Below are 72,089 nucleotides of genomic sequence, written 5' to 3'. Positions count from 1 at the left end.
ATGCTCGCCACTATACTCATACGCAGAAAATAAATGTAATCACAACAACTAAATATGTACAAAGTACCAAATCCCATGCACAACTTTTGGGTGGTTTACACACCTCGAATGCGCAGCAATACGACACCGGTCCCCCACCCATAGACATATATTGTTAATACCATCCCAAGATAATAGCTCAAGTGCCCCACCTGCCATACATGCAAAGTCTATTGTAAATTTTGAAGCTTCTTCTTACTCTAGAAATGCAATCTACTCAATGCAACCTTTCTCCTTGCCTACTAAAGAAGATGCCAAAGCTTCTTAAATCAGTAATGTCTGAAATAAAAAAACCTGACGTGAACTGCAAATCACGATCATAAGGAATCAAATTGTGCCTATGATGGCATTTCTAGCCACCTTGTGTTGTAACAATTTCTTTGTGTGGCGAGTCTTATGTTGAGTGGTTGATGTCAACCATACAGCTTTGTGCCCAAACATAGATGACATTAGCACCGGATCTTGCAGCAAGGCCAATGTACTTTGCAGTATCCTGTAGCTTCTTTGCAAAATTGAAATGAATAGTCATGTGTGGTTTCAGAGACTTCTGTGCCTAATGGAGGCCCAATCTTTACTTGCAAGAGTTTGGAAGGGCCATGGTAGTCTAACCATGAGAATAGTATAGAGCCATTACTAGCCAAAAGCTTTAGATCAGAAGCATTTTGGCATGAAGAGAGCACTTGGGGCGAGATCTCTCAAATCATCAACTAGTACATAGATAGACTGCACAGAAGTGATTGACCCTTTCTTTGAGTTCTTCAGTGATGGTAACACTTCCAATGTAGGAAACTCAAGATCATTGATGCACACAGATTGAGAGATGCCATCTCCTGTTATTCCCTCAAGTAGCGTCCATGGATCCATAGAATTAGCTTGATTAAAATGGAAGCACTTATACAACTCTACAGTTGAACACCCTTCTTGTGATTTTATGAGTACCATCGGTGAATCTGAAGGTAGAGCAAATACATCATCCACAACCTTCCCTCTCCTAGTACAGTATGTAAAACAAAGGTAATCAACATGACTGGGCACAAGATGCTTGCATTGATTTCAATCAAAGTCACAAGACTAAAGACCAGGAACATTGGTCCTCTCTTTCCAAAGTAGAAAAGAACTAACAACAAGCTTTAGAAATTCAGCCAAGAAGGGGATAGTGGCATAATCATACTTATAGCCTCCTCCTATTTGAAGAGTGATCAAAATACCTAGTGTCAAGACCTAAAATGGGCCCAACGACACTAGCTCTATGGCACTAGCCAGGCCTCTACTATGCACTCAAACCACCCCTCGACCTCACATCCAAGGGGTATACTATCCTAGCCTCTGATGTAGAACTTCGCATTTGTATGAATTGTTATCCAATGGATAACCCTTCCCACACTCCTCAAAGGGAGTCCTTGCACATATCGATGTAATAGACCACATAAGCACAAATAAAGGGAGTGTCCCTCAACTGATTTCTGTGGCCCACTACAGCTCTCCCACACCTCAGGGATTGGTCCCAAGATGTGCCGTGAACACATAAATCACGTATGACACATAATCCTCTCTTTTAAACAATCATTCTAGGAGATGTAATATATTCCTCACTGAATATTCCCCAAAGAAAATGAACCACTAACCCCATGGCTTAGGGTACCTCACCTCCTCAATGTGGGTCAATGTTTATGAAGACAATTGTTGTGCATCCAAATAGGATGGTACCATGTGTTACATGCAATGCAATTGTGTATGGCTTATAGTGCTCAAACATTTCTCCTCCTTGACAACAACATTGTGAAGGTGCAAAAATATTTCTTTTCATACCTTTACTCTAAACGAGATTGCTACATTGCCTAGGGCTAGCACTGAGCATGCTTGTGCTACTCTACCCTCTTAATTTTTAAAACCACACGTTCTATATGCCATGCATTAGAAAAAAAAGCATACTTCAGTATATTATCAACCCTTAACACTCCCCCTTCTCCCTATCGCTTAAGATTATGCATTTGATAATAGGTTTAGAGAGCATTTTTTGTATATTTTTCCTTCATAAAAGCAATAAATACCCACTTTAACATAAAGATAGGGCTGAACTAAGGCTCACCCTCATGCCTCAACCTTATCATACATTCACAAATACAAATGTGATTTTTCTCTATTTTTCAAACGTAAAAAAACTATTTTTCTCTTTTTTTTAAATTTTTCCATTTATTTATTGATAAATATCAATATTTTCTAAGTTACTAATTTGGATGGATTAAACTTATTGAGAATTATTTTTATATCACATTCCATCCCATAGGAATACCATACGCACAACAAAACCCCCAAAATGCATGATTTCTTTAAAACCGCAATGTTGCAGGTTTTGTATCTGGAATTAATGCAAAATGTCTTGCCTTTCGATGCTTGAAAGATAGACTTGGTACATGGTTTGATGTATGCAAGTATAGGGTCTAATTAAGTAGGGAATAACTTGTCATTTGTTAGCAAAGGGTCTACTTCCCACAAGCATAGGGCTTGCTCAAGCAAGGGGTCTACTTAGAAGTAGGGGGCCTACTTGTGTATGTAATAATAGAGAGAAGGGAATAGAAGAAAGAGTGACTATTATGTTTTTCCACAAAGAGCTTAGGCTCTCTTTCAAGTTGATATTGGAAGTGATCACTTGTTAGAGCATAGAAGCAAATGATCCATCGAAAGAAGAGGGCACACTTTTTTATGCCTTCATTTGACATCAAATAAAAAGTTAAACACAATGTGTGTTTTAGCCTTATAAAGGCTTTGGACTTTAAGCTTTTGATGCAAAATTTTCCTCATTTACACTAAGGCTTAGTGTTGGACTTGAACATGCTTGCACAAGAAGTGTTTTGTCAATGACATATACTCAGAAATTGAAACTTTTTCCATGTTGTTTTAGCCATTTCTTACTCATACTACAAAATTTTTCATGGTTGCATTTAATATGCATAATGCTTATTGTATATAATTATTCCAATGGCCTACTTGATGCTCAAAAGACAGTCAGAATATTTCACAAAAATGACAAGGAATCTCTTATATAGTTTTTGAGTATAAGAATAATAGATTTGTCTCAATTTTGAGCTATTGATGCTATTATTGTAGTTGTTTGATTTTGCTGGGCACTTGAATTGTAATCAATGGTCTCTTTTTGAGCTTGCAATTGGACACATCATGGTATTTCAATATATAGGATATATTGCAATTGCTATTTCTTTTTTATCCACTTTTAAACACACACTATTTACTATGGATTTATAAAGAAGGATTGCTACAAGTGGAACAACAAGAAAAAGGGAAAAGAGAATAATGAGGATGATGGCAAAAAGGAGGAGAAGGCCAAGGCAAAGATATATGAGATTAATGGATATAGCAATGATGATAGAGATGTTAAGATAGAAAGCTAAACATGTGCAGACATTGATGATGGATTGCCTAGCTATATGGGTTTGCATGTCTACACTTAGCATGTCCGTGGTCATTGTGATCCTCACATGAGCACTGACTTATCACTTATTACATTTAATTTGTTGTACCTACCTACAACTGGCATAGTTATAGCACCAATCGATTAGTATAGTCAATTACGCACTGTTTGACTTAGTAGGCCACTTTTCTTTATATTGTATCTTATCTATACTTTGTGTACATTGTATTGTGTGTGGAAGAAGAAGAAAAAACCACCAAGAAAACGTTTTGGCATCTATCTCTCTTTTTGTATTCTTGAGTGAGCTTTTCCTTGTGTGTATGTTGTGTGTTTGGTGTACATCAACTCAAGCAAGTTCCCCCACCATGAGATTCTTGACATGGTATCATGGCAACACCATCATTGAGAGGGGCTAGTTCTTAGGGCTAAAGTGAAGGAGAAGAAGCAAGGTTCAAGCAAGTAAGCAATGGGTAAGAAGCTCTTCCATTCTTCAACTCTTTCTCTTGGACAATGCCTATGGAGGCATCGGAAGCAGGGCAAAGTGAAAATATCAGATTGTTGTGAGATGTGGTGTGTAAACATAGCACTATATATTTTGCAGATAAGCCCTTTAGGTCATTCATGAGGGTTTTTTGGCCATCTGAGGCTGTTTCGAGCTCAATTTTAGATATGTAAGGTTCTAGATAACAGTTTTAGAGCATACTACAATTTTCAATGTCGGTCGAAACTGGGCGCACAAGTTATAGATTTCAAATTTGTAAGTTTTGAGGTATTTGCCAAGGAGAAAACATAAGCTTTATATGCAAAAATAATGCTGATTACATGTACTATTGAGTAGTTGGTGAAAAAGGTTGCTTGGTGTATTGCTATGTACTTGTTGTGAAAGGTTGTAGAAGAGTTACTTGTTGTTTTGTATCATTTTTGTGATAATGGCAGAGAACAATGGAAATCCCATGATTGAGAAGTTGGACAACAACAACTCCCCATCATGGAAGTTCTATGTGATGACCTTTCTTATTGAAAAGGGTCTTTATGAGTTTGTTTTAGTTGAAGAAAAGGAGCCAAAGATGAACTTGTTACTACAGATGAATTAAAGACATGGAAAGAATGGAATGAAAAGGATAAAAAGGTGATATATTGGCTATTTGCAATCATTGATAATACTATTCTGGGGCATGCAAAAACTTCACATACAGCTTGGATAAATTTTGAGAATATGTTTTTAGTAAATACAAAGGCATGGAAGATTCAACTCAAGCAAGAGTTGAATACTTTGAAGAAAGGAAAAAGTCTATCAATGAGTATGTTTCGAAGGTGAGGAACATTGCATATACTTTGATAGCGATTGATGCAATGCTTGATGATGATGCTTTGGTTTCATCTACTTTGGGTGGCCTTAATAATGAAAATGCCTTAGAAAGCATTTGTGACTTCTGTATATGTACGGAAGCCATTTCTTAATTTTGATGAGTTAGTCTCTCTCATGATTATCAAAGAGATCAATATGCAAGGTGACTCATCTAACTGAAATGATGAACATGCGCCAAGCATTTTACTCAAGTTCAAGAAGGGGATGTGGATAATCCTCTTTGAGGGGCCGTGGTATGGAACATGCTGGTGATAACCAACAAAACAGGTTAAATCAACAATGTGGCGAAATGCAAGTTTCAAGAGGTTGTGGAAACTTTAGAGGTAGGGGGATCCCTAGAAGGATAGGTGGATGGTAGAATAGAGGTTTTGAAGATTCTGCTATTATTTGCCATTATTATGGAAAAATAAATCATATTGTAGCCCATTATTATGCTAAGAAGGATGATATTTGCAATGGTGAATTCCAGTAAGGAAACTATGCATTGTCTTCAATGACAAAATGAAGAGACAAATGAGCGTTTGTTTGTTATGCATCATATGATGAATGCTATTGCAAGAAAGGGGACACATGTTGATGTATGGTATGTTGATGCAGGTGTATCTACTCATATGACCAATCATGCTGAATGGTTTGGAGAGATACAAGACTTGCAAAATCTAGGTTATGTGCAAATAGGTAATGATTCATGCCACTTAATTTTACACATTGAAAAGGTCCCCTTGTCCTTGCATAATGGCTAGACAAATAGTCTATTAGATGTATTAAATGTGCTATCAATCACACAAAATTTAGATTTTGTTGGCCAAATGGTAGAGCAAAGGTTGTAGGTTCGATTTAGTGCAAAATATTGTTTCGTAGAAGACGTTAATGATAAGTGCAGATTAGTTGCAAAAGGAAGTAGAGTTGGCAGCATGTTTGCTTTAGATGCTCGAATTCTTGCTATGAATGTTGCTATATATGCTAAATGGAAAGGAGTGGTTGTAGACATTGAACTATGGCATAAACCTATTGGACATGAAAATTTGCCAAGGCTGAAATTAATGCAATCCAAAGGATTAGTTACAAGATTGCATGCTTTTAGAGTTGTAGAATTTCATAAAGTGTGTGAAGCATGTCAGTTTGGTAAGTAGGCAAGACAACCTTTTTCGCATGACAAGGATGTGGGCAGAAATATACTTGATGTTGTGCATACAAATATTTGGGGGCCTACACAGAATGTATCTCTTAGTAGCAACAAATACTTTGTCACATTTATTGATGATTATTCAGAGAAGTTGTCGGTATATTTCATGAAGGAAAAGAGTAATGTGTTTGAGCACTTCAAAACTTTCAAGGCTGCTGTTGAAATAGAAACAGGATTGAAAGTTAAGTTCTTGAGATAAGATGGAGAGGGAGAGTATCTCTATAATGAGTTTAGTGCCTTCTTGAGGTCTCATGGGATAAAGAGATAGTTTACTTGCAGGTATATCCCACATCAAAAACGGGGTTGCAGAAAGAGAAAATAGGCATATTGCAGAAGTTGCACGAGCGTTGTTGGTTGAAAAGTATATGTTAAAATATTTTTGGTCTAAAGTTATTCATACTACTACCTATATTATGAATAGAACTCCCATAGCTACAGTTCATGGGATGACCCCCAAATAATGCTTTATAGGCAAGAAGTCTGATGTGTCACACTTGAAAGTGTTTGATTGTATTACATATGCTCATATGCCATATGAGCTATGAAAGAAGCTTGATCCAATGCTAAAAAATGTATTTTTATTGGATATTATTGGTGCACAAATCAAATGTTGGATACGCGCACGTAGTGAGCATCGGAAGGTCCCCAAGAACAAAGAACTCTACTAAAACTCATAAAGCAAGAAGAAAGGTTTGCACGACATGAGGCAAAAAGATAAATTTGGTACAATCTCCCCCATGCCTTGTGTGAGAGCTCCACAAGGCATATATTTATAAATTTATTAATCTTCAAGCTCAAAAATATCCCAATTTACAATTAGCATGCTTTGGCTTTTGTGTTTGCTTTTGCCCAAATAAAGAATAAAGCGGTTGGGCATCCCAAAAGTCGGGATGTGCCCAAATACAATGTTCAATAATGGAATATTTAAGCTGAGTGCCTATGCGCATACAAAATAATAAATGTTTGTCAAACGCTTCAACAAATAAGTACACCTAAATAAATATTAGCGCCATGCCTTTAATGATAAGGCACGCATCCATTAAAAATAATAATTTTTTCTAGGTAATTTGAATACACGCCATCGCTCGGAGCTTCCCAACGCCACATTGCTTGCTCTACACATCAATTAAAGCATTCACTATTGTTAAGAAATAATAAAATTAAATCGACAAAAGTGAATACCTAGTAGTCTTCAGCTACAAAATAATAAAATAGGTTGGAACTATGTCCTAACCTTAATTTAATACGAGTGCACTCTAAACTCATAAACATCCATTAATTTAAATATGTATTTTGTGGAATCACCCGCTATGGAATCACCCACGTGCACATTAAATTAATCTAACATCCAAAAAGGACAGGCATCCCTATCAACTTCTCGCACAAGGAATCCACCTTGTGTATGAGCCCCGGCAAATATAGTTTTACGAAATCCACCGCAAAACCTCACAGAATCCACTGTGGAATAAAAACCTCATGAAAACCACCATGGTCTCATAGAATCCACCATAGAGTATGCCTCCTCGTATCATACCCCTGAGGTGGGATAGCAATTGTCCTCAATTGCTATTAGCTCAATGTGGAGTGAGCAGTGAGTGTAAGCACTTAGGTCGCGGGCGTGCATCCATTGGGCCTTTTCAACAAGATGATTTTTAAACTTAACCAAATATCTAGAATATCTACGGCAAGTTCTAGTGGTCATAAATTCAATATTTAGAATAGTTTCAGGTTCAAGGATTTTAGTTTCTTCTTCTAACAAAGGAGGGTTTTCATAGACAGGGTGGAGAGGTAATTGGCCTCTAAAAGGTCGTTACAAATGATATGAAAAGTATTATGAATTTTCTAGTATTGGGGTATGTCTAATTTAAATGTATTGTCATTGATTTTGTGAATGATTTTGAAAGGTCCATAAAATCTAGGGGCTAGCTTAACAACAGGGTGTTTCTCAACACTTTGCAATCTTATCTTTTCAATGCGTAACCTAACATAATCATCAACTTTGAAACTCATGGCTTTTCTTTTCTTGTTAGCTTGTCTAGTGTATGATTGATGGGCTTCACAATCATATATTTAACTTCAGCGAAAATAGTAGCATGCGTATTGAATAACTTTAACTTTGTTTGACAATGATGTAACAGGTGTAGGCAATCTATGTCCATAAATGATTTTCAAAAGGTGTTTTTTGTGCAGTTGTGTGTGGTGTATTATTGTATGCAAATTGAATTAGATGCAAGTGTGTATCCCATGTTTGTGGTTTTGAAATTGTGTACGCACGCAAAAGATCTAGAATTGTACTATTAGTAGCTTCTATTTGTCTATTTGTTTCGGAATGAAATGCAGACGAGAAATCAATCTTAGTACCTAAATTAGCAAACAAAGTAGTCCAAAAATTATTACAGAATCTAAAATCATGATGAGAAATAATAACTTTTGGCAAACCATGGTTAGTGAAAACAGTCTTCAAAAACAATTGTGTAGCTTGAGATGCAGTTAAATTTTTCTTGCAGTAGAAAATATGATTGTTTGCTAAATCGATCTACTATAGTCCAAATCATATCATGATTAGCTTGGATGTTAGGCAAACCAATTAAAAAATCCATTGAGATATGTTACCATGGTCATTCAAGAATTATTAAAGGCATTACCAACCCTATTTCTTACCATGGTGTTGTGTGACTCTTTGACAAATTAAACATTCAGAAACAAAGTTAGAAACATCAAATTCCATTTTTCTTCAACCAATGTTGTTAAAGTAAAAATAATACCAAAAGAAAATGTAAGAATATCTAGGTAAGGGTTTATCATGCAATTACATAAGCATAAAATATCATTAATTTCCCAAGGATTGTCAAAGGCAAGTGTTAGATTGGGCGACAGACGCATAATCTTTTGGCTCACAACTAATGGTAGATGTTGAAAAATCATTAGTGGGTACTAAAAGAGTGGTGGATGAGTTCTGAGGAGAGACGAAAACAAAAAATCAAAGCCCAAGACCAAGCCCAAGACCTGTAAAATATTACACGGCGCAGCGAACAGAATCTGAGAAAGAGATAGAGAGTACACAACAGATAAGAGGAGAATCAGTAAAATTCTTTAACTCCAAACAACTGATACAAAGATGGCTCTGTCCACCCGTGCGCTTCCACTGTGTGAAGCTTAGATGGCGATCTAGACAGAAGATAGGTGAAGAGCTTAAGGCTAGCTGGAACAACAACTCTGACTGGGTGAAAGATGAGTGTAAGATGGCTGCGAAGGGGTTTAGCTTTTATAGCCCGCGAAGGTCGTTAGGTCGGCCTGCTGACCGACCTACCATATGAGCCTCCACTAGTCGGCCAGGGAATATTCCAGGGAATATTCCCTTTACCATTGGGCCGGGGGCGCTGCCCCCGGACCCCCGCCAGGGGGGCCGCTGGCCCCCCTGGGACCCCCCAGCCAGGGGCCGCTTCCGCGGCCCCCGGACCCCACAATAGGGGCCCCTTTTAACTCCCTTACCACGCAACTCAATGCAATGTGCCTCGAGTTGCTACCAGCTTAACCACTCCATCTAACCCAAAGATTAGACCCACAACAGTCACCTTTTTGCCATCCGGTCACATAGACCTCATCTGATATACAAGTCAGGACTCAACCAATGTCCGGGCTCACATTTGGCTTCTCCTCATAATGGGGGCCTTACAACTTTGAGCACCATGGATCATTGGTAGCACCTAATGAGGGTGGGGCATTGATCATATCTAACACCCCCCCTCAATGTCCACCCATAGGTGAACTATCTCCTCGGCCCAATGTCGAGTCTCTGAAGATGAACTTGAAGCAGATCCTTCGTAAGTGCTTTGGTGAAGATATCTGCTCCATTCTCCTCTGTTGGACAGTAGACCAATTCCACTATCCCATCCTCCATCAAATCACGCACATAGTGATACTGGATCTCTATATGTTTGGTGCGTGCATGAAACACTGGATTTTTGGCAATGGCGATGCAACTCTGATTGTCACATCTCAGCACAGTTGGTTCTTCATCCTGCACTCCCATATGCCATAGAATCCTTCTCAACCATACGGCCTCACATGCAGCAAAACAAGCTGCCTTGTACTCTGCTTCGGTAGAAGACAATGCCACTGTTGGTTGCTTCTTACTAATCCAAGAGAAAATTCCTGAACCCAAAGAGAAACAATAACCAGAAACTGACTTCCTGGAATCAATGTCTCCTGCCCAATCTGAGTCACAGTTCCCCACAAGAGAAGTTCCGAAACTGTATGTGATACCATAGTCAAGAGTTTTCTTCAAGTATCTGAGCACCCGCATCCCAGCCTTCCAATGACTCTCATGAGGTTTGTTTGAGAACCTGCTCAAAACACCAACAGCAAAACTGATATCTGGTCTGGTGTTACACAAGTAGATTAGACTGCCGACCAACCTCCTATACCTCCCAATGTCTGCTAGTGCTGATGTATCCTCGACGGATAACTTTACATTCACCTCCATAGGTGTAGCTATCTCCTTGCACTCGGTCATGCCAAATGCCTTCAAGATCTCCCATGCATACTTCTTCTGAGAGATGAAGATCTTTCCTGGCTCTTGCCAGACTTCAATCCCCAAACAATAGTGCAGCAAGCCCAAGTCTGTCATTTCAAACTCAAAACTCAAAGCCTTTCGAGTTTGGTTGATCATATCTTCATAGTCACCTGTAATAAGAAGGTCATCCACATATAGGACAATCACTACAGACTTTTTACCATCCCTGTAAACATACAAGTTAGCATCTGAGGCACATCTTTTGAAGTTTAGGTTTAAAAAGAACCTATCTATCCGCTGGTACCATGCTCTGGGGGCTTGTTTCAGCCCATACAATGCCTTCTTCAGTTTACACACTTTGTTCTCAGAATGGGGGGCCTCAAACCCTGGTGGCTGAGCCACGTACACCTCCTCCTTGAGGTCACCATTTAAGAACGCTGACTTAACATCCATTTGGTACACTGGCCACTTCTTGTGGGCAGCCACTGCAAGTACCGTGCGAATAGTGGTCATTCTGGCAGTTGGGGCAAATGACTCTTGAAAATCAAACCCTTCAACTTGTGAAAATCCTTGGGCAACCAGTCTAGCTTTGTACTTTTCTAAGGTACCATCAGCCTTGTACTTTACCTTCCAGATCCACTTGGTGCCAATAATCTTCCGCTTTGCTGGCCGATCCACTAGCTCCCAAGTGTCATTCTTCATTATGCTGTCATACTCCGCCTGCATAGCAGCCTTCCATGATGGATCTGCAAGTGCTTCTTCTAAGTCAGTTGGCTCCTTTACTTCTCTCATAATCTCAACCATCAAGGCCATGTTGACTATGTGAGCAGAAGCCCTCCTTTGCTCCTCTATTCTCTGAGACCTCCTTGGTCCGTCTGCCTTCTCCTCAACAGATGCAGGCATAGGATTATTGTGGTCATAGAGCTGCTTCACCCAGCGCGGCAATGGCTTTTCCGGTGGGGTGATGTCAGGTTGGTGAACTTTTTCCTCATCATCTGAAGATGATGCTTCCTCCTCCTTAAGGATAGGGATAGCTCTCGGGACAGGTTCATAGTGGACTACTTCTTCGCTTGATGATAAAGTGGAAGACCTTGCCTTCTCCTCCTCCACTGTATGCGGCTCCTCCTTGAACACCACATCACGGCTCGCGATGATCTTCTTTGCCTCTTGGTCATATAACTTGTAAGCCTTCTGCTCATCACTATAACCCAAGAAGATACATTTTCTGCTTTTTGGTTGTAACTTGTTTCTCTTCTCATCTGGAACATGTGCATAACATTCACATCCAAAAATTCTGAAATGTGAAACAGATGGTTTCTTACCAGTGTAAGCCTCATGAGGTGTTTTTCCCTTGAGAGCCTTTGTGTAGCTCCGATTTAGAATGTAGACTGCAGTATTAACAGCTTCAGCCCAAAAATGGTTAGGCAATCCCTTGCCCTTTAGCATGCATCTTGCCATCTCCACAATGGTACGATTCCTGCGTTCCACAATACCATTCTGCTGAGGTGTGTGAGGCGTCGTCAATTGACGCTTGATCCCTTTGCTCTTGCAAAAGCCTTCAAACTCCTTTGAGTTGAACTCACCACCACCATCTGTTCTAAATTTCTTCACACTTTTCCCTGTTTCATTCTCAACAAGTATTAGCCATTCTTTAAACTTACCAAAAGCTTGAGCCTTATCACGAAGGAAGTACACCCACATCTTCCTACTGTAGTCGTCGACAATCAACATAAAATAAGAAGATCCCCCCAAGGCCTGTGTAGGCATCTTACCACACAAGTCAGCATGCACCAACTCTAGAGGAGCATGTGCTCTATTCTTGCTTTCTTGTGGAAATGCCTTTCTCTGTTGCTTGCCCATCATACAAGCTTCACATGGTTCCTTCAATTCAGTTATTGTAGGTAGGTGAGCAACCATACCTTGCTTTTGCATCTCCTTCAATACTGCAAATCCGATGTGTCCAAACCTTTCATGCCAAAGCTTACTTGTGCCCACTCCAGCGGTGGCTGTAAGAGCACTTAGCTCATACAGGTTGTTCCTTCTTTCTCCTTTGCCAACAATTGTGCCAGCACTATCAATAATTTCTGCACCTGTCTTCTTGAACCTCACTTCATGACCAAGATCAGTTATGGCAGCAACTGATAAGAGATTTCTCCTGATTTCGGGAACATACAACACATTTGAAAGCTTTTTGACTTCACCATTTGCAGCAACAAAAGAAATAGTACCTGTGCCCGCAGCAGGGCATTTAGCATCATTTCCAACCGTCACAGTGATGGATTCTTGTAGAGGCTGCATAGAACTGTATAGACCTTTCTTGTTGGTCATGTGACGGGAGGCCCCACTATCCAACACCCAAGAGTCAGTGGTAGATTCTTCTTGCGCCGAGGAGCACACTTCCTCAATGGTCGCCATGAATAATTCCAACTCTGCTTCAGCCGTATTGGCTGTCTCTTTCCCTTTAGTTTTAAGGGTACCATTCTTTTCATCTGCCTTCTTGACACGACAATCTGCAATTGCATGTCCTTTCTTCTTACAGTAGAAGCACTCTCCTTGAAACTTCTTCTTGCCGCCCTTTTTCTTTTTGTCACCATCATTTTTGGTGGAGGAAACACCTTTGCCTTTTGCATTGGCAGAGAATGCAGCATCTCCATTGTTGCTTCCTTCTCGGGCTTTCAGCCTCAACTCCTCCTCCATTAATAATGCACAAAACTCCTCAAAAGTCAAAGCTTGAGGTCTCACCTGAGTATTAAGGGCAGTTACTAGTCCATCAAACTTTTGTGGACAAATCCGAAGACACCTCCGAGCTAGCTCTTCGCTAGTCTTTTGTATCCCAGCGCCAGCCATCTGGTCGCGCAGATTCTTAATCCGAGTGATGAATGCTTCAACCGTCTCTCCTTCAGCAAACTTCTCCGCTGCTAGTTGATTCTCCAAGTTTTGAATCCTTGTTTGGTTTCGTGTTTCATACTGACTCCTTAGTACATTCCAAGCCTCTGACGCTTTGGTTGTATGCTGAATCAGAGTCAAAACACTGTCAGAACAGCTTGTAACTAAGGCACACAATGCATCTGCATTCCTTCGTTTCCAAGCTCGTAGAAGATCTGCATTCGGAGGAATCATCACACTAGGATTTGATGGGTCGGGGGTAGGCTGTGGTTCTGCGTCAGTCCCCAGCACAGTCTCCAAAAGCTCATAAGAATCAAGGATAGTTGTAATTTTGAACTTCCACAAGGTGTAGTTTGTACCATCTAACTTGCCTTCGCTGAAGGTTGGTGGACGAATCCTCAGTGTTTGAATAGCCGGTACAGCAGCACCACCTCCTGCACCGCTTCCTGATGCGCCAGAACTGCTTCCCGGAGTCGACATCGTTTCTCTTTGCTGTTGAAGCCTTTGCCTCTTGCACGCTCTCCGATCTCTAGAGCCCCCTGGGCTCTGATACCATGTAAAATATTACACGGCGCAGCGAACAGAATCTGAGAAAGAGATAGAGAGTACACAACAGATAAGAGGAGAATCAGTAAAATTCTTTAACTCCAAACAACTGATACAAAGATGGCTCTGTCCACCCGTGCGCTTCCACTGTGTGAAGCTTAGATGGCGATCTAGACAGAAGATAGGTGAAGAGCTTAAGGCTAGCTGGAACAACAACTCTGACTGGGTGAAAGATGAGTGTAAGACCTCATCTGATATACAAGTCAGGACTCAACCAATGTCCGGGCTCACATTTGGCTTCTCCTCATAATGGGGGCCTTACAACTTTGAGCACCATGGATCATTGGTAGCACCTAATGAGGGTGGGGCATTGATCATATCTAACAAGACCAACGTGCAAGGGAATGAGTAGCTCAATAGGAGGCTTGGCTGCTAGAGAGGTTGGAAAGGGTGAATGCTTTGTTGAAATTGAGAATAGACATTGCGTCAAGCTCAAACATGGAGTTGCTTGATCCTAACATACCATTGGATAGAACCCCATCACAAGAAAGTGAAGAAGATTCGTATCAATGGAACTGAGCAGTCTCAAGTTGTAAGAAGATGGGAAGAAGAGATGTTTAGTATAGAAATAATAGTAATACCATGTCACAGTGACATAGGTATAAAAGACAGAGACATGTAATTTTTCATATCTTTTGGAAGCATTAATATATTACAGTCTCTTTCCTCATCACCTTGCTCACAACTTCTATAGCTTCTCACCTCTTTTTATCTTTCTCTCTCATCATCACTCTCTTTCTATCTTTCTTGCACTCCTCTCTCTTATGTAGTCTTCTCTCTCTCCAATCCACTCCTTGAAAAGTGGTATCAGAGCATTGGTATTTGATCTAATTTTATTCTCTTTCTTCATATTCAATCCAAATTTTCATCATAAAAATCAATTTTAGACAAGTATTACAAGTATAAGACATGGACAGTGACTAGCAGTGGCTTGCAGGACATCTATAGTTGGAAGAATACTATATTTAGAGATATTTGGGATAGATATGGAGGTGGAAGGACAAAATAGTAGGTCATCATCAAAATTTCATGCAATTTTGAAGGTAACATGGTCAAATAGGAGTTAATCGGGCCTTGGAAAGGAAACAAACTATGGTTACTTTTGAAGAGAGGCTTCTCTTTCCTCTTTCTTCAAGCTATTGTCAAGCTTCCATGGAGTTTTTAGCAGAGATCTTATTCTCCTTCATTGGTGTTTGTTTCTCTTCAAAAATGTCATGCATAATGGCCTTCTAGACTTTAAACCCTATAGGTATCATACCATTTTGATGATTGTGTGGATAGCCACGTGTGTAGAAATGTAGCTTGAAATTTGCGATAAATTTTTAGTCATGTTCTTTAGCATTTTTCTAGCTCATGGAGAACATTGATGCTTCTAAATGACCATTGACATTGCATTACTTCAAGTCTCTGATACCTGGACTCCCAAATGAAGCTCTATTTCTCATCCTTTTGCTCTCTTGAAATCCTAACAGAACAGTCCATGGACAACCGGATCAACCTTCCATTTCTCTTCAATTTCTTGAAGATTCTTCATCATTTCAGCCTGGAAATTCATTTCAGTAAAGATTCTTGAAGAAATTGCAAGGATTGAGCAAGATTAGCCAAGGATTAAAGCTCAAGAGCTTCTATGGAGTCAAAATTTGGGGGAAACAGGTTTGATGCTTCAATCTTAAGCTTCTAAAGCTTCAAGATTGCTTCCAAGCATTAAATGCAAAAGGATTGAAGAGTATTTCAACAACATTGGACAATCATAGGCTTCGCCAAGCATTTGGGGATCAATTAAATCTTTGCCAAACATATAAAAGATATTCCTTTTCAATTCTTAATCTCTCTCATTCATCCAATTGATCGAGAGATTAGAGAATTACTAAATTTCCATCAAATTTTAGCCAATCATTGCTGAAATTAGTCCATTCATGGAATGCAATATTTAGTTGAAGCATATTGGATCCAATCTTAGTGAATTAGAAGCTTCTAGTTGAAATCCTAGCATTGTATTCAATCCAATTGATTGTTAAGATTTTTTACTCTAACCTATTGATTTTTTGGTGATTGTTTATTCATGACAAAAATATATCATAATCCATTATAAATGCATAAGTCAGCAGTGAGTCATTGCTTGGTAAAACCATCTTCCCATTCATTTTGATAAATTTTAATTCTCTTGCATTTCATGAAAAGAGTTGAATGAAAATTTCAGTAATATATATCATGCTAATTGATTAGAGTAGCATGCCACTGTCATGTTGATATTTCCATTGAGGAAAAAGGTGGATGCTAGGGAAGATAGTGGGACAAAAGAGAGGTGACCCTCCCTCATTATTAAAGATTCCAAAGGGGTGCAACCAGTCGACTTAGGGGGAACTTTCCCCACCTCTTGGTGATTTGGAGCCTGTGTAGGGAGTCCGTCCTACTATTTTATCCCTCACACAAGTACAATGAGTGGAGACTTTAAGATTGAAGCACTTTCAAAGACTCAAGTACCTTCAAGATCAAAACAAGGTAAAATAGGGGATTTATAGTAGCGTTAAAACATGGATCTAGGACATGGCAATGCAGAAGCTATGGAGGTTGGAAGACGAAGACTAGACTCATGAAGACATGGACATAGACAAGACACGCAAGTTAATTAAGTCCCAAGATTGAGACTTGGACTCATAAAAACAATCTTATGTGTGGATTATGGCATACACACTTTACTAAAAAGAAAATAGTACTTTCAAATCATTAAAGAAAAGGAAGCAAGTACAATGCTTTATAGGAAAGTCTAGGTAGCACATCCTCCTACTATGCTTATGGGATTCTTGTCATGGGCCCTCACTGCTCCTTCCAAAGAGACTGAAGTAGGTGTGATTGCAAACATCTCAACACCCCTCCTCTATCACAACAAGAAGTACAAAGCGTATAGAGGCTTTAGTGAAAGCAACACCTAAAAAGTTTGGGCACACCATAAACATGGCAAAACACCAGAGGTTGTCGCAAAAAAAGGCTAAGCGTGGGTACCACTAACAATGTGGATATCTAGAGGCTGTAATAGGGGCCTCACAAAGTGTATAGAGGCTGTAGTACAAGGCTACATGAGGAGTTTACAAGTTTATGTCCGAAGAATTAGGGCTAGGCAATATAAGGCCAAAAAATTCTATCCGAATAGAAGGATTGATGAGGTTTGTCCTTCTCTTGGTGGTCTTCTTCTTCTTCTTCTTCCTTTGCTCCATGGTCTTCTTCTTCTTTAACTGTAGCAAGATAGGCATTCTGGGACTTTTTTTGGCATGGAAGAACTTCTCGGTGTGTCTGGTCCTTTTGCAAAAGTCATAGAAAAGCTGGTCCTTCTTACCATTGTACCTGTTGTCAACATAGAATGCTTATTCATCTCTAGAGGTGCTTGGTTCTTCCTTAGTTTTTAGCTTCTTTTCCTCCTCTAATAGTGATGCCTGGACATCAACAAGCTCAAGGTTTGGCATATTGATTAGAGTTATTAACACATTATTATATTTAGGAGGTAAACTTTTAAGCAAAACACCAATGCAAACATCTTCTTCCATTTTAATGTTGATTCCTACAAGCTAGGTTAGAAGTCGTTTCATGTAATTTAGATGTGTGGCAAGTGATGTGTTGGACTTCATGTCAAGCCTGAAAAATTCAATCAAGAGACCATACTTTCATGAATTAGACTGTGAACCAAACAAAGTGTCAAGTTTCTTCCAAGTATCCTGTGAAGTATCACAGTTATCCACATGGTGGATATAGCTATCATCTAGCTCCAATTTGATAATGGCTTGAGCCTTATCATCATTCTTTTGTGAAGTCACTGCAAGGTCCACATCATGAGGCTTCTTGTCTTTTCCACCACTAGTGATGGCCCAAAGACCCTTCTTCATTAGGATGAGCTTGATGCAGGTCTACCAGGTGTGAAACTCGACCCCTTTGAAGCAAACGGTCAGAGTCTCCTTGCCCATGTTAGAGTTGGAGGATTAGCAGCAAATAAACTTCAAAATTATTAGATTTAATAGTACAATACTTGATCTTGAGTTTACTTGATAAGCACAAGTGCTCAAAGACACTAGATGAATAGTATCAAGAGATATTGATGCTTGTGGCTCGAAGCTTAAGACATTCAGAATGACCTTCAGAATCTCCCCTCCTTGATTTGATGTTGAAAAAAGTGTTGGAAAAATTTAGATTCAATGGAGTAGAGTAGCAGAGGCTTGGTTTGAGTCTCAAGAGAGAGAAAATAATGAAAAGATGAAGCTTTGAGTTCTTGGCTATGGCACTCATCGTTAACCTAGTTTTTCACAGATTGCAGGAGCTCTAGTGCATCATTTCCAAAAAAAAAATTAATAGAAATGAAGCTTACTTCATGGGCTATTAATTCCCTATGATGGCCGTCAACATCATGGACTGTGGGTGCAACATCAATAGTAGGACAGGTGGCAGACGCATTTTGGGCAGCGAATCGTCGCAGACACAATGTTGGTCTAAAGAGGTAGCAATGTTAGGGTTTTAAGTGATAGAGAGAGGTGTCTTCAGCTGCAGAACAATTCTGTAGAATGATTTCTGATGAGATATGGCTTCTATGAAGAGATCCAAGTGCTCAAAGGAGGTAGGGTGCAGGTTGGCTATGGTTGCCACAAGCTTGATTGAAGATACGAGTGAAAATGGAGCTGGAAGTGAAGTCTGGTGAAGAGGAGCTGAGAGAGAAGTGAGATGAGCTAGGCCATGCCCTCGACTGGGCTCTAATACCATGTAAAAATGTGGATCTAGGATATGGCAATGCAGAAGCTATGGAGGTTGGAAGACGAAGACTAAACTCATGAGGACATGGACACAGACAAGACTAACTGTCACACAAGTGAATTAGGTTCCAAGATTGAGACTTGAACTCATAAACAAAATCTTGTGTGTGGATTATGACATACACAATTTATTGAAAAGAAAAGAGTACTTTCATATCATTAAAGAAAAGGAAGCAAGTATAATGCTTTATAGGAAAGTCTGGGTAGCACATCCTCCTACTGTGCTTATTGGATTCTTGTCCTGAGCCCTCACTGTTCCTTCCAAAGAGACTAAAGTAGGTGTAATTGCAAATGTCTCAACATACAGGACACTGCAAGGTATATTGTTTTGGCAGAAAACTCTGCCAATAACTTCAAAGCTATTGAGCTTGCAGAGCATTATGGAAGGAATTATAGAAGGGAGTCTACGTTTCAGCCTAGTTATGGATAGCCAAGGACTGTTTTAAAATAAGGACAAGTTGGCAATATTTATGGCAACAATCATACACCAAGTGGGACCCTAAGAGTGCCAACTTATCCATCAAAGCAATTCCAGGGAAGAAAATAGTCTGAGAGTGGATTTTAAACAAGGAGACAACAAGTTTAAATCTACTTTAAACAATATGAATCCAAAGTCTATTCCTATGGACCTCTACAAAGAAAGGAAGGAAAAAGACTTATGTTTGAAATGTGGGGAAAAGTATACAACTGATCATGTAAAATCAAAATGGAGCTCTTGGTAAGTGCTTTCAGCCTATGTAGGTTGGGTTTGGCTGTTCAAAGTTCAGAGTAAAATCTGGAGTAAAACAGTGAGTTGTCTGCAATCTTCCCTACACTAAGATATGGCCATAGATAACTAATCTTCAACCAAAAGAGTCTACAAAAAAGATGGATGCTGGTCTAAATGAGATCCCAAGCAATCCATTAACCTCCTAGATCAAAAGGTATTCCATCATAATGATTGTCCAAGAGAAGAGAATGCCCATCAACTACATACTCCAATCCATCTGGACCAAATGGATACAATGAAGTATCCCCATAATCACATCTATAATCTCCTGGATCATAGGGAAGCACAATTCCATCTTCATATTCATGTATGCCCAAATCATGTATTATATAATCATCGGACATATGCCAATCATCATAACCATGATCAAGGTACTCATTATCAAAATGCGTTCAATGGTTGTTGTAAACCTTGATTAAGTGTGAACTGATGCTCAAGAATATCATCATGAGGTTTCTCCAAGAGTCTAAAACCTTCAGCATAACCATCTACATCAGTGAGTGCCTCATGTGATTCATCAGTTACGATGTCATCAGCTTGTACATCTTGCTCTTCATTGTTCCCTTCTTGTACATCTTCTTGTTCTTCTTGCTCATCTTCTTGTTGATCATGTTGCTCATTATCCCAGTCTTGTTGTTCATCTTACTCATTGCTCTCTACTTCATCATCAGCATTTTGAAAATAACTCACCATTACATTTGGATAATTATGAGGTATGAGCTGATTGCGATATAGGATACCATGGTAGTTATGAGCTCGTTGCTAATCAAATCTAGAAGAGTACTGATAAGCATGACCATTATTGTCACATCCATAAGAACTGGGCTGCTCAATTAAGAAAGGTTCACATGTATAATCATGACTATGTTACTGAAAAGGTGGATGCTCATAAGCATAAGCATGTTGCCCATAATAGCCATTCTTCTGCCACGGTTTACTCTGCATTATGACATGGTACATCATATCTATAAGCATTAACATGCTATCTAGATGTACTTGCATACTGCTCATGTTTATTTGCATGTTGTTGCTATTCATATTCATAAGATGCATGTAGATCATAGTGTGTACCATCAGCATATACATGTTGGCCATAAGCATAAGCATTCGATTCAAGTCTTGCTCCTTTTTCTCTGTCTATCTTCATAAGAGAAATATACCGATTAATTAAAGCTCCAAGTTTGTCAATATTAGCCCGTGTTTGAAGCCAACCTTGTTCACTAGAGGTGGAACTATTGATCTCAGTTGCCATTGTAGTCAAGTTGCTTTCAGAATCTTCTTGTTTGATGAGCATTAGCAAAGCTGCATAACTTCTCTATTTCTATTCTTGTCTTCCACAAGGTGAATGGCATCAATAAGCTATGTCAACTGCTAAGATCAGCATTGATGCCTCTAGTAGCAACTAGCTCATCTCTGTCAAGTACTAAGATTAGTCTTTATCAATCAAAGATTTGGCTCAGAAACTGTTGCAGCATGGTCAAAGCTCTAGGGTTGCACAATTAGTCAATAATTCACCTTCCTTGGAATCATTGAAGCCATTAGCATGTCCTTTCTCTAAACATGATAATCTTTTTAGTCAGAGATCTAAAATGCATGCAATAGTGTCTGAGCGGCTTGAGAGCCTTGTCTCTGTTGCAACCCAAATAGATATGGAAGTACAACTATCTCCGAAGGGGGGGTGCTGTAATTTAGATACCTAGCTCCAACATAAAATTTTCAAACTTGGTTCTCCAAGCAAGATGAACCCACAGAGGCCATAATAAGCATGTAGAAAATCTGGTACTTCCCTTGGATAATTGCTAAACCACCAAACTCACTTTGATAGCTTAATAAAAAGGCACACAATGCACTAGTGTCCCAGAGATGCCCAACTCCAAGAAGATTGAGTACTCCCCCAACCTAGAATGCATAGCACGTATTGTATGACTTGTTTATCATTCCTTGGAAACCTCATGTTGTGATTGTTTCATTTTATAAGGCCATTCACATCCAAAACAGTTGATGCCAACATTCTAGACACTGGATCAGGTACCATATAGCTCATCAACTTTAAAGCAACAAAAACTGCACAATATGTAGCACCACTTGTACATGAGACTTCAAGCCATGTGACAACTTAAACCCATCCATATGACTGGCATTCTAAGATATATTTCAATGCCTTTTTAGAATCCAACCCAGACCAATTGACCGTTGTAAAGCTTCCATCATCTTGCTGCAGATTGTGCTTGAGCAACCTATCATCTCCGGTGTAATAGAGCCAAGCTTGAGATCTCTAAACCTGAGCCAGTGGCACAACCAAGCTAGTAGCTATTCTTGCATGCATTGCCTAGCTACCATGGGTTTGAGCTAGTGCCACAACCTCAGTATCCAGTCTTTCCAAGATCTCAATGTTGGTTGTTTGGTTTTCCCACATATATGTAGGGTGTACTATTGACACATTTGTCAAGAGAGAAACCTGCCCCAGACCAAGTACATTGGGGCTGAGGGCTGAAAGAATTTAGAGGCTACCAAGCATGCACCTGGCTTGTGAAGGGCACATGCCATGCCCCACTGGGAGGAGCTTGGCCACCAGGACTATGTTAATTTTTGAAAGGAACTAGCAGAAATCAGGGCAAAAGCAGATAAATCCAAGACTCAAGAGGAAGTTTTTGATGCACATATGGGCATAGGGTGAACTCTATACGATCATGCATTGTACGCAGAGGCTCTGACTAGCTTCAGGTGCTAGCGAGGTGAAACCTATTGATCCTAGGCCACATTTCCGCCTTGGAAATGCTTTGTATTCTCCTGGCCAACATGCTGAAGCAAGAGATTGCAATCTGTTGCTAGACATGATGGTGGACAGTTAACAGTCCTTGTGACTGGAGTAGCTGGTTTTGTTGGTTCACATGTATCACTTGCCTTGAAAAACTGAGGTGATGGAGTAATAGGACTGGATAATTTTAACAATTACTACCCTATTGCCCTAAAAAGAACCCAAGTTGCAAACTTGCACAAAGCTGGCATCTTCATTGTAGAGGGTGATCTCAATGACCAAATTTGCTATCAAAGCTATTTGGATTGGTTCACTTTACTCACATTCTCCATTTGGCTGCTCAAGCTAGAGTTCGTTATGCAGTGAAGAATCCTCTTGCATATGTTCATAGTAATGCTGGTGGCTTTGTGACCTTGCTTGAGCAATGCAAGAATGCTAAACCACAGCCAGCTATAGTATATGAATCATCAAGCAATGTGTATGGCCTGAATTCAAAGGTGCCATTTTTTGAAGATGACAGGACTAATCACCTTGCAAGCCTTTATGCAGCCACCAAGAAAGCCGATGAAGTGCTTGCACACACTTATAACCACATATATGGAATTTCAATAACTGCCTTAAGGTTTTTCATAGTGTATGGTCCCTGGGGTAGGCCAGACATGGCATATTTCTCCTTTACAAGAAACATTGTGGAGGGCCATCCAATAAAAATTTTCCAAGGGACACATGGTGAAGAATTGACAAGAGATTTGCTACATCAGATATCAGCGACGAGTTGATGTTGGATGGGAACCCGTGCCTCAACCTGGCCTCCTTTGTCACCACCTGGATGGAGCCCGAGGTATCCTCGGCTCTCTCGACAGAACTACATCGACCTAGACGAATACCCCATCACCACCGAACTGCAAGATCGATGTGTAAACATGATAGCCATGAGAGTAAGCGATTGATGCTGGTACTGTAGGCTCTTCAGAAGCTATAATGCTTGCAGGTCTGGCTTCCAGAAGAAAATGGCACTTCTCCTATGTCAGGGAAAATGCAGGCCTTCAGTATAGATGTGGATCTCATGCCAAACAAATGATTGCAAGAGTACGCATGAGGCTTCTGGTTGATATAGAAAATTTTTGGCTTGTGTCCATCCTGATGGATGATAGATATGATGATCTGGGACAAATGTACAGTCTGTTTAGGTACCTGCAAGATTGGGTGTTATCCGAAATGTCATGATAGCTCACTTGCGTGAGATAGGTAGACACTTGGTGACAGACTCGAAGCAAGTTAAAGACCCTCCAAGAAAAAGCTGTCTTCGAGAAGTTGGTTGGTCTTGGAGAAGAAGCCCTGTGCTTCCAAGGGCTCCTCCAAGCCTGCTGCTCATCCGACCTACCTCGAGATGATCAAAGAGGCCATTTCCACCCTCAAGGATAGAACTGGATCCGGCCAACATGCCATAGCTAAATTTCTCGAGGACAAGCACAAATCCAGCCTTCCTCCTAATTACAAGAATATTTTGTCCGTCCAATTGAAGAAGCTGTCTCCGAATGGGCAGCTTTTGAAGGTGAAGAATTCATACAAGCTCTCTGACAAGCTGAAGAAGCCAAGCAAGCCTACTATAGCAAAGGCACCTAATGCAAAGCCAAAGAAGCCTGCATCCATACCAAGACTGCGGCAACAAAGCCAAAGCAAAAGCACAAGCCAAAGAAGGATGCAAGCAAGTCTCCAAAGAAGGTGAAGGTCTCAAAGGTGTTGAAGCCGCCTGTCAACGAGGATTGAAGAAGAGCTATGAGAATTGCTCTTCTGAGTCTTTTGGGAGATGAAAGAGCTTCCTGCGGGCACAACATCAGCAAACAGAAGAAGCATAAAGAGGGAGAGAGGCCTTTTTGGCAGCAACTCCTTGTGTTCTCCTTCCTCTTCATCTGTTGATGATGACAAAGATGAAGGATGATCCTTCTTGTCAAATGGAGGTTTGTTTGTTTTGCAAATGGTGGCACACGGAGAGAATGGGCTGATTTCCTCCATGAAAGCTTGAGAGAAATGCTAAAAGAAAGAGAGAGAAATATTTTTCTTGAAAAGTAACCAGAACTTTCCCCTCTTCTACTCCATTTGCCACTGTCTCTTAAGAGAATACATTCAAAACTGGCCAAAAATGACCCATGAGTTGCTAACTTCAGCCTTCCACCACCAAACTTGGTCCAAGACTAATTAATGCACTAGATATGTAGTCCTTGTGGTCCAAAAATCCTTGATAACTCCACTGCTGCTCCATGTCATGTCTGTACCTGTGTACCTGTGGCTCTTAAATCTGTGTGATTAAAAAAAAGATAACTTAATGGAATGTTGGCCAACTGAATCAAGAACCTACTCGCACTGATCCCACTTGTCAAGGAGAGGACAAGAGAGAGAAAGGGAGAGAGGGAGAGTGCAAAAGAGAGAGAAAGATTGCAGGAAAAGAAAGAGTGACGAGGAGAGAGAAAGACTAGAAAAAGAAAGAGAAAGACAGAAAGAGAGAGGAAGAAGCCATGAAAGCTTGGAGAGAGAGGTGAAGATGAAATGAGACTTGTATTATAACTTGATGGTCCAAAAATCAAGTCCCTAACACCTTATATACTAGCCAGTGTAGCTAGTATTTCCCCATTATTAAATCCCCCCTCTCTTACACAAAATTACTATGGATTTCTCGTAGTTGTATATGGACTTTACCCTTGATGGACAGCTCATCCATTTATAGGGAATCCCTAGTAAACCAAAATTTCTACTTATCACCATTCAATAACTCAAGAACGAGTACAAGAGGTGCTCACAAATTTTTGTTTTGCACTTGAATAAAGAGGTTGAAGATCAATCCACAAATTCAGCAAATCATCTAGGTTTGAAAGCTCTTTTCGAGGAGTAAAAGGATTTGTTTGAAGTATCTGCTACATTGCCTCCCAAGAGAGCAATAGATTACCCAATTGATTTGGAGCCCAACTCAAAACCAATTAATAAGCCACCCTATAGATTGTCCAAGTGTGAGCGTGAAGAAGTAGCCAAGAAATCAAGGGGATTCATTGAGCCCAGTTCTTTACCTTATGCATCTTTGATCTTGTTAGTTAAAAACAAAGATGGATATTTCAGGATGTGTATTGATTATAAGAATATAAATAAGACCACAATGAAGAATAGGTACCCAATACCTAGAATTGATGATTTGCTTGATGAGCTCAAGGGGGCTAGATTCTTTACAAAGATTGAATTGAGGTCAGGGTATCATCAGATCCGTATGCGAGAGAGGGTGATGAAATCAAGAATGCCTTTAGGACAGATCGAGGGCTCTACCATTTTCTAATGATGCCATTTGGGCTTACTAATGCTCCAACTACCTTTCAAAGTCTAATGAACAAGATCTTGCAGGCTTTCCTCTTTCAGTTTGTCCTGGTATTCTTTGATGACATTTTGATTTATAGTAAGACCCTTTAGGATCATTTATCACACGTGAGAAAGGTTTTTGATGTATTGAGGCATCACAGACTCTTTGCTAAGGAGAAGAAATGCTCTGTCATGCAAAATGAGGTGGAGCACTTGGAACATATTGTTAGTGAAAAGGGGATCCAGGCTGACCCTAAGAAGGTGTAGTGTGTTAAAAGTTAGCCAACACCTACTACCACTACTTCAGTTAGAGGGTTTCTTGGTCTCATTTTATTGTCAATTCATCAAGCATTATGGAGTTATTGAAGCTCCTTTGATTGACATGTTAAAGAAGGAATCTTTCTTTTGGGATAAACTTGTAAATAGTAGCTTCAACCAACTAAAGAAACTCCTTACTTCTGCTCCTATTCTAGTATGCCCAGATTTTTTGAAGGAGTTTACCATACAATGTGATGCCACACGGAGGCATAGGGGTTGCTTTGTTACAAGAGCATGGAGTGATTGCCTTTGAAAGTTGCAAGTTTACACACAAGAAAATGGCTATGAATGTCTATGACCAAGAGATGTTGGCTATCTTACATGCAATAAAGAAATGGAACCATGGCAGCCAGTGTCTCAGGTAAGTTACTCATGAATATATGTGTGCATCATGTGGGTTCAAAATAAGGTATTTTTAAAATATAATTTTTATATATTTTTTACATACAAAAAGGTGTAATATAAAGGGGTTATTTACAAATTGAAAAGAAAAGGGTTTTATTTTATTTAGAAAAAATTCACAGATAATGATATTTATAAATAGGCCTTGAACACATGTGATGTAGAGGATATACATATAGTAACTTCCGCGAGGCCGATGTAGAGTTCAAAGTGATCACAGGGTCCTAAAGTACTTATTTACTCAGTTCAATCTTACTTCTAAGTAGTGTAGTGGGTAGCTACACTGCAAAATCATGATTTTGGCATCACTCATATGAGGGGCAAAGACATTGTAGTGGTTGATTCTCTTTCTCGTCTCTAGGCCTGTAAAGTTTTAGTATGATAGAGCTACATAGAGACTGGATTGAAGAACTATAAGAAGCCTATCTTTTGGATGAAGAACTCAACCATGTTTTTCAGAAATTACAGCAATGTCTCATGGAGGATAACTCCCATTATCAACTTAAAAATGTCCTAATCTGGTTAAATGGCAAGATTGTTATTCCCTCTACTTATTCTTTTACACAAAAATTTATGGAGGAGTTGTATTCTTTGCCTTTAGCTAGACACCTTGGAGTTTTTAAAACCTATGATAAGATCGGTAAAAGCTTTTATTGGAAAGGGTTGTGGAAAGATGTCAAAGATTTTGTGATAAAGTGTTGCATGCCTTGTCAGTAGAATAAGGACAACACCCATAAGCTAGATGGTTTGTTGGAGCCATTACCTATTCATATTGGCAAATGGATACACATTATCATGAACTTTAGTACTGGCTTGCCTACTATCAAAAAGGGATTGAATAGTATATATGTGATGGTGGATAGACTCACCAAGGCAGCCCAATTCATTCCAAACAATACCCATTTTAGTGCTTCTCAAGTGGTCACAATCAGTTTATGGAGCAGATTTTTAGGTTACATGGATTACCATAGGTGATTGTTCATGACAAAGATTCAAAGTTCATGAGTAGCTTTTGGTAGGTAGTATTCACATCCATGGGCACTAAATTGGCTACTTCTCTATAGCTTATCACCACAAACTGATGGAAAAATAAAAAGGGTAAATGAGCGGTTGGAGACTTATCTTTGCTATTTTTGTCATGATGTGTAGAATTCATGGGATTCTTGATTGTACTTGGCTGAGTTTACCTACAATGCTCAACTCATGCTAGCATTGGAGTTTCACCCTTTGAGGCTATGTATGGCTATAAGGTTCCCTTATCCACATTCATTTTCAATGAGAAAATCAATCCTCATAGGAAAGAAGAATTGGAAAGAATGCAGACCCTTCTTTAGTAGTGTAAGATGAATCTTAGGAAAGCTCAAGACCAGATGAAGATGCTGTAGATGAGAAGAGGTGACCTTCACAATTCCAAGAAGGAGAATTAGTTTTGTTGAAAGTACCCAAGTCTTGTTATTCTACCTTGAAGGATGGATATAGTAATAAGCTTGCTCACAAGTTTTATAGACCTTATAGGTTGCATTGGAGACTGAGAATATAGATTGGAAATACCCTCTTCCACTACGATTCATAATGTATTCCATGTTAGTCAGCTCAAGCCTTTCTATGGTGCTTCTGTTGATACAGTTGATGAGCTACCACCTATTAATGAAGAAGATCTTATTCAATACATCCTTGAGGTTGTCATAAGTTAGCATGAGAAGAAGCTTCACTCTCACTCTATCATAGAATATTTGATTACATGGAGAGGTTTGCCACATGAGGAAGCTTCTTGGAGGCCTGATTATATACCAGATGAATTTCCTTACTTGCGGGACACATTGGTCGTGGCTGAAGCATACTGACTATGAAATCATAGAAACGATGTAGATAAGGTCTTGAGAGTAGTCAGTTTTAGAATAGATTTAATTCTATCCAATTTTTAGAATTATGCCACCTATATAGGGTCAAAGTACTCTTCAAGAGCTACATTTGGACATGTGGCATGCTTTGTTTGGATACTTCTACCAGAAGTTATGGCAAATTTGGTTCATTAGGGTCTGTTCTTACAAGAAGTTATCTACTTCATTTTGAGTCCATCTCTTGAAGAATTTAAGGCTCCAAATACTTTTAAAGCACTCTTGATCATGTATATAGCTGAGACTTGTTCTCATTCCTTCATTTCAGTTTATATGTCTTTAATCTTTCATTCATTTTCCTGCTTGTATAGCTGAATTCAGAGTAGTACTCTATTTTATCCATCCTTGGGGCTGTCCACTGGTATATAAATCCTATATATCATGTGCGTTCATGGCATGTTTTATATATCCCTATGTAACCTATTTTGTGATATTTTCTTGACCCTTCTGTGACTTTTTACCATAATTTATAAATCCTTTACTGTAAGTTTATTTTTTTCATAAAAGAATTTATTTAATCCTTATGTAATAGATACAAAACACTAGCTCTATCATAGAATTGATCACAAACTAGTTGAGGCATGACTTCAAGATATTCTGTGGAAGGGTGCAAGCATATTAATGGTTCTCACCATTAAACAACATGAACGATGCAACTAAAGAGGATATGACAAGGGGGCACAATGTGTGACTAGCTAAAAATGCATTCTAAACTTGATTAGCTCATTAAAACAACCCCATAACATATAAGATCCCAAAACTTCCAAGCTTTCATTAAAAAGAAGTAATCTTAGAAAGTTTTAACACATTTTAGCATTGCTTAAAATTCACAAGCTATGGTCTACATGTGCTAGTAAGCTAGTTGCTCAAGCCTACTTCAAAGTGAGCGAGAATTGAGCCTTGTGTGTCTTTAAACATGAAAATTAAAATAGAAATAGAAGAATATATAGTTTCACCATCATAATACTATCTTTGAGCTCTCATATATTGCGATATTGATCTCAAACTTGTCTTTTAGTAATAACATTGGACTATATCATTGCATCTTTGTATCTAATGCATCTTAAATAATTGTCTCCACCATTTCTACAAAGCATATCAATAACACACACACACACACACACACACACACACAAAGATAACAAGAAATAAACACTAAAAAAATTTCAGTTAGTTAATATCAAGTCTTAACAAAAGCCAAAGAATATGAGTTTAACTTGTAGCTAAGAAAGATAGCTATATTGAAGGGAAAAATATATTGTCTTTCTATAGTCCACAACTAAATTCCAGAATTATTTGCACAAGATGTAACTCAAAGCACGATGTTTTATGCTTGCATCTATGAAAATTTATCTTAGAAAGTAGATATGGCTATACAAAAAATGTGTATATACAAAGTTTTCCTCTAAGCCATGCATTCTACTCAACACCTTAACATTGTTGAAGCTAGAGCTCATTGTCATTTTCATATACGTAGATGCATCATTGTGATATGCTAGTTATGTTCCTAAAGCAAATATAAAAACACAAGAAATTAAAATCAAGAAAAATGCTAAGAATAAGCTTGATAATACTTTATTTTTAGTCATTTTATGTGGCAAGCAACATTAAAGGAGAGAAAAAGTGAGGTTCCTTTACCTATCTCAACGGTCCTTTACAAATTCATTGAAGATCTTCCAATCATTTTCATCAAGTTCATATTTATTATTGCTACAATCATATGTGAGATTTGCAAGGGCAATGATACTTTCAATATCCACCATATCAAGGTCTGTCAAATCATACGTAAAACTTCTCTGTCCCTTTGATTTTGATACCATCCAAGTTGAACCTCCACCCTTGATGGTCTATTTGAGAGACTAAACCCTCTTTTGTACTCCACATAGACATAGCTAACTTTTCTTCTCATCTTTTGAACTGGTCCCAAGTACCACACATTTTGAATTTTATTTTTTCTCATACCTTTTGAAGAGCCTGGCTCTGATGACCTTGTGATCTTCCCATTGGTATTCTCTTCTTGGAAGAATACAACACAATTTGGACCAATGCTAAATAGATTATTGTTTGTTTGATTTTGATACTTCTCCTCCTTATTGTAATATATTCCTTGTTGTACCCTTGTAAGCCTATCTTTGGACAACATGGGATTGCCATTAAGTTGACTTACCAATGTAGAATTAAAAAGAAATTTATTATTCTCAAGCTCCACTACTGGGTTCACTTTATCTTTTTTATCATCATTTTCATCCAACATAGAATCTACTACTACATGTCTTATCTCACTTGTAGATGCATCCTCCTTTGAATCCATTCCATCATCTGCAAGAACTGAAGATTCCTCATCTGTATCTAAATCTTGTAGACTTGAACTGGCATAAGCCTAAAAAAATCCCTTAGACCAAGGCTCCAACCACCATTTCTTATCCTCTTTACCCTTTGGCTTCATTTACAAACCTTCATAGATTTGCTGAGCACTTTGTAATCCCCTTTTCAAGGCATTAATGATCTTTTCATCAGTTTAAATACATTTATAATCACCTATATTGGCTTCTTTCAGGTTCTCTTTGACATTTAACTTTTTCCATATATGTTCTTATTTCTTATGGACCTGTATAAATTTCACACCATCCTTCTTGCATTCAAAATGTGAAAGCTTATTCAAGATTCCTATACTATGCAACATGTCCATCAAGTCATAAGTGCACTCTTGCCCAACCATGGTACCAACTTTGTTGAAAAAGATTTCAACTGCATCAGATCTAGTCAGATGTATTGGAAGCATCTTATTTGGATGGATGTCCCTAAAATATTTTATGAGCAGTACAATGAAGTGGCATGAGAGTTGCACATCTAAGAATTCCTCCTTACTAATAAAATTATTTGATTATGTATATGTGGCATGTTTTAAAATCCAAGATCTCCAGAGTTCAATGCCACTTTTGTTGGTAAATGGACTCTCTTCACCAGGCTCAAGTATGGATACAAAAAAATATCAATGTAGTCTCCACCAACTTCAAGATAGACTTGTGTTCCAACCATGCTCTGCTTCTTTCTATGCTTTCCATTATTTGCAAGCTCTCCCAAACACCATTGGACTTGCATGTTACATATCCTCTGTGTTGAGATATCGAGCTCCACTCGTGATATGCCAAGGTGACCATTGTACATTTATGTCACCGACTTGTTAGTTGCAGATGCGGTTGGTACACCGCCCATGAATAATAGCTAGATGACAGCTATCCTTATCTACTCTAGTTCGTGGTTCAGTTAGTATGCCATGCCACCTTAGTTAGTTGAGTTTGGTTTGAGACCCATATATAGGGTTCTTCTATTTCTTTGTATGTGAGTTCTTTTTTGTTTACACAACTAAGAAGAGGAAAACTGTTTTCAACCTCCACCTTTGTGTGTATTCCCCCATTGTGCAAGCAAGAAAGCTACAAGTGAGACTCCTTCCTTCTCTCCCACAATCTTGACATGGTATCAGAGCCTTGTTCATAGTAAGGAGCTCAAGAAAGCAAACCAAGTTCGCAGTGTTCTGGTAACAGGACCAGTGTTGCTTTCATTTTTCTATTTTGGGAGCAAGTCTCTACAGGTAGCACAGCCGGAAAGTGTAAGAGTGCATTGTCTCAGATTGAGAGGCCCTTCGCGGTGTAGCAAGAGGGCAGTATATGCTGCAGGGCCTGTTTTGGAGGCGGAAGTTTTCTGCACGCACTCAGGAAAAGACCATGTTTTATGCTGTGCGACCACTGTTCTACAGGTCGATGAAAAGTTATCGTAGAAATTGCATCGTATGCCTGTGCGCAAAGACATTCGGAGTTACGAAATCATCCTTGTTGCATGTTGATGCAAATCGTCACTAGGAAGTGACTGTGTGGTTAAATACCACTTTCATCAGTTTTGCAGATTTGTCCTTGTGAGGCTGAAGCTGTGTTTTTTACAGTGACAGAATTTTTTGCAGTGTTCTGTAATGGCGTCTGATTCTCTTTCACAGATTGTCACTGAAAAGCTTGACAATAACAGCTTTCAAGCATGGAAGTTTAGAATGACGAATTTCCTTATCGAAAAAGGATATTGGGAATTTGTTGCAGGAAATGAAGAAGAAACACTTCTTCCTGATGTTCCCAATCAATGGCAAATGCAGGCATTTAAAGGATGGCATGAGAGAGCCGGAAAAGTTATGTACTGGCTGTCTATCAGTATTTCAGACTCTATGATTGTGCATATTCAGGATGCAAGTACGCCAAAGGAGGCATGGGATACTTTGTCAAAAATGTATAGCACAAATACGCAAGCCAGGAAAATGCAGCTCAAGCAAGAGTTGCACAATGTGCAAAGAGAAAGTATGAGAATCAATGACTACCACATGAAGGTGAAGAAGATTGCAGATCCACTTACTTCCATTGGGTCGCCAGTGAAAGATGATGATTTAGTTTCCGTGACCTTGAATGGTCTAGGAAAGGATTATGCACAGTTCCGAACATCCATTTCCGTCCGTGAAAGATTTCCTGATTTTGAGGAGTTGATTAATCTTCTAATTTCTGAGGAGCAGAGAAATGGTGGCGCATCTTCTTCAGGAGGAACTTCAAAAGAAATTATCTTCTACTCAAATACTAAAAGAGGTAGAGGAGGTCGATCTGGAGGCCGTGGTAGAAATCAAAATATGCAGCAAACTCAAGAAAACCAGTCCTATGGAGGAGGACGTAGTAACTCTAGAGACAGGGGGAGCCAAAGAGGTTGTGGTGGATAGCAAAGAGGCCAAAATGCAAACAGCAATGTTGAATGCTACTACTGTGGTAAAATGGGTCATATGGCTAAAGACTGCTATAAAAAGCAAAATGACATCATGAATAGAAAATTGCAACAAGGGAATTATGCATCTTCTAGTAGACAGGGTGATGACAGAAATGAGCATTTGTTTATAGTGCAGCACATGAACAATTCTGTGACAAGTGCGGAAGAAAGCAACGAAGTGTGGTATGTTGACTCAGGTGCGTCAAACCACATGACAGGTCATGCAGAGTGGATGCAGGATGCAAGGAAAATGGAAAAACTAGGATTTGTGGAGACTGGTGATGATACTGCACATCCTATTGTGCAGATTGGAAAAATTCCTTTGTCTATGCAGGATGGGAAAAATAAATACCTGTCAGATGTATTTCATGTCCCGAATATCACCAAGAATCTGGTTTCTGTTGGTCAAATGGTTGAGCAGGGCTTGCAAGTCAGATTTAATCCTCATGGATGCTTTATTGAGGATATGAAAAATAAAGGTCGCTTGATAGCAAAAGAAAAGAAGAAGGGCAGAATGTTTACATTGGATGCAGACATGCCTGAATTGAGTGCAGCAATGTTTGCACATGGGACCGATGTAGTTGCAGATATTGATATCTAGCATAAACGCATTGGTCATGTTAATGTACAGCGACTTAAATCAATGCATGCCCAAAATATTATTGCATGAAAAGGTTGCAGAAATGCATAAGGTATGTGAAGCCTGTCAATTTGGAAAACAGGCAAGAAAACCATTTCCTAGACATGTTCAAGAGAATAAGAAGCCATTGGAATTGATCCACTCTGATGTGTGGACTACTAAAGATGCATCTATTGGAGGCTGTCATTATTTTGTCACTTTTATTGATGACTATAGTAGAAAAGTGTGGGTGTATTTTATGAAAAAGAAAAGTGAAGTGTTTGGGCATTTCAAAACTCTTAAAGCTATGGTTGAAAAAGAAACAGGCCTGCAAATAAAATGCCTAAGGTCAGATGGAGGGGGAGAGTACCTCTCAAATGAGTTTGCAAGGTTCCTGCAGGAGCATGGCATAAAGCAGCAATATTCAAGTAGTCATACCCCACAACAAAATGGAATTGCAGAAAGGAAAAATAGGCATATTGGAGAGGTATCTCGTGCCATGCTCAATGAAAAAGACCTGCCAGATTTTTACTGGACTGAGGCAGTTGCTACAGCAGTCTACATAATGAACAGGACTCCCACTGCAGCAATACATGGCATGACTCCAGAGGAGAGGTATACTAGTAGGAAACCAGATATTTCTCATTTAAAAATTTTTTGTTGCATTGCCTATGTTCATGTGCCAGATGAGTTGAGATCCAAGTTGGATCCAAAAGCTGAGAAGTGCATCTTTATTGGTTACTCTCTGCGGGCAGAAAGGGTATACATGCTATAACCCTTCTACTCATAAGTTTACTGTGAGCAGAGATGTTGTTTTTTATGAGATGAGTAACTGGTATAAACCAGTAAATGTGATTGATAATGTAGATGCACAAAATAGTAATGCTACATAGAATTCACAGTAGCAGTCACAAGATATTAGTGGACCTGGAGTGTCCTCTAGTAGTAGTTCACATTCTTCGCCATGGACAGGCAGATTGAGATCAGGAGAATCTTCTCAAAGCAATGCAAATACTGGTATGCAGGTATCACAAAAAGGAAAACAGAAGGTAGATCAGCCCATGTTTGATGTGAATGCAGGTCACTCTTATGTGGATGGTGAATCCAGTGGCTCAGAACAGAGCATTGATGATGAGTTGGGTATTCCTTCTATTGTGACACCTAGAGTAAGGAAGACCAAGGATATTTTGAGAGCACCTGGAAGTGAGTCTACTTTGCATAGCTCTACCAGAGCTAGGTATCCTGTGGATAGACTGAAATATGATGGATTTATAGCCATTCACTATGCCTATATAGTCAAAGTGATACAGGAACCAAAACCCACTTCTTTTGAGCAAGCCATGGGAAAAGAAAAATGGGAGAAAGCTTTGAAAGTAAATGCTACATGGGAATTGGTACCTTTGCCTAAAGATAAAAATGCAATTGGTTGTAAGTGGGTTTATAAAGTGAAGCACAATGCAGATGGTTCTGTGAACAGATAGAAGGCGAGATTAGTAGTCAAGGGGTATGCACAAACATATGGCATTGATTATGAAGAAACATTCAGTCCGGTTGCAAGGATGGCAACTGTAAGAGCAGTCATTGCTATGGTTGCATCAAAGGGATGGTCTTTATATCAAATGGATGTAAAGAATGTCTTCTTGCATGGTGATTTGCAAGAAGAGGTCTATATGGAGCAGCCACCAGGTTATGTGCATACTGTTCATCCTGAGTTTGTTTGCAGGTTGAAGAAAGCCTTGTATAGCTTGAAACAAGCACCTAGAGCATGGTGAGACAAGATAGGACAGTATCTTGTCACTATTGGCTTTCAGATTTCCAAGGCAGATTTCTCACTTTATGTGAGAAAAACAGAGAAAGGTATTATGCTACTTGTCATTTATGTTGATGATTTGATTATCACAGGTGATAGTGATGAAGATATCCTTCATGTGAAAATGATATTGAAGTAGAAGTTTGAGATGAAGGATTTGGGAGAGCTGCGTTATTTCTTGGGCATTGAGGTGATAAGATCACCAAGTGGGATATGGCTCTTGCAGAGGCAGTATGGATTGGACATGCTGTCCAAATATGGGATGACAGGTTGTAAGCCTATTTCAGTTCCTTTGGAGTAGAATGTGAAGCTGAGGGCAAATGCAGGTGAGCTTCTAGAAGACCCTACTATGTACAGGTGCATAGTAGGAAGTTTGATTTATATGACTATTACCAGGCCAGATTTGAGCTATGCTGTTGGATTGGTAAGTCAGTTTATGCAGGCTCCAAGGAAACTGCATTTGGATGCGGTTAGACGCATACTCAGGTATGTGAAGTCCACATTGCAGTATGGACTATATTATGAGACTGGGATTCAGATATAGTTGCATGTATACACTGATGCTGATTGGGCTGGTAATATTTCTGATAGACGATCTACCAGTGGATATGTGTTCTCTTTTGAAAGTGCTGCAGTCACTTGGAGCAGCAAGAAACAGCTTACAGTTGCCTTGTTGAGTACAGAGGCTGAGTACAGGGGTGCAGCAATGGCTGCATGTGAGGTAGCTTGGTTGCATAAGCTACTTTATGATATGCATCAGCCTACAAATGGGCCAGTTGTCATTTATTGTGACAACATGAGTAGTATACACTTGGCAAATAACCCAGTATATCATGCTAGAACAAAGCACATTGAGGTGCACTATCACTATGTGCGGGAGAGGGTTTTACTAGGTCTTATTGATCTAGTTTATGTCAGCACAAAGGATCAGGTAGCTGACATATTCACAAAGGCATTGGGCGTAGAGAAGCTATGCAAGTTCAGAGACCTGCTTGGTGTGCAAGAATTGGGATTGAGCTCGAGGGGGAGTGTTGAGATATCGAGCTCCACTCGTGATATGCCAGGGTGACCGTTGTGCATTTATGTCACTGACTTGTTAGTTGCAGATGCGGTTGGTACACCGCCCAAGAATAATAGCCAGATGACAGCTATCCTTATCTACTCTAGTTAGTGGTTCAGTTAGTATGCCACCTTAGCTAGTTGAGTTTGGTTTGAGACCCATATATAGGGTTCTTCTATTTCTTTGTATGTGAGTTCTTTTTGGCTTACACAACTAAGAAGAGGAAAACTGTTTTCAGCCTCCACCTTTGTGTGTATTCCCCCATTGTGCAAGCAAGAAAACTACAAGTGAGACTCCTTCCTTCTCTTCCACAATCTTGACACTCTGTGCTACTGCAATGCCCAATTTTGACTATCATCTTGTCTTATATCTATTTCCTTAAGCATATGTTTGTCAATTGGAAAAGAATCATAAACAATGGTAACATGATTCAAAGTAACCCAGACATCCACAAGAGAAAATTGATGCTTTGGTTTGTTGAGAATATTGACTAGCTTTTTTCCAATATGTATACAATCTTGATCATGCATGCCTGAAACTTCTCCATTTGATAATTTACCTAAAAAAGGCCATTCATCCCATCCAATCTCATGTCGAGCGCCATGCTTATTGATATAATCAGCTAACATTAATTTTCTTCGTCGACTATCTCCATCTGATGCATGTCCAATAATAGGGCCTACTTTTGATTTGAGTTTCTCATCCCATAAGGTCAAAATTTCAATCCACTGTCTATGAACAAAACTTGCATCAAATCGATTACAAGTACAATGAGAAGCCACAACCAAGCGTGGAAGTACTTCATGAAGTGGATTTGTGATAAATACTCTTGCATAACTACCAATGATACGAGTCTCAAATGCATCAACAATGATATCATAACCTATTTTTCCTTGTCCAACTTTTTAATCATGTGTGATGTCCCACATTGATGGTCTAAAGATTTGTATCCATCAAATCCAACAAGGGTATCATCTTTGGGATTCCACCTATGATGAAAATAGTAAAGGTTATAAAATCTTAAAAATTGATTGACAATATTTTTTGCAAGTCAAAAGAACAAATATTTCAGTATGTTTACCTTATCTACTTCTTTATAGCCCTGCATGCATTGCTTTGAGAAGATTCTCCTGATCTCAATCTGCCTGTCCATGGCAAAGAATATGAACCACTGCTAGAGGACACTCCAGGTCCACTAATATTTTGACTGCTGCTATGAATTCTGTGCAGCATTACCATTTTGTGCATCTACATCATCAATCACATTTACTGGTTTATACCAGCTGCTCATCTCATCAAAAACAACATCTCTGCTCACTGTAAACTTACAAGTAGAAGGGTTATAGCATCTATACCCTTTCTGCTAAAGATGCACTTCTCAGCTTTTGGATCCAACTTGGATCTCAACTCATTTGGCACATGAACATAGGCAATGCAACCAAAAATTTTCAAATGAGAAATATCTGGTTTCCTACCAGTATACCTCTCCTCTGGAGTCATCCCATGTATTGCTGCAGTGGGAGTTTTTTTCATTATGTAGACTGCTGTAGCAACTGCCTCAGCCCAATAAAAATCTCGCAGGTCTTTTTCATTGAGCATGGCACGAGATACCTCTCCAATATGCATGTTTTTCATTTCTGCAATTCCATTTTGTTGTGCGGTATGACTACTTGAATATTGCTGCTTTATGCCATGCTCCTGCAGGAACCTTGCAAACTCATTTGAGAGGTACTCTCCCCCTCCATCTGACCTTAGGCATTTTATTTGTAGGCCTATTTCTTTTTCAACCATAGCTTTAAGAGTTTTGAAATGCCCAAAAACTTCACTTTTTTTTTTCATAAAATACACCCAAACTTTTCTGCTATAGTCATCAATAAAAATGACAAAATAATGACATCCTCCAAGAGATACAGCTTTAGTAGTCCACACATCAGAGTGGATTAGTTCCAATGGCTTCTCACTCTCTTGAATATGTCTAGGAAATGGTTTCCTTGCCTGTTTTCCAAATTGACAGGCTTTACATACCTTATGCATTTCTGCAACCTTGAAGTTAGGCAATCCTGCAACAATATTTTGGGCTTGCATTGATTTAAGTCGCTATACATTAACATGACGAATGTGTTTATGCCACTTATCAATATCTGCAACTACACAGGTCCCATGTGCAAACATTGCTGCACTCAATTCAGGCATGTCTGCATCCAACGTAAACATTTTGCCCTTCTTCTTTCCTTTTGCTATCAAGCGACCTTTATTTTTCATATCCTCAACAAAGCATCCACGAGGATTAAATCTAACCTGCAAGCCCTACTCAACCATTTGACCAACAGAAACCAGATTCTTGGTGATATTCGGGACATGAAATACATCTGATAGGTATTTCTTTTTCCCATCCTGCATAGACAAAGGAATTTTTCCAATCTGCACAATAGGATGTGCAGTATCATCACCGGTCTCCACAAATCCTGGTTTTTCCATTTTCCTTGCATCCTCCATCCATTCTGCATGACCTATCATGTGGTTTGATGCACCTGAGTCAACATACCACACATCATTGCTTTCTTCTACACTTGTCACAGAATTGTTCATGTGCTGCACCATAAACAAATGCACATTTCTGTCATCACCCTGTCTACTAGAAGATGAATAATTCCCTTGTTGCAATTTTCCATTCATGATGTCATTCTGCTTTTTATAGCAGTCTTTAGCCATATGACCCATTTTACCACAGTAGTAGCATTCAACATTGTTGTTTGCATTTTGGCCTCTTTGCCATCCACCACGACCTCTTTTGCTCCCCCTACCTCTAGAGCTATCACGTCCTCCTCCATAGGACTGGTTTTCCTGAGTTTGCTGCATATTTTGATTTCTACCATGGCCTCCAGATTGGCCTCCTCTACCTCTGCCTCTACCTCTTCCAGCATTTGAGTAGAAGACAGCTTCTTTTGAAGTTCCTCCTAAAGAAGGTGCACCACCATTTCTTTGCTCCTCAGAAATTAGAAGAGCAATCAACTCCTCAAAATCAGGAAATCTTTCACGGACGGAAATGGATGTTCGAAACTGTGCATAATCCTTTCCTAGACCATTCAAGGTCACAGAAACTAAATCATCATCTTCCACTGGCGACCCAATGGAAGCAAGTGCATCTGCAATCTTCTTCACCTTCATGTGGTAGTCATTGATGCTCATATTTTCTCTTTGCACGTTATGCAACTCTTGCTTGAGCTGCATTTTTCTGGCTTGCGTATTCGTGCTATACATTTTTGACAAAGTATCCCATGCCTCCTTTGGCGTACTTGCATCTTGAATATGCACAATCATAGAGTCTGAAATGCTAACAGACAGCCAGTACATAACTTTCCTGGCTCTCTCATGTCATGCTTTAAATGCCTGCATTTGCTGTTGATTGAGAACATCAGGAAGAATTGGTTCTTCTTCATTTCCTGCAACAAATTCCCAATATCATTTTCCCATAAGGAAATTCGTCATTCTAAACTTCCATTCTTGGAAGTTGTTCTTGTCAAGCTTTTCAGTGACAATCTGTGAAAGAGAATTAGATGCCATCACAGAACACTGCAAAAAAATTCTGTCACTGCAAAGAACACATCTACAGCCTCACAAGGGCAAATCTGTAAAAATGACAAAAGTGGTATTTGACCACACAGTCACTTCCTAGTGACGATTTTGCATCAACAGGAAACAAGGATGATTCTGTAACTCCCAATGTCTCTGCGCATAGGCATACGATGCAATTTCTACAGTAACTTTTCACCGACTTGTAGAACAGTGGTTGCACAGCATAAAAGTGGGCCTTTTCCTGAGTGCGTGCAGAAAACTTCCGCCTCCAAAATAGGCCCTGAAATGGCCTCAAATCAAAAAAATAGGGTCACCACAAGCTAAAGTCCTCTCCCACAGCATATACTGCCCTCTTGCTTCACCGCGAAGGGCATCTCAACCTAAGACAATGCACTCTTGCACTTCCCAACTGTGCTACCTGCAGAGACTTGCTCCCAAAACAGAAAATGAAAGCAACATTGCTCCTCTTACCAAAACACCGCGAGCTTGGCTTGCTTTCTTGAGCTCCTTACCACGAACAAGGCTCTGATACCATGTCAAGATTTTGGGAGAGAAGGAAGGAGTCTCAGTTGTAGCTTTCTTGCTTGCACAATGGGGGAATACATACGCAGGTGGAGGCTGAAAACAGTTTTCCTCTTCTTAGTTGTGTAAGCCAAAAGAACTCTAGTACAAGGAAATAGAAGAACCCTATATATGGGTCTCAAACCAAACTCAACTAACTAAGGTGGCATACTAACTGAGCCATGAACTAGAGTAGATAAGGTAGCTATCATGTAGCTATTATTTATGGGCGGTGTACCAACCGTATCTGCAACTAACAAGTCCGTGACATAAATGCACAACGGTCACCCTGGCATATCACGAGTGGAGCTCAATATCTCAACAGAAGGTGCCCGTCACGTCACTTTATTCTTTACATTCATTTTAGTGACTAGTAAATAAAGGAAGGCCCGGTCACACATTGTGATTGTTGGAGTTCCCATTTCTTGTCTCTCTCTTTCTTGCTCTTGCTCTCCCGCCATAGCTCGCGTGCAAGCTTCGATCCTTCTCACCTTTCAACTTGTATCAGAGCTTGGCTTCCTCTTGCTTGAGCCCGACTCGATGCTTGCTTAGCTTCACATTGACTCCCTTCTTGCATTGGATCTCCATCCTGGCAGCCATATCCGATCTCCGCGAGCTCCCATCACTCCCCGACTTCCCAAGCACCTTCCCGGCCTATTGAGGCACCTTCAAGGCATTGGTACTGAGGTATTTGATCATTGTTTCAAGGTTTACCCCTTCTTGAGCCCCCCATTACCCCCTTTCAGCCCACGTGGAGCAGCAGCAAGTTCAGCACCAACAGGACAGATTGCGCCATTTTTCTAGGCTGTTAGCACTCATCTACTTCAGCTCTGCACTTGGCCATTGCTTGTTGCTCTCTACCTTGATCAAGAGGGCTATTAGACTTCATGTTTGATGTCATTCAAGCTATGGGCATTGGTCTTGATCATTCGGGGCTGATTTCTTCAGATTTGGGACTGTCATAAACTGTCATAACATGCTGAAAATAGGGCAGCACCATTAGCATTAGCATTTGTTGCTTACATTCCATTCCGGTTGTGCTATTTGATGCCCGTATGTGGTCTACTTGATGCCCGAATACCTTGGGAATGTATGCACATGATTATGCCATGATTTTGGCCAGAAATATTGGCTGATTTGGGACTATCATTTACTATTATACAGTGCTGGAAACAGGGCAGCCACACTTGGCATTGGCATTTGATGCTTATACTCTACTCCGGTTACCTTGTTTGATGCCCGTGTGCGACCTACATGATGCCTAGTGCCTTGGGAATGTATGCACATGATTATGCCATGATTTTTGCCTGAAATATTGGCTGAAATTTCTCCATTTTGACAGTCAAACTTGGCTGTAATAACAGTGGGCTGAAGGTACTTTGAATGCTTTGTCACTTACCTATTGGTACCGGATGTATGCTTTGGGATTTGCCATCATGTATCTGACATTTGGGGACGACTTTGAGCTCATGTTTGAATCTATGGAATGTATTTGAGCTATGCATAAGCTCCGTCTTGGTTGGTATTCACTGGCATTTGGACCGACTTGGCATGCTCTTGGACCGCTTATGCCTCATGTCTATGCTTGACAGTTAGGCTTCATACATTACATGCTTTGGTTCATGATATATGCCACTTGGTTCGTCTATGCTTTACCAACATTGGGAGATTTGCCTTGGATGTATTTGAGCATTTCCGACTTAGTTTGATCATTTACTTGGTTGCTTCCATCAGTTGCTTCATGTATGTCATGCTCTTGGGATGCGTATGACGCATTGACTTGGTCACTTGTCACTAGTACTTTGTCTTAGGTTGCTTGAGCCCTTGAGCTCGTTTGTACGCCTTTTGTGCCAGTGGGAGCATCTTGCATGCTTACTTGACCTTGAGCAGGGATTACATGCTATTGGAGCAGTTACATGTATTGGAGCAGTCTATGTCATTGAGCAGTTACAGATGTATTGAGACTTTGGGATTATACTCCGACAATTGGATGTTGCATTGAGTATATGTCTTGGTTCACAGGATGCTTATGAGATGAGTCTCAGTTTTTTGGATCCTCTTTCCTTTGAGCAGACACCTATTTGTGTCAGGTTTTGGTAGTTGCAGGTACATTTTGCCTGGATTGTCTGGGGGTGTGCCTCTTACTGGCAGATGCTATTTGACATCTCTCGGTGTTATGCTCATGTATTTTCACTGTCATTTGTCTTTACTTTGTCCTCTTTATGCCATCTTTGGACCTAGCATTGTTTAGTTGACATTAGATCCAGTTTTGGGACAATTTGCTCTCATTATTGCAGTTCTGAAATTTATTACAGCAAGTATTTATTGGTGGACTGAGCGGTATTTTTTATGCTGAAATATCCTGATTTGGTGTACCGCACCTAGTACTAAGTGGGTAGCATCTTTTGACACACTTTTCTCGCCATTTGGAGCTCATTTCAGTGGATTTTTGGCATTTTTTGCATTAAAATAGCAAGCAATTTTAGACTATCTGTGCATTTCCAGCCTGCATTATGGCATCCTCTTCGACTGATAATGCCATATTTAACATCACAAAGTTGGATGCTACCAACTACTCTTATTGGAAGAGTCAAATTTGGCAGGTCTTGGTGCAGAAATCTCAGATTAAGCCACTTCGGTTGAGCGGGGAGCAACCTGAAACTATGAGCAATGACGACTGGCTTGAACTTGATGAGCTATGCAAGTCCACGATTGTATTGTCTCTCACTGAACAGGTACATTATAATGTATTTGAGGAAGCACAGAGTGCATGGGATCTATGGAATAAGATCAAGAATCTTTATGATAAGAAAAGTCCGGCGAGTCATATGTATTGGTTGAAGCAGCTTATGGATCTGCGCATGAAGGATAATGCGACTATGTCTGCTCACTTGAGCCAGTTCCATGCTATACTGAAAAACTTGACTTCATAGGATATCACCTTTGGAGAGGAAGTAACTCCTCTTTTCTTGCTTGGGACTCTAAATGAGTCATGGGATGTATTCTGCACTGCACTATGTGCCTCTAGTGCTACTCTGAAACTGAATGATGTTGAGAGTGCTCTTCTGTAGGAAGAGGTTAATTGTAAAAACTTGGATGCCTCTCGTGTTTCACATGCTTTGATAGTTAGAGGCAGGAATGACATGAATGATCGTGGTCATGGCCGTGGCCATGACTCGCAGAAGGGTCGGTCTAAATCTCGTGGAAAGTCGCGTAGTAAGTCGCGTGGGCGCAACGCTAATGTCACTTGTCATCATTGTGCGAAAAAGGGCCATATCAGACCACAGTGTCATGAGTTGCGCAATGAGAAGCGCAAGGATAAGGGGAAAGAGAAAGTGCAGGAGAAGTCCTCTGATCGCAGCATAGTACCTGCGAAGTCCAGCGTCAAGATAGAAGAAATTAATGTCATGCAGACCGAGGATTCCAATGGTAGTGATGAGTTCATACTTGCAGCTAGTTCTTCTGATGCCTCACACTTGATTGAGACACCTAGTATGTATGCACAATGCTGGTTATTGGATTCAGGTGCATCCTTCCATGTGACGCCTTACTGTGAGTGGTTTCACTCTTACCGTACTGTATCTGGATCAGTCAGACTTGGAGATGACAGGTCTCTTGATATTGTGGGTTGTGGAGATATTCAGTTGCAGTTTTCCACTGGCAGTTTCTTTTTTCTCAGGGATGTACGTCATGTACTTGTGCTTACGCACAGTCTTATATCTGTAGGACAGTTGGATGATGCAGGGTTTCATGTCTATTTTGGGGATTCTGCCTGGAAGATTACTAGAGGCAGACTTGTGCTTGCTAGAGGTGCCAAGGCTAGCAGCCTTTATCCTCTTCTTGTATCCGGGTCTTCTATAGACCATGTTTTGGCAGTGGGCTCTATCCCACATGTATCACTTTGGCATGCCCGTTTGGGGCATATGTCTTTGAAGGGAATGAAAATGTTATCTAGTTTGCAGTATCTTCCGCCTTTGGACTATGCACGTTTTGACTCGTGTGATCATTGTCTTTATGGTAAGCAGAATAGGTCTACGCATAAGAAATCGGGTAGGCCATGCATGAATGAGCCCTTGGCTTTGGTGCATTTAGATGTTTGTGGGCCCATGTCGTGTATGTCTATGGGTGGCGCGAAGTACTTTGTTACCTTCATTGATGATTTTTCTAGGAAAGTGTGGGCTTATCCCATAAAGCAAAAGTCTGATGTCTTGGCAGCCTTTCAGCATTGGCTTGCTCTTGTTGAGAACCAGCTTGGGTATAGGCTGAAATGCCTTAGGACTTGAGGAATCCATTCTCCAAAGAGAACACCTCGAGTTTCCCTTGAGGAAAGAACATCTTGATTTCTGTGAGGGGAAGAGAATGTAGCATACCCAAATTTTGTGATCAAGTATATGTGATTTGGCTCTATTTTTACCCTCACTTACTTATCCATGAGTTTGTATGTCTATTTTTGCTCCTACACCCTTGTAGTAGCTTAAACTAATTTTTACTTAGTTTTAAATATTATATTTTAAAATAAAATGAATTCTTTTAAATTTTCTAAGATTCATTTTGAAATTATCCCAACTAACAAGAAACTACTATAAATTTTTATTTATAAATTATGGTTTCTTCTAATTATTTTGATTTTTTGAGTAACTTAATACTAAATTTTCTAATTTATTGTTAATTTTTTAAATTATTTTAAGCTGTTTTAAATTTCTTGGTTTTTTTGTAATTTTTCAATACTCCAAAAGTTGTTAATAAGTTGTGAATTATTTCTTCATTCATTTATTTAAAAACCAAAAAAAAAAACTTTTATTAGACCTTAAGGCTTAATAAGGGGGCCCTTAGAGAGTGGCCGCCATTCAATGGCTTGCTAGCTCATTGTGAGGTCAACAGGCAGGAGGGCCTTTGCATGGCATGCAAGTGACCTCTCCCCTCCCCCAGATAAATCAAACATCACCTCCCTTTTAGAATTTTGTATATTTATTTATTTATTTAAAACCATAAGAAACCCCTTTCTTTTCTTAAATTATAAAATAACAAAATCTCTCCTCCCTTGTTTCTAAAAAGAAAATAGTAAATTAGGGTTTAAAATTTAAAGTAATTTGATTAGTATAATGAAATAAAGTCCCTCCTTATGTTATAAAATGAAAATAGTTCCTCCTTGTTAAATCACTTTATAAAGGTGAAACCCTCTCTCTCTCTCTCTCTCTCTCTCTCTATATATATATATATATATATATAATTTATATTTAAAGGAGGATCCCACTTTTCATTTTTAACTCACAATAACAAGGAGACTACTCTTGAGAGAATGTGTGTAAGAGTCAACCAAAAAAAAAAACTTTCAAGAGACGAGGAAGTTCTGCCAAAAAAAGAAAGTTAGTAGTAATTTGTGCATCAATACCCTACCCAAATCCTTTCTTTTTAATTGATCTTCCTATCCACTATGGCCTCATGTAAGCATATCAACGTAGCATGACCATCAACTAGTCGTGATACCAAGACTATAGTTGTAAAGACAATTGATAAATAGTATTTTACTTTATTTTTATAAATATATATTTTGAATTTTATTTATAAAAGCTCTATTGAGTAATAAATTAATCCATATCTTATTTCAGTTAAATTCTATTTAAAAATATAGTTGAAATAATATCAATGATAATTTAAATGGTACAATTTAAAATGCATTAAAGCTTAGAATTTATAGTTAAATGCATAATAATTCAATGATACTCGATAATATTTTAATTAATTTAAATCAATAATTAGAAATAATTTGAAATTAAAAAATTTAGCTAATATTATTAAAACTATTTAGAATTTTTTTAATGTATATTTTTATATAGAAAACTATTTTAATAATTTTTAAAAAATATATAAGGCTTTTGAGTAGTTTTGTTTATTTAAGTTATTGGATATTGAATTAAAATAATAACAATCTTATTATCATACCTTGAAAAGTATGTCTCAAAAATGATATTTTAGTTAGATGGTTTTTTTCATATTTAGTAAAAATAAAAAAGCACAAAATTAATTCCTTTATAATTCTTTCTAAAAATACTTAGATTAATCTCCTTATTATTCTATTAAAGTGCATTCACATGTACGAAATAAAAAAGTATGCTCTGGCATATGGTAACAAAATATCAGGGTACATTTTTACACATGATATTAATTTTTGTTTTGAATCGAAATCTTAGTGATGAATTGAAAAATCATAGAAAATATTTCCATTAAATATTTTGACTTACTAGAAATTTTAGCTAATACTTGCTTTGGAAGAAATTATTGTTAGAAAATTAAAGAGTGCTTGTGGTTGCATTGAATTCTAGAAAAATTACACTAATTACATCCATGCCTCCAAGATTCAAACGAGAATGAGATGTAATATCATTCCCAAGGGTGCCTCCCCATATACTCTTCACCTAGAGTGTATATATATACTACCTAAGGCAGTCGACCACTACTTAGATACATTTGGTCTCCGTATAGGAAGATTCTCCCTTATGGCAAAGCAAAGCCCTAACAAAGCGGGCAAGAATCAATGGGGCTCTAGTCTGAGATTATAATCTCAATCATGATACTAAGAAAGGAAAGAAAACCTATACAAGCCTAATGTGGTTGAGCATTAAAAGGCCCAGGATGAAAAGGGCAAGGGCAAAAACCCGATTTCAATAAATAAGGATTGGTTCACTCTTCTGAGTGGGTTCTATATATGATAGTAAATTTAAACATCCACATTTGAAAAAAGAATCACTTAGTGTTTGTAATTAAAAGGCATGCCAATGAACCTTGTGGATAACTAATTAAGGAAGTTGTTTTCTCTTTACAAACCACCCTATAATTGGGTAGACCAAACCAGTCTAGTGGCTTTCTCCAAATTTTAAGAAAGGGATGACAAGCATGACTTTTCCTAAGGTTGGTGACTAAGCACCATTCAGGGGGCTAGTGTGAAACTATGCCTCATGGGCAAAGGCATTGATGCTTAGCTACTTCTCATTTATCACTCGCATTGAACCAAGTGTAGTGCTTGCCCACCTCCAATGTTTAATAGCTCACAAAATATGATCGTCTTAGCTAAATACCAAATTAGTGCCAACAACCATAATCATGTCTTTAGGAACACGCAAGTCAATCCTCATGGGATAAGGCTAGATGCTTTGCGTACGAGGTAGAGATTTTGAGAGTAGGCATATGGAGCGAGAAGAGTAGCAAGGTGGTTTGTAAGGAGGAGGATGAGATAAAGCAACTTGATGCTCAAATCTCAAACACAAAACAACTTCTTCTTCTTCTTCTTCTTCTTCTTCTTCTTCTTCTTCTCTCTCTCTCTCTCTCTCTCTCTCTCTCTCTCTCTCTCTCTCTCTCTCTCTCTCTCTCTCTCTCTCGTATATTGTAATTAGTAGGGTGTAAGGCCCCTATTATGAGGAGAAGCCATGTGTGACCACAAGGTCCTAACTTGTATTTCAGATGAGGTCTATGTGACTAGATGGCAAAAAGGTGACCTTTGTGGATCTAGCCTTTGGGTTAGATACCCCTATTTTGGGTCCAAGGGATGCAAAAGTGGCTCCTAGCTAGGGGGTTTCAAGGGGGCCAATGGCCCCCCTGATAGGGATCTAAGGGCAACACCCCTGACTTAATAGTAAAGGGAATATTCCCTAAAATTCCATGGTCAACTACCTTCTTATGCCATAAAAGGAAGACCCCCCCCAAATCCATTGTCAATCTATCTTTCACCCTGTCAAAATTCTTCCAACTACCCCAAAGCTCTTCACCTATCATCTGCCTAGATCACCATCTAAGCTTCACAATGGAAGCACACGAGTGGATAGAGCCATCTTTGTATCAATTTATTTGAAATTAAAGTAGTTTCTTTTTTTCCATATTTGTTATGTGTTATCTACTCCTTGCTCAAATTATGTCTACTTATTATGACATGTAATTTCTACATATCCTACCACTCAATGTATGTGTATGTGTATGTGTATGTACATATATACATGCATATGCACAATAGAAGGGGTTTTCTGATTGGCATGCATCATGAATTTGGCATATTCATGTCATGAGGATTCATGATGCAATCCCCTACTATCACTCATTGTGTGTATATATGTATGCTTTGCACACACGTCCATGGAAAGGGGATATGGCTGATTGATATGCATTATCCATGTCATGAAGTAATCCTCCCTTATCATGCATTACTTTTACACATTGTATATGTGTTTTCTTGTCAATTATAAGTTGTTGGACACATGGATTGGTATATGTTGTAAATTTGACATATAAATATCATGATATCTCTCTCATGTGATAGGGCTAAAAGATACTTAGCAAATAGGCACTCAATCTTGAGATCAACAAGTGTCTTTTGAAGGGCATATCTCAATCAACTTGGCACTATATCGTGAATTTGGCATAGATGTGTCATTTTGATTATGACACCCTCCTTCCCCCTTGGGCATGGATGGGCACTTAGTCATGAATTTGTCTAGATGGTGTCCTAAAGAGATAGGTATAAATAAACAAAATCATCGGCATTTGGTTGTATATTCATATAAATTATGTATTGATACATAAATTATTTGATATTGCTTGATTGATGCACTACAAGATATAGACCTTATAGCGACGTTTAAAGCGACGAAAATACAAACAACAAAATTTGCCCCCGTCGTCGCAAAAAGCGTCGTTATTGACGACGCCATAGAATCGTCGCTATGTGCGTCACATTTGCGATGCACATAGCGACGCATATAGCGACGGTTGCAGGCTATTTGCGACGCTCATAGCGACGCCAATAGCGACGTGTGCAGTAAATTTGCGACGCAAATAGCGACGGTAACAGAGAAAAAATAATTGTGGTAGGGCAGCCCGTGCCACATATAGCACTGTGTGCTGTATGAGAGCCATACAAAATAGTTTCTGCACTGCTGCATACAAAGCATTTGCAAACAAAAAGAATGTATACTGAAATCATAAAACTGATACATGAAATAAATACATGATCGCATAAAATGCGATTGGTACAATCATGAAACAATATCACTAATACATAGAAAATGTCTACATAGATCGGGCGACTAAAAACTAAAGGTGTGTGAGCTCTAAGGATCCAAGGGCGAGCTACAAATCCTCGTCCCCTGAAAGCTCATCCCGCTGCAAAGGAGCATCAAATGGATTCTGCAGAAAAAGAAACAACATATCAATCCACCATACAATAATGCATTCAAATATCTCATGGTAACTACGGACAAGAAAGATGAGTGACTTACAGGGCCGCCGCGTCTATACAATCGGTCAATCAATGCCCTGAGACCGTGCCTCTCTGCATATCGAGTCTCAAGGCCTTGCGGATCGCGATTTGTAACGGAGTGCTGCAAAGAAAACAAAATGCTAACTGTTAGAAACGTGATTGTCAGTACAAAGAATATCTCAAAAAAACAAATAAGCAAAACAAAAGAGAAGCTTACAAAGTCCTCCAAATATGTCATGTGGCCGCCACTCCCAAGATGATGTACCGATCCGGCCTCGATTCGTGCCCTCGCCACCTCCTGCTGCTGACTCCAACGTCCTGGCGAATTTGTAGCCTCCTCCCTCAGTTGGCGCCAGTCATCTGCATCTAACCACTCGGGCTTTGGAGCCCCACTCTTGATTGCCTTGCGTGCGTCGGATCGTCTATGTGACATGTATGCACGCATGCAATCCATCATCCAGCCCGTAGAGAATCTATCCACTGCGACTGGCACCGGGAACTCCTCGTGCAAGGATGCTACTATGTAGTCCTTGCTCCCATCCGGTATGTTCCTCCAATGATCCAGGACATTGTGTCGAAAAACTTATTGGCACAACTCCCTCATGCGAGCCATCACCCTCCTCCCCTCATCATTCATGATGATGGCTCCTGACCTGCCATCCACTAGGTATCCATAACCCCTAGGAGTCTGCCTAAGATGGGCCCTCTCCCATCTCCGTCCACGCTCCTGGGCATATCCAGGAGACCCCTGTACATCCGGTGTACCGACGGGGGTACCCTCTCTCGGAGTGCCACTCAAAGGGGCCACCAAAGGGGGTGCCACCAAAGCAGTGCCACCAAAAGGCGTGCCATCTGTCGACGGCTACGCAAAGGGGTGCCACCAAAGGGGGTGCCACCAAAAGCAGTGCCACCAAAAGGCGTGCCATCTGTCGACGGCTGCGCAAAAGCCGGAGTAACTGGAGTGGACGTCCCCACAGGTGTGATAAATCCTGGAGGTGACGCAGCTCTAGCTGAACGACGAGACGGAGACACCACGTCCGTGTCTCCACAGCAGCACCCCCCTGATCCTCCTGCAGTCGCAGTCCCTCCCTCTGGCCCAAGTCACGAGCGTCAAGATCGTCTGCTCAAAGCTGAAGCATCTGATCACGCTGAAGCTGATCTAGTTGAAGCTGATCTAGCAGAGCGCCCTGACGAAGAATGAGACAGCTCCTGATCTGCCATCTCTCTGAATCTCGCGAGCTGATCTAGAGACATGCATGCCATCATGTCCTGAAACTCCTCATCGCTCATCCCTCGACTCATCCTGAAAATGTCAATACCTGCACAAATAAAAAATGATGTTAGAATAATCAATTTAAAGTATACAAAGCACATTAATATAAATCATTTTTGAAAAATCCCTCTTAAAATGCGTATCTTATCTACCTTTATGGAAGATCTAAACAATGAATTGAGTAATACAATTCTCCAAGAATGAAGTATTCTATGGTCCCATGTTAATCTCCTGACACAACTCTGCATACACTGGAAGGTTGATAGACATGTCACCACAAAAGAACGAGTCTGCCTCGTTCTCAAAAAATTCTACAACTTCTGTATTTCCATCATTGTTAGCCAATGCGGGCTCCAAGCTTGCGGTGGCCTCCACCCCTTGTAATATCGATCCCTCTATTTGCATATTTTCTTCATCTATGCCTGGAACATCGCTTTGATCATATACTCTCGCACCTCAAGGAGTTGAAGGTATAACATACCACCATCGAGGTTGTCGGGGGTTTGGATAGAAGATTACCTGTTCACAAACACTTACAAAGCGACTTCAAACCATTGTGACATAAACCATGTCGTATTACAATTAGCAAGCAAATGACTATTTGTACCTGTTCACAATGGGCCGGCAACACAAAGGTGTCGCGCAAATCCATCCATTTTTTTTCGAAATCTATTTCGAGAAATCCAGATGGACCTCGTCGAACTGTGGCTCCAGCTCCTCCAAGTACCACTTTGAACCACTGCACATCGAATAGTATCATGGAGAAGCTACGGTAATCCACCGTAATAATACTTTGCAAGTTTCCAAAATACTCCATCTCATCCACAACCGTGTTCGAATCCGTTGCTCTCGCCGGCTCTCTTGCTCAAACCTTGCCATGACACCATAGTCCATTGTGGAGCGCATTTGGTCAATACGCTCCACCCGAAAATGCCGTCCGCGTGACCATGCTGCATATATATTTTGTACTGCACATTGAAACACTCAAATTAGATGTAGCAAGAAAATTTAGAGACGACACATTCTAAACCCCTCATTACCTTTGGACTACATCCCCTCGAGAACTCCCACTCCTCCATTGAGACCTCTGTCCCTTCGCTGGATGCTGCGGTCAAGGCTCCATGCAACCATCGTGTTGACATAAACCGCGGCATCTCCTCCATGCCTTTGGGATACCGAATCGGTCGATGATGCGTACTGCATCAGAATTCAGCTCACGCTTCCTCTCAATCTTGCCTGGTCTCCATGGAGGCATGGTGCAACATACAAAAGCGATTCACATTCTCTTCCATTGAGCATCCATTCTTTTTTCTACCCCATTTCCAACCACCACATCTCCAGTCAGCCTATCATCGTCCTTTAGCGTCCATAGCATTTCATTGTCTGGTTCCACCGTTGGTAGCCATTGTGAGATATGCACTAACGCCTCTGACACCAACCAACCTTCCGCCATGCTACCTTCCGGACGAGCTCATTGTCACACAAAGCCTTTCAGGGTTTTCATGAAGCGCTCCAAGAAGAACATCCATCACGTATGGACAGGTCCAGCAATCTCCACTTCGTCCACAAGATGCATAAGAAGGTGAACTTGTATCGTGAGCATGCTAGTGGGTAGGTATTTCTCAAAGAGACAGACCGTCTCAACTGCTCCCCGCCTTGCGGATTCAATAGAGGACGTCTTAATCTCTTTCTGTGAGATCCATTGCACCAAAGTCGACAACTTGTAAATGGCCTCGCGAATTTCTGGAGTTAGGCATCCCGCGATCGCGATCGGTAGGACAAACTGCCACAAATGAGAAAGCATTAAGAATAATGGTCACTTTTCAAATTTCAAAATGTCCACGCTAATTAAAATCCATTCCGTTCACAAACCTGACATATCTTATGCCAATCATGGGATTTTAGCCTAGTCATTTGGTCATCTTTAGAAAATGCGGACCTGAGAGAACGCATCATACCCGTCGGAGTGCAGATAGACTTGATTACTTGCTTCACAATGCGCTCTTCTTTGGTAGACAAAACCCAGGGAGCGCGAGGAAGCTGCACTCCCCCTTCAGCACTCGACTGCGGCCAAAGCGCCTCCATCTTACCTACCTCCTTTAAATCCATTCGTGACCCTATAGTGTCTCTCTTTCCTGTGATGTGGTCCCATAGCAAGCTGCCCACATTTTTGAAAATATGCATGGGATCCAACAAGTGGTTGACCTGTAAGTGGGTCCAATATGGCAACTCGTAGAAAACTAAGAACCGTCGCATTCCATTTGGATGTGATTCCGGGTTTACCATTTTCAGCTCGTACCAGCTTGCAGCGTTCATACGTGCTGGAGGTCGTCCAAGAAAACCTTCCCTGAGTTCATGATCCTCCGACAAGAAAGCGGCACGTCCTTGATATACCATCTTCTTCATGGTTCGTGACCTTCGGGAGTCTAACTGTGGCCCACACAATGGACATGCATGATAACTTGAGGTAATGAGACCTGCAAGGCGATCCACAACCTAGTGAATACTTGATTGAATGAAATAAAATATAGATATTACCAGCAAGAACAAAGGTCTGCTCACCTGAGCACTCTCCCAATCCCGGAAAGTCATGCATCGTCCACATGAGAATGGCTCGAATGTTGGCTGACCGCCGACCATCGCGCCTGCTCATATCTTGCACCGTGACCCCCTCCTCCCACAAAATCTTAAGCTCATCGACTAATGGACAAAGATACACGTCCATTATTTTTACTTTGTAGCGGCCCGGGACGAGCAAGCTAAGGATGAGATGTCCTTTCTTCGTAGAAAGCCATGGAGGAATGTTGTAGTTGACAAGCACTATAGCCCACACACTATAAGAAGTCGAGCGCAGACCGAATGGGTTCACACCATCCATGGCGAGACCGAGCCGAAGATTCCTTGGCTCTCGCGCAAAGCCTGGGAAGGTAGAGTCAATATGGCTCCATGCGTGCGAATCTGCTGATATTCGTTGAACTTCTTCCGTGGACCTATTCTGCACATGCCACATTGTCAAGCTTGCCATGGCAAACGTGCGAAACATGTGGTTTATACTGGGGATGAGCGGAAAGTGTCTGAGAACTTTTTGAGGGATGGTCTGCCCTTGCAAGTCTTGTCGATACCTGTGAGCACCACACTTTGGACATGTCTCCATAGTCTCGTATTCATCTCGAAACAATATGCAATCGTTGATACATGCATGGATGTTATTGTAGTCCATGCCAAGCTTCCATAAAACATGTTGGGCATCATCACGAGACTCAGGCATGGTGTTTGCAGGTGGCAATATATGATATTTCAATAACTTTAAAAAAATCATAAAACACCTTGAAAAAACACAAATGTTTGCAATAATACTGTTTAAAAAAAACAATGAAGTCTGTGTGCAAGGTACCTGAATAACTCAGTCACACTCGTATCGCTCCAACCGTATTTTGCTTGCACACTTAAGAGTGCAAGCAATGTAAGCAATGTCTTCAACCGAGATACTCGACACCCATCATATAATGGTATGGATGCTTCCTCTCTAAGCGGGTCAGATGTCTCAACATCCATGGGAATCAATGCATTGATCATTGCCTCCATCTCAGGCTCCAAGATTGTAGGCAGGTCGGGAAGGTTGTCTGTCTCCTCTGGCATTGACGGTATAGATTGGCCTTGCAAGTGGTCGATTGGCTCCTGTAATCCATCTATTGCACGTCCACGAACTCTTCTAATTGGCCGCAAAGGGTGCAGTCCCCCTTGGGTTGAGACATCACCCCCCTGGATACAAAATTTGCCAACAAGACCCAATCTTATTGTGTATGGTTTTCAATTAGCTTGAGAGTACAATGCATGAAAAATGCTAACTTCAAATTACCGTTTGCTGAAAATCCGCAATCGCCTGATCAATGATCTCAGATTGAAACTCGCCAAATCGTCATACGTGTTCTACAGACAATAGGCGTTTTCATCTAATTGCCAACTTGCATTGAGAGCAAGGACATGGGACACGTTGATTAAGATACGTCTCGCGGTCTTGAACAATAAGACCTTCTTCGTTTGCCATCTTATCTACATTACAGCAAACGAGGCTTAAATGGATAGCTTTATGGAGATGTACGTCAAGTTGCAAGTTGACCATAAATCTTGCATTGTATATAGTAGTTGAGAGATTTTCCGATGTTATATCTGGGTCTTGTATCATGCTCAACGATTTGTTTGTCCCGGTAGATAATTATTTGTTATATCTCGGCTTTGAGTATAAGGAATCCACTTTAAAATTAATGCGCGCCATCTATGAAATTTTATAACTATAGTAATAAATTTTATTTCAATCAATTCTACTCATCGTCATAAGACCTGAGAGAAATTATCCTATACTCAATTTAAGGGTTTCTTCTTCTATAACAATAATTTTGGGTTCATTTTGATGAAGTACGTGGCCCATGGCAAATCACATTGCATACCATTATCAATAAGTCTATTATCTTAAATTTCCTTCCCCTCCCTCTCCCTCTCTTTCTCTCCCTCTCCCTCTCTTTCTCTCTTTCTCTCACCCTCTCCCTCTCCCTCTCATTCTCTTTCTCTCCCTCTCTCATTTCCTTCCCCTCCCTCTCCCTCTCTTTCTCTTTTTCTCCCTCTCCCTCTCTATCTCTCTTTCTCTCTCATTTCCTAAACAAGCAAAAAATAAAGTGATTTAAACATCCTCCAAGCAAAAGGGAGAGGGAGAGATACAATGCACTCTCCCTCTCTTTTTCTTTCTATCCCTCTCTCATTTCCTTCCCCTTCCTCTCCCTCTCGCTCTCTTTCTCTCTCATTTCCTCTCCTAAACAAGCAAAAAATAAAGTGATTCAAACATTAAACAAGCAAAAGGGAGAGGGAGAGAGAGAATGCACTCTCCCTCATTCTCCCTCTCTTTCTCTTTCTCTCCCTCTCTTATTTCCTCCCCCTCCCTCTCCCTCTCCCTCTCTTTCTCTTTCTCTTTCTCTTTCTCTTTCTCTTTCTTTCCCTCTCCCTCTCCCTCTCCCTCTCTTTCTCTCTTACTCTCTCGTTTCCTCTCCTAAACAAGCAAAAAAGAAAGTAATTTAAACATTAAACAAGCAAAAGGGAGAGAGAGAGAGAGAGAGAGAGAATGCACTCTCCCTCTCTTTCTCTCCATCTCCCTCTCCCTCTCCCTCTCCCTCTCTTTCTCCCTCTCTTTCTCTCCCTCTCTCTCCCTCTCCTCTCCTTCTCTTTCATTTCCTCTCCTAAACAAGCAAAAGAGAACGATTTAAACCTTCAACAAGCAAAAGAAAGAGAGAGGGAGACTCACCAATGAGATATGGCGAGCGTGGGCGGCTTCTCTTTGTAACGAGGGCTCCTCCTCTCCTTCGCGAACAACGGCGGTGGTGGCGGCGGTGGCGGCGGTGGCAGCAAGTCACTTCCTCTTCTTCTCTCACAAAGCCTTCGCTCTCTCCCTCGCTCTCGCTCTCAAAAGGCAAAGAAAAAGAAATGAAAACGGCGCTCTGGTTTCGGCCGCACTTTTTTTTCCTGCGGCGTCGCTAAATGCAACGCAAATAGCGACGCCAATAGCGACGCCGATATCCGACGTCGCTAATCGGTGTCGCTAATTGCCCAATTCCTTGTAGTGATGGGCATTTGGTCATGTGTTCATCTATAAAATGTATTGATACACTAATTATTTGATAATGTTTGATGGAATGGGTATTTAGATCACGTATTAAGCTTGAAAATGGCATGACTTATAGGTTATTTTATTTCAAATGTTACTTTTTTTTTATTTTTTAAACTCAATAGTGAGCTCATATAACTATAATTTTTTCTTATAGAATATATAGTGCTCTAAAAACACTTATATTGAAATCATGCAAAGTGTGTTTAGAATGCAACTACAAGCACATTTCTTGCATGCACAATATTTGGGATGCTCATCACAAAGTTAGGAACCTCTGGTTGAGTGTGTAAGGAGGTTGGGTGAGTTTAGAGGGTAGTGAAGGACCCCACCAATTGTGAGATGGGTTGTTCTTATCTAGTCAACATCTTGAGGACCATCATTTTCTAGAGTGATTGTGAGATTTTGGATGGGTGGAGCAGAGATTGATATTTTATTGAAAAGCGTTGAGAGGTGAGGATAAGGATTTAAATAATTAAGGAACTATGTTTGCATTATGCATGATGCACAAGCACATGTAGATAGGCTAGGCACATTTCTTCAATGCATTTATAATTTTTCATGTGTAGCATCGATTGATTAATTGCTTATCATGGTTCCGATATTGCATATTTCTCAAATCAAGAGTAGATGAGCACAGAGTTCATTTCAAAAAACCATATTCCTGCTAGGGCACACTACATAAAAAAGCAGGTTCATATCCAGAGAATATTTATTTTGAAGACTCAAGGATCAAAGGAAAAGATCGTATGTTTTACATTGTTAGCGAGTATTTCTTAAAGAAAAAGAGGACATGTGTGCTGAAAGTGTGTGCAATTACAAGAACAATAGGCCAAGGAAGGGAATCAGTTGTCCAAGATAAAATATGGAGAAAAATGATGCGATTTACGAAAATTAGTATTTTTGCCCATTTTTTAGAGATTTTTGTAATTCTTCCCGTGATGGCTTGTTGTCCAGATGCATTCCGATCGTTTTGAGTACCTGAACAACTATATTTGGAGTTCAAATATGACGAATGTATAATCCAAACAAGTTGCAAACATGCATAGGGAAGACAAAACGAAAATAGTGAAAAGCAATAGAAAAGCAAAAAGCCTAATGTGTGTGAGTGTGGATAGAAAAATATATAAGGAGATGAGAATAGAGAGTTAAAGGCCTTCCCCCTTGATTGCAATTGTATTTTTCGAGAGAGGAGAGTGGAGGGTCGCATGCTAGAGTGGAGAGTGGAGGGTCGCATGCTAGAGTGAGCTCTTGTCATACCAATTTGGAAGTTGGAGCTTTTGGGTGTCAAAGCGCCGAGCATCGGCTCGAGCATCGGCTCAAGATTTTTAAGGTACAAAAATACATCTCACATGGTTTGTTTTCGAATCATTGGTATTTTCATTGTGTTGTGGTTGTGTGATGCTCTACCCACATTCGGGTTTTTAGTTGTTTTGAGCTTCAAGAGACATTGTGTGTTGTCTTTTTTTCATGTGTGGTTCGTAGTGTTTTGTCAAATATTTAAATTTTTGTGTTATGTTGTGCATTCTATAAAGTCAATTACCCCAACTGGCACTCCTTAACATCTTGTTATCGGGTTGTGAGTGAGGCTTGCTCTTGATCACCGCTCGCGTAACAACGTCCTAGATAAAGAATCAACAACTATGCTATCCGTTTAGCCAAACCACTTATTAGCAATGCAACCACACAAGGGCTAAATCTATTTTTTTATAAAATAAGCTTAAGAGGCTAAAAATCCACAAAATATTTATGTGGGGGGTTGGGGAGGGGGGGGGGGGTACCATTTTGGAATCAGCACAAATGTAAGGAGCAATATTGGCCATTTGATGCTAAATTCTTTTGCTCCAAATAACTACAAAAATCATGAAAAATCATGCATTCTATTGAAAGTTTAGTTTTTAGTCTTTCTCTCTCCTCTTTCTCTCGGCATAATTGTTGTTCATGTAGACTGAGAGAATGAGGGGGCATGGGTATTGGAACATAGTATAATGCAAGAAATGGAGCAAAGAAGCATCAATGTGGCTATTAGGGTTTTATGGGTGTCAAAATGTTTCCTAAGAAACTCCAAAATCATAAAGAATTAAGTAGTTTTATGGAATATCTTCTATTATTTTTTTTATAATGAAATTGAGATGCATATGGACTAAAATTTGATATGAGAATGATGTATTGATGCCACGAGGCATATTCCACAGTGGATTCCGTGCCACGGTGGATTCCGTGAGGTTTTACGGTGGATTCCATAAACTTAGATGACCGGGGCTCATACACAAAGAGGATTCTTTGTGCGAGAAGTTGATGGGGACGCCTGTCCTTTTCGGGCGTTTCATTAATTTAGTGTGTACATGGGTGATTCCATAGTGGGTGATTCCGCAAAATGCATATTAAATTAATAAACGTTTATGAGTTTAGAGTGCACACTCGTAATAAATTAAGGTTAGGATTTATTTCTAACCAGTTGATTTATTTATGTAGCTGAAGACTGATAGGTATTCACTTTTGTCGGTTTAATTGTATTATTTTACTAACGATTGTCAATGCTTCAGTTGATGTGTAGAGATAGCAGCAGTGGCGGAGGAAAGCATTGGAGTATAGCGAGTATTCGACCTATGGATCATATTTTGATAGGCGCCATGCCTATATTTTGTTATGTCTATTGAGGCATTGATTATTGATTATTATTTTGTATGCGCCTATGCGCACGGATATGTTATTTCTATTTGGACATTATGTTGGGCGTGCCAGACTCTATGGGCACCGTCCATTAGCTTTATTTCCTTCTTCGTTTGCTGAAAATACTTCAGCGAACCTGTAGATAGGTAGAATACCTTGCCACGAACAACTTTCCAGTTCAGAGTTTTTGCGCAGGAACAAGCCTTCTAGGATTTTTGAGCACTAGTCAGTTCTGACTCCAGTTGACTAGTCTGACTTGCAAGAAGGAAAGACTGTTTTATCATTCATTAGCCAATTTGATGACTATTTCCATGAGTAAACTTATCCAGAAAAAGATAAAATCAAGTGTGTTACTAATCATTTGGTAGACAGAGCATCACTTTGGTGGACTGTAGTACGCAAGAGCATAGAATGTCATGCTACTTGGGAAGATTTCAAGAAGAAGTTCATGCAGAATTTCCTTCCACTGCAATTTCATGAGAAGGCTATCAAGCAATGGGATTTACTTCAACAACGGGATCATGAGCCTATTCCACAGTATACATAGCGTTTTTGGAATGCACTCTTATAGCTATGCATGCTTGAAGACGTACCAGAGATGACACATAAGCGGAAGTATATGTCTGGACTTCTTGGACATTACTACGCTGAAGTGAACATGTTCAAGCCTACTACCCTTGAAGACGCCATCTCACTAGCTCACGACACTGAAGATAAGTTACGCGGAAGAGACAAACGACCACAGCAATTCCAAGCCAATAGTAATTATGGATCTAAACAATTCAACTCCAATTTTAGAAGGTTTAATCCAGGTTGTTTCTCTTCACCATCTTTCCGCAAGAATTGGGCTAAACTACCTGCATTACCATCCAATGTCAATCCAAATCCTAAGCCTATTCCACAGGAAAATCCAAATGTACCCAGACTTCCAGTCATTGCAAATAATGTAACCAAAGCCAAGCCAATAGTATGCTATAAATGTCACCAGCCTGGGCATCTCGCAGCAAATTGTCATTCAAAGAAGCCACCAGCACATATCAACTATCTTGGAGCCATGGACGAAGACAAGCATGAGGATATGCCTGATTTCACTGAAGATGAGGATGATCCTACTACTACTTCCGACACTTTACCAGGTATGCTTACTCCACATTCATTATTGACTATGAAATGTTTGGTGCATGGAAAGGAAAGAACTATCTTGCATGATGACGGTAGTACTCATGACTTTATTTCAGCAAAATTGGTAAAGGAATTGAAATTACAGACTGTACCTACGCATTATCACATTAAAGCTGCATTTTTAGGCACTAGGTACAATGGCACACAAGAAGTACAAGATTTAGAGATTCAAATTGGTTCATATATTGAAAGAAGAAATTTCTTAGTTGTTCCATTACAGTCAAGTGACATTATTTTAGGAATGCCTTGGAGACACCAGCATAATCCAAGTATAGATTATTCCACACACACAATGAATATTAATTTTCAAGGAAAATCTATTACATTATATGGTATGCATGCATCTAATATTTTTCCACTGCTTTCGCATACTCAAGCAAAACGTGCATTACGCAAGAGTACTAAATCATATCTCATTTGGATGAATGAATTGCAAGCAAAGGAAAATCATATGCACTCTAGGCATAAGGAATTTCTTGCATATTTTAAGGACTGTTTTGCAGAAGACCTACCACCAGGTTTACCTCCTTCACGTCCAGAAGACCATAAGATTGATTTGATCCCTGGCACACAACCACCTTGCAAAGCACCATATATGCACAATCAAATAGAGCAAAAAGAAATCCAGAGTCAAGTTGAAGAATTACTAAATAGAGGTTTAATTCGACCTAGCAGTTCTCCATTCGGTGCACCTGTACTCTTAGTCAAGAAAAAGAATAATACTTATCGTATGTGTATTGACTACCGAGCTTTAAATAAGATCACTGTAAAGAATAGGTATCCTATACCTAGAGTTGATGACCTTATGGACAAACTGCAAGGATCTTCTATATCTAGTAAAATTGACCTTTAGTCTGGATATCATCAGGTGAGGCTAGATAAATCTGACAAATTTAAGACTGCATTCAGAACACAGTTTGGCCATTACGAATTCTTAGTCATGCCATTCGGATTGACTAATGCACCTGCCACTTTTAGTAGAATGATGAACGGTATCTTTTTGAAATATCAGTATTGTGTGATTGTTTTCTTTGATGATATTTTGGTGTTTAGTCAAAGTGAAAAAGAGCATTATGAGCATTTATCATTAGTTTTTCAATTACTGAAAGAAAATCAATTGTTTGCAAATCCTGAAAAGAGTGAATTCTTTAAGACAGAATTAGAATATTTAGGTCATATTGTATCAAAAGAAGGAATAAAAGTTGATCCTAAGAAAATTGATGCAATATTGCATTGGCCTGTTCCTAAAAACGTGCATGAGTTACACTCATTCCTTGGTCTTGTTAGTTTCTATAGGAGGTTTGTACGTAATTTCTCATTACTTGCTTTACCATTAACAAAAATTCTCAAGAAAGGAATTGTTTATCAATGGACTGAAAATCAGCAGAAATCCTTTGACTTACTGAAACGTGCATTAACCAATGCCCCTGTTCTACAGTTGCCTGACTTTAATAGACCATTCTTTCTAGTTGTGACTGATGCTAGCGGATCAGGAATAGGAGCCGTACTAATGCAAGACAATCATCCAATAGCATATTCTAGTTCTAAGCTGAAACCCTCTGAGCTGAAATATTCCACTTATGACAAAGAATTATTAGCAGTTGTACAAGCATTAAGGCAGTGGAAACACTACTTAATGGGTTCAGAATTCATGATAAAGACCGACCAGCAAAGCATTAGACATTTACTTAGCCAACCCCAAATTTCTAACCGTCATATCAAATGGGCTTTCTTTGTTCAAAGTTTTCATCCTATCATTCAATACCAACCTGGAAAAGAAAATGTAGTCGTTGATGCATTGAGTAGAAGACCTGCAATTCATAATATTTCTATCATATCTTTTGATTCTTTGATTGTATGAAAGATACATATCACCAGGATATTACTTTTCATTCTGATTGGCAAAAATTAGTTCAAAATAATTTCATTCCTGTTGATTCATTGTCATATAATGATGGATTTATGTTTTATGAAAAGAGACTGTGTGTTACTATTCCATTCCGATCTTTTGTTTTGAATGAAATTCATTGTCCCCCATATCAAGGTCATAGAGGTATCATATCTACATTACGCATGTTAACTGAAGATTTTTATTGGCCGCATATGGATGCAAATGTATCTAATTTCGTTTCTGAATGTTTGATTTGTCAAAGAATAAAGAGACATCATGGTAAACAGTATGGATTACTAATGCCTTTGTTTATTCCATCTAAACCTTGGGAACATATTTCTATGGATTTCATTACTGGTTTACCAAATACTAAATCTAACCATGATATGATTTGGACAGTTGTAGATAGATTTAGTAAGCAAGCATATTTCATTCCATGTAAGAAAACTTTAACAGCATCACAAGCAGCACAATTATTTTTTAAAACTATTTTTACTAACCATGGATTGCCAAAAGTGATTATTTTAGATCATGATTCTAGATTTTGTAACAATTTTTGGATTACTCTGTTTGCAAATCTAGGCACAAAGATTGATTTCTCATCTGCATTTCATCCAAAAACAAATGGACAAACAGAAGCCACAAATAGCACCATTCTAGATCTTTTACGTGCATATACTATCTCTAAACCTCAGACATGGGATACTCATTTGCATTTATTACAGTTTGCATGCAACAATACACCGCACACATCTACAAAGAAAGCACCTTTTGAAGTCATTTATGGATATAGATTGTCTACACATGCTGCATCTTTGTCTAATAGAATTCAGAGTGCTGATGATATTGCTAGTATGCATAACAGTATTTTTGATGAGGTTAAGGATATGATTGCTAAAGCCCAACAATCATATACCAAACAAGCCAACAAGAAAAGACAAGCCATGAATTTCAAAATTGATGATTATGTTTGGCTGAGAATAGAAAAACGTAGACTGCAAAGTGTAGATAGACATCCAGTTGTCAAATTAGCTCCTAGATTCTATGGACCATTTAGAATCCTTCATAAGATTAATGATAATGCATTCAAGTTAGAATTACCATCTCATTGGAAAATTCACAATACATTTCACATTAGTTTATTGAGACCATTTAGAGGCCAATTACCTATCCACCCTGTTTATGAAAACCCACCTTTATTAGAGGAAGAGACTGAAATACTTGAACCAGAAGCCATCATAGACACTGACTATATGACCACTAGAACTGGCCGAAGGTATTCTAGATATCTAGTAAAATTTAAGAACCATCCTGTAGAGGAAGCACAATGGATGCACATTAGAGACTTAAATGCTTTCCCCACTCTGTTAGCTCCACATTGAGCTAATAGCAATTGAGGTCAATTGCTATTCCACCCCGGGGGTATGATGCCAGGAGGCATATTCCACGGTGGATTCCGTGAGGTTTTACGATGGATTCCGTAAACTTAGATGACCGGGGCTCATACACAAAGAGGATTCTTTGTGCGAGAAGTTGATGGGGACGCCTGTCCTTTTCGGGCGTTTCATTAATTTAGTGTGTACATGGGTGATTCCATAGCGGGTGATTCCGCAAAATGCATATTAAATTAATAACGTTTATGAGTTTAGAGTGCACACTCGTAATAAATTAAGGTTAGGATTTATTTCTAACCAGTTGATTTATTTATGTAGCTGAAGACTGCTAGGTATTCACTTTTGTCGGTTTAATTGTATTATTTTACTAACGATTGTGAATGCTTCAGTTGATGTGTAGAGATAGCAGCAATGGCGGAGGAAAGCATTGGAGTATAGCGAGTATTCGACCTATGGATCATATTTTGATAGGCGCCATGCCTATATTTTGTTATGTCTATTGAGGCATTGATTATTGATTATTATTTTGTATGCGCCTATTCGCACGGATATGTTATTTCTATTTGGACATTATGTTGGGCGTGCCAGACTCTATGGGCACCATCCATTAGCTTTATTTCCTATTTTTGTAGAAAGCAAACTCAAAAGTTAAAAGCTTGTCATATTTTTGTAAATTGGGCTATTATTGAGCATGAAGATTGAAATATACATAAAATACATGCTTTGTGAAGCGCTCACACAAGGCATGGGGGGAGATTGAACCCAATTGGTCTCTTGCTTCTTGTCGTTCATGCTTTTACATTGTTTTTTGTGCAAAAAGGTAGAGTTCATTGTTCTTGGGGACCTTCTGGGATTCACTACGTGAGCATACTGCGACCGATCTGCGCACCATGTATGTTGTGTTTAAGGGATGCAAGCCCAAAATTTCAAAATTTGTGGTTGTTATAATGCGAAAAATAACTATCTAATCCACAAAAAATATGTAAAATAAAGAAATATAATGATAATTGATAAATTTTGTAAAAGTAATGGTGCACATGGGAGGAAATTATGTATGTTGGTTGCCATGACTATGTTGCTCTATTTTATTATTAGAAATTGTAAAATTATTAGTAATTGAGACAATAATAATTAAGAAAAATAATGAAAAAAGTAGGAAAATTTTGGGAAAAACTGCATTATGAGTCTAGAAAAATGATATAAAATGCATTCTGGATAAGGGTAGTTTCTATGAAACAATGACATAAAATATAAAAATCGATATATATGACATAGATATGAAAAAAATATTGAAATTTTATATCTTTTCAATAAAAAATAATTTTTTTATGTATCATAGTAAGACATTTAGGGTTTTATCAAATATTTAAAGGAGTGGAAGCACGAGTTAGCCCAATTCCATCTCTTCAACACTACACTACATTAGAATAAATAATGGAAAGAATGGCTTTGCATGTCATGTGGTGGATTTTTTTTTATTGGTAATAATTGTTTGGGCACCATGTGGCATGACATATTTCATATGCATATAAGCATGGTATTGAAATGACATCTCCTAAAATACATAGCAATTTCCTATAAGCTCATCAACCAACATGGAGTGAACGAGGATCCCCAGCTATAGGTTAGAGTGCTTATTTCTTGGGAAATGATCATATGATGCTATAAACAATCTCTTGGACCGATAAATTTTAAGAGAGGAGCATGTTATGATGTCCTATACGTTTCAAATCAAGCATCTTAGGGCTAATTCTTCTTGAGATGTAGGAGAGCCATAAGGGCCATAGCAGTTAGTTGGGGCATGCCCTTTAAATATGTGATTCGAGGTGAGATAGTGAAAATCATATCTACAAACACACCAGTTAAAACAATTATTTATAGTACCCAATGCTCCATACTGCAAAGTAGTGCAGGGTCGTTTGGCATGTTTAGAAGCCCCCAACTAGAGCTATCAGAGCTAATGTCAAGCCCATTTTTGATCCCGATAAGTGGTGTGTTTATCAAGAGCTACTAAGAAGTGGAAATTTTTCAATCTTGACTAATAGGGACCTAGTCATTCAATATATGCCAAAGAGTGATAAGATAGATCCAATATCGAATAGAAATTTTCAAGCCAAGATTTAACATCAAGAAAGAGGCAAAAGGGCTAGACGGAGAGTAGAGATCCTTAGGAGGTATTCTCCTAAGCATAGCAATCCAATATCCTTGAGAGGGAGAGGCCTTATTCACCCTATTATCCTAGTTAGTCCGTTAGGGAGAGGAGGAATCTCTAGCATCCCTCTTTCCTTGACAAGTCAGCCGACGTTGAGTGGGAGGGTACCCTCCCCCCAATACAACTCCTTAGAGAAACTTTGCAGTCGTTATGGCACAACCAATTTTGATACCTATAGGAATGTCAAATTTTCCAACCCTGGTTTCCCTCTACCCATTTTTAATGGGTTAGCAAAAGAGGATGCAAAGCTCCATATTAGTGAGTTTCAAAAGTTAATGTTTAATTCTTTGATTCAAGATGAAGGACAAGTTATGATGCTCTTTAATATCACTTTTAAAGAAAGAGCTGCAGCGTGGTATCATGGCTTGGAAGGTAGAACCATAACTATGATATATCTATTTTATATGACCTTCCAAAGAGAGTTTGCCCCCGAGAGAGATGGTCAATATTAGCTTCATGTTTTGACTGTCTCGTGTCAAGATCCCCATGGGAATGCTCAAGCTTATGCTAAGAAACTGAGAGAGGTGTTCCATAAATTGCAAGCCTCTATTCCCATTCCACTTGCTACTACCCAACTACATTACTTCCTACATGGATTAGATTTTAACATCCAAATGCAATTGATTAGTATTACTCTCGCTGATATAGATACTGCCATTGCATGAGTGAAGGAGATAGAGTCACGATTATAAGCGGCCTTTGCATCTAGGGTAAACCTCTATTCAAATCTAGGTCCCAACACTAATTTTGCATTAACTAGAGCTAGTGGAGGTCAAGATGTGGTAAATACACCCAAGAACAACCCTAATGTAAGAGGAGGCCTGATGCAAAATGTATCTATGTTGCCAACTCCTCCTAATGCTACTATGCCAATGCCTAGCCAAATAGCTTCATTAAATAGCAAAATACAAATGACTAATCCTAATGTAATGCCAACTAATCAACCAATACCTAATGAGGTGGTTAGGCCATCAAAATGCCAAGTGGATGATTACGATTATGCTTTTAGTGCACCTGATGTTCTTAGCAAAGTTAAGGACATAATGAAACATTATATTGATGTCATAACTAAAAAATATAGACAAATAGCCGTACATGTAACCTTCCTAAGAAGAAGCAACAAAACTTAATAGAAAGTTGACACCCTGAAGAAGGTAGCCCATTGAGGTTTAGCTATAAATAGTGCGATAGTTAACACTTTCCTCGAAATTTTCCCAATCTTAAATGTGATATAAGTTGGAATTCCCATAGATTTAGGGTTCATACACAAGGAGTACTCAGGCAAGTTGTCAACCCTCTTGAAGACTATGGCAACCTTTCTTAGAGCTTTCCCAAGAACCATGGTCACATCTAGAGGCGGGAAGATAAATTTTGCAGGTCGTCACTAATTTCCATGTAAGTCTCTTGAGGGTTTTGGGCAAAAAGAGTGTAGCAGAGAAGACCAAAAGCACATTTACTTTTTCAAGAGAATTTTCTCTCTCTTTCTTTCTTCAAGCTACCATGGAACCTTCAGCTCAAGAAGTGCAGAGATCTTGCTCCCCCCTCTTCCTCAGCTAGAATGGCTTGTCCCAGAGCTTTCCCCACTTCTTACTTAGCATCTAGAGCACCCATGAGCCTTGTCTGCCCTGCTGCCTAGAGCCTCCTGAGGCCAGCCCAAAATTTGCGGCTCATTTTGCGCTAAGTGGTCTACTCTCTTCCTCCTGCTCCAACTCAATTCCAGCACTCCCTCCTTCATCCTCCAGCTCTTGGCATACCTTTGGGCAAGACTTGAGCACCGGTTGTTGAGATTTTCCACCATTCCTGACATATCTCAAACCCTACTGTGGGCCGTAGCCATGGCAGCCATGAAACCTTCAACCAAACTCATGGCACACTGAAGCCCCTTCAATTTCTTACCACCGAGAGCCTTGGGAGTAACCACAAGCTTCAACAAGTGAAGATAGATGACATTGAAGGCCCCCATACAACCAAAAGCTGCAAGAAGAAGGGCAACCACAAGAGGGCAGCCATTAACTCTTCCCTGAGCTTGAATAAGGTATGTCAATCGGTTCTTGCTCTCTCTTTTATATCCAATTCTTGAGCTTAGCCACTTGATGAGAGAGATGGAAGAATTGCATGCCTTCTTGAAGCTTGAGAGTGCCAATTGAATTCCCATCCCCATTCCACACTCTTGAAATGCATGCATGGATGAATGCTCTTTAAATTTCTTTCCCCATTGATCAAGATTTTACTCTAATCCTTAACCATACTCTTATCTTGATTCTGACCGATAAGAAAGAAATTTGTAAGAAGGGTAATTCATACAATCAATGAGTCACTAATTTGCAGAGGTAACCCTTTTCTCATCCCATTTTCCTTATTGATCATGCATATCATGAAAGGCCCAATCCTCAATTTGTAAATGCATATCATGTTGGTTGCTTAATAATAAATGGCTACCATGTATATTCCGGGTGAGGAAAAGCCCGATGCCAAGCGAGGTGGCAAGACAAAAGAGGGGTGACCCCCCCCCCCCCCCCTTGCCATCAAAGACCCTGAAGGGGTGCACAACTCGGCCCGAGGAGAACTTTGCCCACCTCCCGGTGATCCAGAGCCCAAAAATTTCTTGCAAGTGCAGGTATACTTGAATGAATAGCCTGAGCCCCAATCATTTACATTCCACAACCTTGTAGATGTATTGGTAATGACATGCATCACTTGGAAATGTATTGTGGATGTATGCAATGATGGGCAGGGTATGCAGTCAAGAAATGGTCTCAGGAAAAGAACTATTGATGCAAATGATGTATGGCTCTATGTGGCATTGAGAACCACCATTGATGCCTAGGATGTCTTGAAATAAGCACCTTAGCATTGGGATAATGTATGCTCATTGAAGGAGTTCTTGCAGGGTGTTGCAGACAGCCAGTCCCACACAATTAGCCCACAAAAGTCAATTTCACACTTCATACTCAGCATCTAAAGCACCCATGAGCCTTGTTTGTCCTGCCTAGAGCCCCATGCCAAGTCCATCAATAAACCCCCATATCGGCTCTCTAAATGTAAGCGAGAGGAAGTAGCTAAGCAAGTCAAGGAGCTCATTGAAATGGGTTTCATAGAGCTTAGCTCTTCCCCTTATGCCTCCCCAATTCTATCGGTTAAGAAGAAGGATGGATCTTTCCGATTGTGTATTGACTAGCGTGATCTCAATAAGATCACCATCAAAAATAGATATGCCATCCCTCAAATCAATGACTTGCTTGATGAGCTCAAGGGAGCACGCTACTTCACCAAGATTTATTTGCGATCAGGCTACCACCAAATCAGAATGAGAGTGGGTGATGAAGTTAAGACAACCTTCCTGACTGACCGCGGCTTGTACCATTTCCTTCTCTTGTCGTTTGGCCTCACTAATGCCCCTGCCACATTTCAGAGCCTAATGAAAAAAATATTGCAGCCATGGCTTTTCTAGTTTGTGCTGGTATTCTTTGATGATATACTCATTTACAGCAAGTCAATACATGAGCATTTGAAGCATGTTAGACAAATTTTTGATATACTAAGAGAGCACCTATTATTTTCCAAGGAAAGCAAGTGTGTCTTCATGCAAACACAGGTCGAGTACTTGGGATACATTGTTAGTAAGAAAGGCATCCAAGCTGACCCTAAGAAAGTGCAATGTGTTCAAGATTGGCCCGCGTCCACTACCACTACCTCCTTGCGTGGTATTCTTGGCCTCTCCTCTTTTTATCAGAGATTTATTCGCCATTATGCCACAATTGCAGCACCATTAACTAACAGGCTAAAAAAAGAGGCCTTCTTATGGGATGCTTTGGCTGATTGCACTTTTAAGCAGCTGAAAGAATTGCTCACTTCAACCCCCATCCTCATATGCCCCGACTTTTCAATGGATTTTACCATTCAGTGTGATGCTAGTGGACAGGGTATTGGTGCAATCTTGCTGCAAGAACATGGTGTAATAGCATTTGAGAGCTGGAAATTGGAAGATAAAGAGAGAGAGTTGCATGTCTATGATTAGGAGATGTTGGCAGTCATTCATGCTATCAAAAAGTGGAACCACTACTTGTATAATAGTAAATTTATAGTGAAAAGTAACCACCGTGTGCTCAAATACTTCTTGACTCGGCCGAACCTCACTCCCAAACAACGTAGATGTTTAGCTACCCTACAAAACTATGACTTTGAGATCACCCACACCCGTGGCAAGGACAATATAGTGGCTGATGCACTCTCTTGCATGTGGGCATGCAAGGTCTCATCTATCACTGAACTCCACCGTGATTGGATTGAAGAGCTCTAAGAGGCCTACTTGCTTGATGCTGAATTCATCCCTCTTTTTCAAAAATTACAGCGAGGTGTTATAGATGACAACTCTCAATATCAGCTCCACAATGGCCTCATTTGGATCCATAGCCATATCGTAATTTCCCATGCCTCTCCTTTTACCCAAAGGATACTTGAAGAGATGCATTCTTCACCAATTGTTGGCCCCTTAGGGGTGTTCAAAACATATGACCGCATTTCAAAAAGCTTTCATTGGAAAGGCCTATGGCGAGATGTTAAAGACTTCGTGTCTAGATGTGTGCCTTGTCAACAAAATAAGGATAGCACTCTTAAATCGGGTGGATTATTGCAGCCCTTGCCTATTCCTGAAGGCAAATGGACCCACATTACCATGGATTTCATCACCAGTTTACCTACAACCAAGAAGGGTTGGAATAGCATCTATGTGGTACTCGACCGCTCACTAAAGTAGCCCATTTCATCCCTACAAAATCTCAATTTACAGCATCTCAAGTTGCCACTCAGTTTATGGAGCATGTATTTAAGTTGCATGGCTTGCCCCGCATCATAGTACATGATCGGGACACCAAATTTATGAGTCAGTTTTGGCAGACAATTTTCAGCTCCATAGGGACCAAATTGGCTTCGTCTATAGCCTATCATCCCCAAACGGATGGCCAGATCGAGCGAATCAACAAGTGGCTTGAGACTTATTTGCGACATTTTTGTCATGATGTGCAGAATTCTTGGGATGTATGGCTGCATTTGGTTGAATTTTCTTACAACAACTCCACTCTCGAGCATTGGAGTCTCCCCCTTCGATGCATTCTATGGTTATCGGGTACCCCTCCCCACTGTGATTTTCAATGAAAAGCTCAACCCCCTTGGAAAAGAAAAGTTGGACCACATGCAAGCTATACTTCAACAATACTAGACAAATATCAAAAGGGCTCAAGAGCACATGAAGCTCCATGTTGATGCAAAAAGGAGACCCCTTGACTTTCAAGAGGGTGGATTGGTACTCAAGGTCCCCAAGGCCCGTTATGCTACACTCAAGGACAGGTCTTGCAACAAGTGGGCACACCGCTACTATGGGCCCTACACAATCATTAAGAAGGTTGGGGAATTGGCCTACTGTCTCCAACTCCCTCCCACTACTAAGATCCATAATGTCTTCCATGTGAGCCAATTGAAACCTTTCATTGGCACTCCCAAAGATTATGTAGAGGAGCTACACAACATGGATGAGGAGGGCCTTATTCAATATATTTCCGAAGCGGCCATTGGGCAGTGTGAAAAGCAACTCTGTACCCATTCTATTCATGAATACTTGATCAAAAGGCAAGGCCTACCAATAGAGAAAGCTTCTTGGTGCCCAACCTCTATCTTGGATGAGTATCCACACCTCAAGGAGGCCGTATTGGCTGGAACTTAACCACACTTGACCCCTGTTTTGGGCTGCATTCTGCGTCTGGACAGCCAACATTTTTGCATCAATTTTGGTCCTGGCACATTTTCAGTCCCCCCGCTTCATACATGGATTGAAAGTAC

Source organism: Lygodium microphyllum, chromosome 10 (genome assembly GCF_053477565.2).
Source record: "Lygodium microphyllum isolate KBCC chromosome 10, Lygodium_microphyllum_v1.1.10, whole genome shotgun sequence".
NCBI classification, from domain to species: domain Eukaryota; kingdom Viridiplantae; phylum Streptophyta; class Polypodiopsida; order Schizaeales; family Lygodiaceae; genus Lygodium; species Lygodium microphyllum.
Note: the sequence above shows the minus strand (reverse complement) of the source record.